Raw genomic sequence first — 72,089 nt, 5'->3', positions numbered from 1 at the left:
TGTCGTTAATCATAATTATTCGATAATGACGTTCGAATCAAATGGGAACGAAAAAAAAGTAGAGGATTTTCTGATTTTCCTATTTTTCTTTATCTCATTATTTTAATGAATCCGATATACGCCGATTGATTATCGCGTGAATTCGTAATTCGACCTGTCACAGGGGTGCTCGAGGAATCGTGAGTCGGCAACCAGATGTGGCAGTTTGGGAAGTAACGCGTGTGATCAGGGGGATACATCGCAGTCGCAGCCATCGCGGGGACAACATGGGACTGACAATAGCAGCGGTGGCGGCGGCGGCGGACGAGACGGTGACCTTCTTTCGTCCGCGATACGGCGGTTCAACTTCAAGGCGGCGGGCGGCAGCCGTAGCTGCCGGACGGTACCGAAGGTCGTGGTCATGGGCTCCAGCACGGCGTCGGAGACAACGATCAACACGAGCACCGACAGCGCCAATACGATGCTCACTATGGTAAGAACGTTGACGAGCATACAAAATAGACACATATTTTGACACATAATTTCGCTAAATAACGCTGGCGAGTAAATTTGATTCAAATACCGTGGGCGGTAAATAATACGTCATTGTTGTAAATGTTATATATGTATAACACATGTCCTTTCTATAGTTGTGCCATTGTAATATGTTATTATAATATGTTATTGTAATAAAGAAAGAACTATAAAATTAAAATTAACATTAAAATATTAATTATTGTAATTAATATTAAAATATTAATTATTATAATTAGCATTAAAAGATCGAAATTAAAATTAAACATTTAAAATCAGAATTAAAATTAAATTTTCTATTATTATAAAATCAAAATTTTGTATTTGTCTTGATCTATCAATTTTGGTCTATGAAATGTGTGTTATCATTAATTCTATGTAATATACTTGGACATGCATATGTGCATAAAACATGACATCAGGTTTTTGATGCCTGATCAGCAATGAGTTATTGTATGCTTTTACAAAGCTAAAGTTTAACAAATTATGAGCGTGTTAGAACTTGATATTATAAATATTATGATATCAAGTATCAATTAAGTATTATAATTAATAGCGGGCGCGCGATCTGATATTGCATCGAGAAATAAAGTTAGTAAACTGTATGTCGATATCGATGTAACGTGCCTCTATGTATGCTGCTTAACGAATCCATACTGAGAAAAATGTATTTTTTGCGTTGGGATTTAATGGGCACCTTTGCGTGCTTAGTATCCATATTTCAGTATGCAGTTAAGCACGAAAGCAACGTGCGAACTTCATATATGTTTCGCGCTCAGGGTGTGATATTTTAAATTAATTAACAAGTGTGTCCTTATGTGTGTTAAACGAATAATTACCGAGAACCGCGTTTTTTCTTCATGAGACGCGATTAAAGGAAATGTGTATGTGATTCATGGATCTGAGTTCGCAAAGATACGAATAACAAGCAAATATTCCTAAAACAATTTGATATAAATTTATATTGAACGATATGATTTTAAATTTCTAATTCTCCCTCTTTTCTTATTTCAAAGATATTTTTTTAATTCTTATTTTTCCGTTTAATTCATTTGCATTAAATAGCTTTCTTGAGCTTAATAAGGAACTATCTCTCTTTAATTTTATGCAAAATATCTTGAATATTGAAGTGATTGATTATTTTTTTATTGAATACAGTAAATTTAAAACATTCTAAAATCTAAATTTAGTTTATGAAATGCTTTGTTATTTACAACTTTAAATTTAATGGTAAATATTTTTAAATAAAATTTAAGAAACTTTTTTGGCTAAAATATCGAGAAATATTATCATCTATCAAAATTTTTTTTTTTGGTTTGGAAGAAATATTAAATTAACTAAAAATTATTTGTGTATCTATCTGCATTTTTCTCGACTTTATTCTACGTCAAAAATTCTATTTATTTATTCTAATCGTTTACAGTTCAAAACTATTATTATTTCGATATATTTTCGGTAAAGAAAAAATTATTTTATTTTCGAACAAATGTAGCTCATCATTCTCTGTACGTGTATTTATGTTTCTTTTTGCGGATTTTTGAATTTACATAAAATATAAAAAAATCAATAACCACATAATATACATCAATATCATCGATGCACGATTTTTTGCCGTCCTCCAGGTGACGACGACGGACGGGGAGCAGCCAGACGACAGTTTTGACCTAATCGACGTGCCGGCCGAAATGTCGCCTCCTGCTACAGCCCCGTCGCAGTCACCCATTCATCTCATTGGACATTCCGACGACATAGCCACGGGTAGCCGTACTTCGTCGCCGGCATCACCTACGTCGCCCATTTCCGTCGCAGCGCCGGTGAACCAAACTACACCGCCGTTGCCGCTTCCGGTAACGTCGCCGACATCATCGCTCTGCGGGACCGAAGTCGCAGGTCCGTCGAGTCGTTGCTCTCGCTCGAAACTCGACGCGGACCAACAGGAGGGCAATCCCAAAGCGACGATTGGCACCATCGGTCAGGGACACGTCGCGAATAACAATACGGAAGGCACGTCGGCTCTTCCGCCACCCACGCCGATGATCGGGGCGCACCAGGAGACCAGATTCACCTTCGGCGGCAGCGGTAGAACCCCGCCTCTTCCGGATCTCAGAACCGCGGATTTCTTCAGGTATGTAAACTTGATCGATCTTGTTGATAAACCGCGATCCCAAGCCGAGAAATATACATGATTAAACGAGGGAGCAAGTGATAAAAAAAAAAAAATATAAAAAATAGATTTAACACGCAAAGCATTTTAAGTGAACGACGCTCTGCATATAAGATACATCGATGTTATAACGCGATGAAAACTGTTGAAAATTTAAGAGAGTTTAAAATCAGAAATATTGATTTCCCCAAAAGATATATCATAAAAATATTTTAAAAAGTTTTGTACGTTCGCGCGATATTTTCTTATTTTAAAATGAAAAAAAATTGGGAAGATTTTCTAAAAAAAAATAAAGAATATAAAGAAAAAAATATAAAGAATATAAAGAAGAAATAATATAAAGAAGAATTTTATCTGTATAAAACTATTTGTCAGTTGCACACATTATTCTTCTTCTAATTGTGGATTGCTATCTCGTGCAATGATTTCGCGATTAAAGAACTTCTTTACTTCGGGCAATACTGAGGTTTCTTAAGAGATTTTACGGGCTTTTTAATCCCGCTATCATTTTCCCTCGGGGTGAGTACAAAGTTTACGGCTAAGCTAAATTCCGAGAGCAATATTCCGAATTGATTCAAGTTCGGCAAACATAATTTAAGAAGCATTTATGGTTCGTCTGTGAGCTTGTCAATCACTGTCTCTCGTTCAATCGCAACAAGATTATTCATACTCCATGGTCCCCCGTTTTATGTTTTAGCACTCCCGTGAGGGGCTCCGTGGATGCGGGCCAACCTGATCCGATCGACACGCGCTCCTCGATTCGAAACTTGGTGGCCGCCCAGGAAAGGCAAAACGCCAGGATGTCAGCATATCAGATCGATTACATGACCGACGGAAAGGTCAACTCGATTCAGACGAATGCGCTCGAAAAGGGCATCGCCGATCACAAGCGACGGAGTCAAAAGAGGCCCAACATCAACGTGACGACCAATCCGCTCGATATATCGCTAATAGGTGCAACTCAGCCGTGCAATACTCAGGGCTGTAACGCTCAGGGTAGCACGAGTCCGAAATCACGAGGACGATCAGCGGGTGAGTCTCTCGATAATATCCTCTAGTTTTCTGCAAAAGTACCACGCTGGTACTCACGTATGTAGTCGCTTAAGAATTCGCCGAAACCGCGACAACAACGATAAACCACGTCGCGACCCTCTCATAAAAACAGAGATCCGAATTTTCGCTCCCTGGAATTTCGCGAGTGTTCCTCTCTTTCTCTCACTCGTTCTCTGTCTCACTCTCCCTCTTTTTCATTCCGGTCTCACTGCCTTATTCATATATCCATGGTACTTGATGAACCTGGATCCTACTGATGGAGATCGATCGCTCGCTCATGGCTATCATTACAAATTGAAAGGCTGACAACCGGCAACCTCGGTTAGCATTGACCGTGAATTGTTGATTTTATTCTTTAGTTTTATGTTACTTAGCCGAGACTGTCGATCGCTAACCAGAGTTATTTAACCAAGGCTATCGACTGACTTCACAGTCGGGTTCTTTAAAGTATTATAATTCCAGTTAGCGATTTGCGCTGTCTCTAGATTGTACATGTGCGAGAAAAGAGGTATTATAGTCAATGATATAGTCTAATTTACCGTATAGAAACAGAGACCTTGACCAGAGAAAAACTATTAACTGACAAAACCGACACGAAGTCCTCTTTTATATATTACCGTTAAAATTGAATCAAAACTATTAAAATTGATTAAATTATTAAAATATTATAACTATTAATTCGATCAATTATTACAATTGTCTCATTTATCTAAAAGTATTATTTTATTTTATTTTACATTTTGCTTCTCGATATCAATTTTACGAGAATTTCCAAAGACTTGGAATGGAGGAAGTAAATAATTTGACTAATCAAAGTTAGAGCGTCAATCGATATCGGTATAAATCAATCCCGTATGAACGTGTATGGACGTACGCGATGTGCGTGTGTATGCGGGTATATATATGCATGAGGGAGAGGAAACGAGAGAGGAGACGAGAGAAATGGACGATAGCTCTAAGGAAATGAATTGATGTTCTTTTCTTTCAGAATCTCATCCACTCGTTTCAGCCATTCATTCATGGGTCAGGCTCTTTTTCCCGTTTTGCGCAATAGGTATTACATAGTCCGGCGAATAGACGATATAGTCATTTCCGTATCCACACAAGGCGGCCGTCGAAAGCGCATGAGACTTGTGCAATGACTGCGACAACGACGACGATAACGATAATGACGACGACAACGACAATGATGATGACAATGGTGTGAGTGAGTGAGAGAGCGACGGGACACGATCCACTCCAGCCTTTCGGCGGCTGTCCTTCTTGGTGTTGCGTGGATACAGTACGTTAACACACGTATGCGACTATATGCGAATGCGCTTCGGCTTCTTCTCCTTTGTTCACCATCTCTTGTTTTCGCTGCGCCTCTGTCCTCTTTCTCTGCGTTGTCAATCACGCTTGCGTCTCTTTCGCGCGGGTCTCAGACCAACGACAACGAGCGGCGACAACAACGACGACAACGTTTATGGGCCCCGCGAGATAGGAAAGGAAGAAAAAAGAGCAATGGATATTACGTCCTTGACGAAACTCGTCCTCGCGAGACTCGGTTCTTATGTTGACATTCTTAATGTTGTCACTCGTTGTCGCGCAAATACTGCGATGGTAATCGAGAATGCCGCAGCCGAAGGGAATAACATCGCTGTTGCTTTGATCGTTCATTGAAATTTTGTTGCGTGTACAAAATACATCAATCTTAGTGTTTTTTAGTGTGATTTTTGTCGCCATCGCGTATAAGAAACCGTTCGCATACATATTAAATAAAAGAGATTTAAATATTCTTTTTCTAAAAACAAGGACAAAAAAATTACGCTTAAATCTTTACTAACTTGATTTAATATTTACGAAGGCAGCCCATATGAAGGAAGAGATAGGAACATGAGATATATTCCAATATTCGTTATGCCAATAATTCAGAAAATTAACATATAATTTTTTTATAGTTTATTATATATTTAGATTTATATAGATAAATTTGAACATTTAATGTGTTTAAATATATTCACGAATTGTGTATCACACTATCTATATTAGTTAAAATTCATATATTTAAAAAAATTTTAAATCATCACATCAATCTCAATCTCTTGACATTTACAATTTACTTCTTCCGTATCTTTGCTTTCTATGTGTATCACAAGTTATATATAGATAAATAAATAGATGTAGATTTATCGAGAGCAACGTTATTGTGATATGGATCGAATCGGTATAATTTTGTTGAGAACTCGATTTTTAACATTATAGATATAGAAAAATGCTTAAGCATATATCATTTTCAATAAATTTACAAAATTTACAAAAATTACAAAAGATTCCGATCATACTGAATGCAATTAGGATCCAATTTTACGATTTTTCTCTATTTTATATCTAATTATATATGTGTACATATTGAAAGTATTTTATATATTTAACACACAGTGATTTTTCTTTTTTCTTCAAATTTTAATTAACATTAATTTGAGAGTACATTTATTCGGTTATAAAAATCATAATTTTATCTCGTCCAATCAGAATTATATAAATAGACCACATAAAGTGAAATCATTTCACTTTATGTCTGTAACATGGAAATCTAAAAATTTGTCGAAATTAAATCGGTTTTAATTCACGCGCGATCAGCTTGTTTCGGCTACGTCGCGGCATCGCATCGATTAGCAGCGCGAAAGAGAAGACTTGGGAATGCCGCTTGCAATTCTTGCTATCGGATCACGCTTTGTCGTTACCTGTTTGTTTCTGTTCACTAGTATACACAGATACACATATATACACACACACACACACACACACACGCACACACACCATGATGTCCGTGGGATCGCCGTCCTCGCTATCTACAATCCTCGTTATTATTCTGTCCGTCAGTGCCGGATGGAATCTCGGTAATTGCAATTGCGCGAGTTCGCAGATTGCAGAACTTTTGTTTAAACGAGAAGTTTATTCGTCTTAAAGATCCTTGTCGACCTTCAGGTTGAGTTAGAAATTACTATACCGAGAACAATCCCGAATGAAAAAAGTTTACGAACCGCAACTACCGTCTACATAGTAGGATCATGCTGTGATCATTATTGTTAGGTTATTGTGATCTGAAATCTAATTTATTTGGAAAAGTAATTATAAAAATTGTTTGAAGCATAAGCTAGCGAATATCCATTTATGAATTCTCAAACCGATCATGCAATCTGAATTTTTCCACATTTTAGTTCTTATCATTTTCAAGTGACATATGTATTTTATTCGATCGAATGTTTTAATGCAAAAAAGTAATTACTGTAATTGGTGCGAAAATGTTTCTCCTTGCACTTTTAAAAGATGATTGCGTAATCGATTCTGAAAACAAGTTTGCTTTTCTTAATGAAAATTTAATTAAATGCTATTATATATATATTGATATATGGTACTAAGCAATCACAAAAAGTTTAAACTTTGATTCCAAACTCATCAAAAAATTGAAATGAGTTCGATGTATTACGACGTATATTATATATGTATACATTACGAAAGAGTGTATAATGTATTTAAAATTCATCGGCTTTTAGATTATACCGAGTTTCCATATTAAATTCTTTCTTCAAGCGAGTCATAGATTAATATCTCTTGTCAGAATTAATCACAGAACAAACTTCACTTTTATTTCTTATTTTCAACTCTTTCGTTTTCGCAATCATTTACATTTGGGAAACTATTTATATTTCGGCATGTCTTTTTTGAGGGAATATTGATTCTCTACACTTCGACAAAAGATTCCGCAGATGGAAGTTGCAGCGATTGATTTGACATACTTTGTATAAATGTCAAATGAATGCAAATTATATAATATTAGAAAATAGTGTAAAATATGGCATAAATAGTAAACAGAAAAACTATTTTAATTAAATTTTATCCTCTTATTCTTTGTTCAATTACAACTGTGGAAATTGTTTGGGATGATAATCTCTCAGCTTGTACATTCGCCGAACAAATTGAAATTTCTTCCGCTGCAATTGATCCCTATCAGTCTTATCAAGATTCTGCCGCTGTATCGGAAGCAAAGTATCATCAACGGTAATATACACGAGTGACGGCGGTTCCGGCGGGATACAATGACGAAATATGTCGTCAGGCACGCATCTGGCATAAACGCACCCTCTCGGCGGTCTCGCCGAGGAGGGGAACCAAAAAGGGCGAGTCTAAAAACTTCAAAAACGCGTTCCGTGCCGCGCTAGGGTTGAATAAGGGGAGAAGATGTCATGAGGAAACGGGGACGGAAGGATTAACTCTTTCTCTCCTCCACCGTTCCTTCGTGACCCGCAAAATCAACAAGCTCGGATGCAGAATAACGGATGATAAATTTTTTTATATCCTAAAGGTGGAAGCGCCGGAGGCGCCGGTAAGCGATCGACCCAGGCGACAATCGTCGTACAACAGCCATCCTTATCGCTGGACGCGCCCGCGGCGACGATTTTACTACACCCGGACGCCGATGCCAGACGACGCGAGGAGAACATGCGGCAGTTGCTAGACGTCGCCAATACCCTCACCTTGCAGGAAATACACGACTTTGAGATGAGGTGAGCGAATGATATTGACCGCCTGCGGCATCTGCGGTTTCTCCCCGGTGGTCCCCGTAAAACGGACACGGTCCATCTCGAGATATAGGCTTCATAAAGATTTGAATGTCCAAGGGGTTGTAACTAATAGATGACGTTTGGCGAAATATAGCCGGTCTACTTTGAAGTTATTAATATAATGATATCTCTTGACGAGCGGAGAAAGTTTTATTTTGGATTTTGCCGTATAATTAATAGCTAGTAATATCTTCGAAATTAAACATTTTATCGATAACGTACTCAATGATATATTAAAATATATTAAAGCAAGATATTAAAGTATTAAAAAAATATTAAACATCATTTTCATGTATCTATCTAATGTAATGAAGCTAATAAATATTAATCAGTAATTATATATGAAAGAAGAGCTTAAAAAAATATATGATTTCTTTCATGTATTTTAAAATAATTTAATGTGTTCTCGCGATCCCGGTAAAAGGAAAAGTTTCCTCTGAAATCTTGTCGGAAGTTTTAACCGAGAATATTCAATATTCACGGGCTTATGTAGGATATCTCAAAAGGAAAAATCCATGCTTCGGGAAAACATCAAGTATTACGGATAAAAGTATATTCGATGTACATGTATTCAATTATGAATATTCAGCTGATTTAAATTGAAAGATATATATATATATATATATATATATATATATATATATATAATATTGTAGATAGTAAAAAAATTATTGCTCAACATTTAAAAAAGATTTTGATTTTTTTAATAACAAAATTCAGCAAAATTCTTAAATATTCTAAAGAGTTTCCCAAAATCCCATTTTTAATCTTAACAGATATTCTTCGTAGTTTATTCTTCACATATATTTATTAACATTTCGTTCACAATCGTTAGAATGGCTGAAAGCGAATAATTTCGAAAAAATTTGAAAAAAATAATTTTTATTACTTTGAAAATATTTTATAAAGATCATCAACATCGTATCTCGTAAAGTATTGATTTTTCTTTCTGTGAATCATCCTGTATATATTCAATATATCCGAGTAATAGCAATCGTGTTATCTTCTATTGCAGATATGGAAGTCCTCATCATAGCCGATCGCAGTCAGTCAAGGCACCCGGCAGTCGTTCTTCCGGTCGACCGAATTATCTGTGTCTTCCGCAACAGAGATCACGAGTAGCGAGCATGCCCAATACCGGCGTGGAGGAGGAATACTACAGATTACGGCATTTCAGTATCACGGGTAAAGGAGTGGTGAATCGGGGCGATTCCCTCAAGAGCCGCAGATCGCGTTCTAATAACAGCGTCGCATCCAGTAATTCCAGGTGAGTTCGATCAACGCGATTCAGACGATATAGATAATGTTTCTCTCACGGGAAACATTATACGAATTTTCTTTTCAAATCTAATATTTTTGAATGGCGCTATATGCAACACTTCTCCCTATTTCAATAAATTATAAAAATCGAAATTTAAGCACGATTTCTTTATATTTAACTTAACTATTCATTATGAAAAAGTCACATTAGCTATCAATAAAATCGACTCTCCGTATCTTCGAGTCTTTTATCATTGTTTTCAAGAAGTAACGTTCTCTATCATTGCGAACTTATTTTCTTTATATTCACGCGGTATAAAGGGATTTCGAGAGAAAATTGACAAGAATGTATTTTTGTTAACGGAGCGTTGATAGCCGTAACAATATCGACAGTTCCACTTATTACTCTACGGTCGGTCGACGATATCTGCGATTGTACCGCTTCGTCTGCTCCGCTCGAAAAGAGCGCGCCGTAAAATATCTCCGGCCTCTATCTCCGGTTTCACCCTCTTCTCGTCGCAGGAACGGGCCGGGCCGTCGCTCTAGATCGAACGCGTGAGTTTACGTGTGGCGTTGATGTGACGTAGACACGCGCGTTGGACCTTAGAGCGTGGTCCTCAAACACCACGCAAATATAATATATCGTGAGGCTCTGGATGTAATATTTCAAATAAATATTATGCAGTTGATGTAAACATTTGAGAGATATAAGATATTATATTTCATATCTCTCGTTTCCTGCAGCATATTTGTATTCTAAATTTTAAAACGTTCTCTTGCATTTTTCCTATGTGAAATATTATGCACCGAGTATACTGCAGTAAATTGCATTTTGTATTTTGAAATACTATATTTACGGTGGATAATTCGCGTGTAATATATTGATGTTTACTAAAAAATTAGAATCCCGTAAAAAGATTTAAATTTTAAGTTTCATCTTTTCGCAGAGATATTTATTCTGCTTTTTGCAGATAATATTTGCAATTAATAATACTCTTTAAAACAAGTGCTTTAAAAGCAAACAATATAAAAAAGCAATATAAAATTAAAAAAAGACAATATAAAATAATATAATATAAAAACAAAATAATATAATCATATTATATAACGCTATTAAATATACTTGCATTTATACAAATATATAACAGCGTACAATTTCAAAATAAATTAACGAAACGCAGAAATACTAGCGACTCACAATCAGGTAACTAGTCCTGTCGTCATGAACATTGATCTTATTACTCAGCTTCTGTCGACCGAAATGCAAAACGTTGAATATTCACGCGCAATTGAATAAACCTGTTACGATTCTTCCTCTCTTTCTGGATGCAACCGTATTGAGTCTGATATCAATATATAAAACGAAAAGTAAAATGTATTTCCGATACAATATATACAGAATATTTCTTAAAATTTATACTTTAAATAATATGTCGTATATGTGTACACAAATTATTTCCTAAAGTTTAATTACAGGAATATATTCCGTGATAAAATCGGAGTTGACCTTTCCTCTACGAAAATTTAAACCGTAGAACGTAATTATAGATGTGTTTAACATTAAAGGCTAAAAGGCTTTAGTAAATTAAGCCCTTGAGCTGCAGAGTCCTATTTCTCAGTTAATTTCAAGTAAAGTTTAGCGAAATCTTGATTTGGAACTCCATTGCTTAAAATATTTGACACTGAAAATTCCGGAATTGTTATATGAAAAGGCGGCACACACGCCGAGGAAATCTCCGCCAAGATAAAATTGTCTTATATCCTCACGAGAACGTGTCCTCGAAGTTTGACGTAAAATCTTACGAGACATACGATTATATATATAATGTTTTTATTATTTATTTAGGATGTCACAGAGGAAAGGTTTGCTATATAGATATACTGAGACAAAAATGTAACTTGTTATTTGACGATCCATATGAGTACTAAAGACTAAAAAGCTTTAGTAAATTAAGCCTTCGAGCTGCAGAATTTTATTTAAAATAGAATAATTAATTAAAATAGATGCTATATTTTTCAAAAAGTACCGTTGTTTTTACTTAAAAAGAAATACACATATATTCTAAGAGAAAAAAGAGATGGAAAGAGAAAGACAAAGTATATGTGTTGACATAAATATATGAAATACAATATAAGATTTTTTATAGATTGTCTCAAAAAGACGGATTTTCTCTTCGTTTTAGATTGTGCCATAAAATTAAATAACTTTCAGACGCATTTCCTCGCACGTTGATAAATTTTTTTTACGAGAGACAACTTATTTGATAACGTTTCGCAATCGAGTGGAAATTCTCTCCCTTGTATTTTATTTTATATCTTACAATTAATATGCGCTCTTTCATCTTATTTTAAATATGTTTTAAAAATGTGAATTAGGTGAATCAAAAAAGTATAATAAAAATTTGAATTATCCATTTTCAACTAATAAACATTGAAATAAATATAATGTTTACTTTAAATTATATTTTTATTATAATGCAAATCATTTTTTACTGCAATCTTTTTTAAAAAAATGCTCCTAGTCAAGTAGTTTTTCTCAAATTCATTTTTATGATTTATAATCATTTACTTTAATATGGAATATAAAGTGCGAAAAAGTGTCCATAAAAAATATTGCGGTTCTCACATTTTTCTCACAATATTTTTTATAAAATGCATATATTTACATGGACATATGTAATGAATAAAAAATATATAAAAGCACTTTTTAAATTTATTTTAGTAGAATACACATTTGTATTTTTACACGGTTATAACATTAAGGTAATTTTAAAAAGTTGCGGTATTCCCAGGTTAAATGTGCGTCCACCTATTTTTTCTAATACACTTAAATAAACCGTGAAACTTTTTCGAAATTTATTAAATAATCTAACAAAAGTGCAACTTTTTTTATTTTCCGAAAATTTATAATACATTGATTCGCAGGCCCCCCTTTTTCATCCTAATACATAATAACATAAATACTAAAGCCATGTCCCATGCTAATCTCGATACGCGCCTAGCCTTTCTTCTATTCGACGCAGCACGGAACACCTGACCGCCTCGTATCCAGGATCGGCACGGAATTCAGCGGCGGGCTCGTTGGCAAGCTCGAGGGAGAGCAGCGCGTCCCAAGGTCCGGCGCCGTATCGCGTCCTTATGCTAGGCGCCCCTGCCGTCGGCAAGAGCTCGCTGGTGTCTCAATTTATGACTTCCGAATACCTGCACGCCTACGATACTTCGATCGGTGAGTCGACCATGTTACGGTCATAAAATCCACGGCCTTCTCCGTCTCCGGTCACAATATGCGATCGATCGATTGAGAATGCGATACGTAACGACTTTGTCGTGCGTAGACGAAAGAATCATAAAAGTCAATTGAATGAATCGGAACGAAAACAGGTAGACCGTATTACTCTTTATTCGATATAAAGTGGGATGCAATTATTTCACTCGGACGGACACGAAAAAATTGTACATGCGCGTGCGATACAATGCGGTCCGGAATGGCACGCGATATTTCCGTATCCCTGAACATATTTCCGAACATAGATTCATATGTACGCAAGCGGTATAAAACTCGTTTTGAATGCGGATACTCATTTAAAGATTTATACACGCGAAAACTTTATAGCAAAATAAATAAAGAGAAAAAAATCTTTATTTTTTTTTAATAAAGTTTGCATTTCTTACATTTGTAATATTTAAAATTGTTGTAGATAATGTCAAGAATAATATGCCTGTCATTTAGGATTATTTGACTTCATCGGATAATCAAGTTTATTCTGAAACCAATGAGAAAACAACTTGAATTCAATCCGATTTGTATTTTATGAATATTTGCATATTTCTAATATTCGAAATGGAAAGCATTTCACACAGAGTAATTATTCGATTCGAAACCATATCTTAAAATTAGCTGGTTCCAATTTTATTCATTAATAAATTAGCTTTTTATATTTTAATGAGAAATATATATCAAGTTTTATTATTAACATAATATTTCTTTTTAGTTACTATACATTTTTCAATTTAATGAGAAAGTTTTACTTGTTTATGCCATTATTTTAAAATTTATATGTTTAAAAACCTAACTATATTCTTGATACTTTTTATTCATTACAGATGATGAGTCTGGTGAAAAGACTGTCAGCGTGCTGTTGGCTGGCGAAGAGTCGGAATTGACTTTTATCGATCATTCCTGTGCCGAGATGACGGTGAGTTAATAGCGCTAGTGTCAGAAGTTATCAGATTATCACATACTATAATTACAGATGAAGATCGTATATATTCTTAATTTTTGACATTTTTGTAAGATAAAAATCACAATATATTAGCCGAATTAGTATTGCGCGTTGCAATAATGTTAAAAATATTTATTCTGATAAAACCCGTAATATATGAATTCCTATTCAATAAAAATTCCAATAAATTTCTTATGCCAAATACGAAAAGGAAGAAAAAGAAGATAAAAGTATACACCCACACATGCACACACATAGGTAACGAGGGAACAGAATAGTAAAATTGGTCTTCGACAAAATTTTCCTCAGTCAATTGATCACTGATGTGCACGGTAACGTCGCTAATTTTCCGTGTCCCTGAACTAATCATTTCTGCCGCAAAATCGCGATCTCACGCCATCTCGTCTCCTCTCATTTTCGTCGAACAAATGGATAGGGAAACGCGCGCCTTGAACCTTCGACCAAGTACTCTCACGACGACAGGGACGATATAATCGAGTTAACATGGGGAAGGGGAGAATTGAAAGGGAGGCTGCATGGGGGAGGTACGTGGAGTGTGTGCTTTTGTACCGCGAGAATTAAATTAAAATCCATTTTCTATGGCAGGGGCGAGCTGACGCGCTACCGCAGCGATACCCGCGCGCGCTGTCAATGTGGGGGGAGTCTCGGTCGCGATGTACATACATATAGAGGTCTACATTTTGGAGGGAAGGAAGGGATGAATGAGGAGGGTTGGTGAAGGAGAGGAATGGTGGTAGAATCGCCGCCACGCTTCGCCAGACAATTTCAATCGAATTTACTCTTTAATTAAAACGTATACGTTTCGCAGCAACGTACAGCGCGGCACGATGTATATCAGGGCGATCACGACCGATCTCGCGTGTGTCGGCAAGACGATAAACGATTGCTACATCATTGGGGGCGCGGTGGTGAATCGAACTTGGAGTTCTGAATTTCCCGAATTCCGGCAACCGAAGGCCGTGCCCGGTACGACGTGCACGCCGCCGTTATTCTTGGTATTACCGAAAGTCAAGGCTGATCGCTAATCACGTTAAGCCGCGAGGCCGAGATCCTGATTTCCGTTGATAGTCCCGGGATTGTATTAGGTCGGGCTATTAAGTTAATGCGTATTTATTACGCAAAGATAAGCTCGCGGTGATTGCAATTTCTAACATGGATGAGGTGAAAAAGCTATCAATTCTTTTTTAAGAAAAAATTTTAGAGCATTAAGATTGCATCAAGTTTTTGACACCAAAAGGATCTATTTTCTTAATTAAAAAAATGCATTATTATTTAAATTTCTACTTATTCCGTTTCCATATTTCTTAAAGATATGCATGATTTTGTGATATGGCTTGATATTTATGCGCCAAGATTCCATATAAATTTAGATTACGCTATATCTGATATCTTACATACATATCGGCTCAATTTTTATCAATCCATCTTTCAATAAATCAATTCAAAGAAACTTTCATTTTGACAAGTAGAGCAATTGATAACAATCTTTGTATAATAAGCAATAAGGAACGAATAGATTTTGATTATTTAAAAATCGAAGAAATAAAATATATAAAAATATATAAGAATAAAAAAACTAGATTATTTTTACTTTTACTTTTATTTATGCAATGTTAAACTTTACGATGATAAAATTAATTTATGAAATAATTTGCAACATCTTTACTTGAAATTGGCAATTAAAAAATTGTAAAAAGAAAGCGCCTTATATATATAAAATTTTTCTTAAAAAAATTAATCCTACATTTTAATCAAAAAATCTGTAAATGAATAGTTGTAGCAATAATTATAAAGCAAGCTATATAATTTGTATTAAAGATTCAACTAGAAATTACACTATTGTTATTTCGTGAAATCTAACATGTAAACAAAGCTGTATTAGTATACCTATGAAGATAAATTATTCAAAAATGAGAATATATGTTAGTGAAATAATATCGCGTACAAACTTAATTTATAAGCAGTTTGCGATAATTCATAGTTATATACATCTATTATTCACAATATTTAACATACATTTATAATATTAACTATATAGCCACATTAAACGTGTGGTTACTTCGACAATAGCTCAAAATATATAATATTACAATGTATGTTATAACGCATTGTTACAGAACTAATTTTAAATTTGATAAATTGATTTTGTTGTTCAATTAACTCTAATTTCAAATGGATTTTATTTTAACGATATTTTAATTTGCAATCTAGTTACCGTAATGATTGATGTTGAAGATGGAAAGGTTATAAAAAAATAAAATACATCATGGCCGAGTTCCAGAATTAATTATCAATACTGAAAATCTATAATTCACGTAATATATATTGTAAATTTTCAGTGAATTTGGGAACACGAACACTTTATTTCCAAATCTTCATTAAAGAAGATTGCTTAAATTAAATAAGCAGATGAGATTAATGATTATTTGAGGATGTTTCGCTTATTTAAAGAACTCAGCACTTTCTCATCTTACAAAACACTCGCAGATAATATTCAGAGAGAGAGAGAGAGAGAGAGAGAGAGAGAGAGAGAGTTGAAGAGAGAGAGAAAGTGGAAAGAAATTAGGAAGTTCTATGAAAGAAGCTTATACACGATCAAATTTTGAGGAAACATTGGCTATAAATTTAAAAAAGCGAGAAAGAAGGAGAAAGGGAAAAAAGAGGAGAAGAGAAAATTTGGAATACTCCCGTATTTATTTCGCAGTTATGTGAATTCGTTAGCAAGGTTTACCAACAAAGTTAAACGTAAATGGGCCAGCGCTTGACCCTATGTTGTGGTTTTAGAGTCGAACTTCCACATGCTTTATTTAATCAATGTAAATACGTTAACGAGTAATGTGTCCGAGAGCATTGCTGTTCTCTTTCATGCGTACTTCCTCGGCACATCGCGTTTTTTTATCGCACGCGTAGTAACTTGCAAAATAAACAAGATGAACACGCAAGCATTGATTTTCTGTATACTATTAATATCGTCCTTTTTCTTTATAATTTGAAAATGTAATTGGTACATTAAAAATGTAATTTTGTATGTTGAAAAAGAAAAAAATATATATATGAAAACAAAATCTTGCTTTAGACAGATTAATCTTTTTTGAAAAGAGAGGAAGTCATAATGCAAAAATAACTAAAAAGGATACTTAATAAAAATAAATTTTAATTTTAAATAATCATATAATATATATCTTTAAATGATTTATAATAACCATAAAATATACAAAAATATTAGGACAAATTAAATATATATATAAGGAAGAAAACAAGTTGAATTAAAAAGTTTCAAGATGTTCTTTTTTGAAACCAATATCACGATTGGCGTGACCCACATTACTTTTCACATTAAGGGGTACGTTATGCGAAAACTGCCATTTAGAGCAATGTTATCTAAGCTTGCGGTCACCGTCTGGCATCCAAATGCGGCGTGACAGTCCGATTTGCGGTCTGTGTGTAACCGGCCAAGTAAGAGTTATCGCGTGACGAGGTAACTGCGAGCTTTGCCGCGTGAATCTCGGAGGGGTAAGAAAAAGGACCTGAGGGTGTAACGAAGCGTTCCTCTTTCTCTCTTGCCTTCGTTCAACCAGGCGTGCTCCGAGTCATTGACGAGCATCGAGCCATACCGCGCGTTCGACCGTTAAGAGCGGTCGATCCCGTAGATATATTCGATATCACGAGATGCCGCGCCTTTGATACGGTTCGAGATAATTCTTTCGATAATCGTTCGAAAAATCGCAGAGCCCGCACTCGTTGCGATCTTAACCTTTAACGGTTGGCTGCGTTAATGCGGTTTAGCGCTAACCCCGATTAACCTCCTTAGTCGAACACATACCGGACTTCTATTTTTGCTAATAAAAAAAAAAAGAGAGCAATTAGATTTATTTATATTTTCAACGTATCTGCGAAAGATTTTCATATTCTCATATATTTTATAAAAGCAAGCTTGAATTTCTCGTATATTTCGTGATCATTATTTTATCGTGATCATTGTTTAAAAATATTTTTATAAATATTTTAAATTATGTACTCCAGCGAATGTCGTTTGCGTTTATACAAGAAGAAAGATTTAGATAAATGTTACGTCACTTTTTCGTCCCTGTTTACATTAAATCGATATTTAAGCTAGAAAGGGATATGGCAAATTACTAAGACAAATTTAGATAGCCAAGATAATCGCTCCAAATTAATCTGAATATTATTCTCGGTTTTGCTTTTGCAAAGCTCCACGGAAATATAATTTATGCTCCTTACAGTAATCTGAAGCTGGTCTCTCTTCTATTTCTAAATCTCGTTTTAACTGGACTTCGTTACAAACACCAATTATAGAATACATCAGCAAAAAATATTGCTGGAGATTATTATTTATAGCCTATAACATTCTGAGTGGGTGTCACAATTATGCTGCGATTGCAATTATACGTTCCAGGAACTTTCACTCGAATAGATAATGCCAGCAAAATTCAATTGTTCTTTAAAAAAACAAAAAAATTTAAATAAAGAAATAGAGATATCGCTTTGTAAACCATTCGATCTTAATTATGGCACCAATAGTGTACTAATAATCCTGAATTTAATTAAAACGAGATGATTGACGCATCAATAATTACGCGTTTTCTCAAGGATAACGCAAAATAATATTTATTTTAAAATAAATATTTTTTAAATATCATAATTAAAAATCAACTAATTATATCGTCTCTCTAGTAAAAACTGGAAAACATGAAAGCTAATATTTTCAAACGGAGAATATAATAAATACAAAATGTAAGAACTGAAGAATTAACTTTATTTACGTATTGATTGCAAGAAACCAATCTTCCAAGCTTCAAAGTATCGAGTTACTCAATATCTATATAATGAACAACAAACTGTCTCTTTCGATCATTAATTTAATTTGATTTTAATTGAAGATATATATATATATATTTTACGCAACGATTTATAAGAACATTTTTATCTTTCTTTATCATTATTTATCATAATTAACAATAAGAACATCGAGATTATGTTTAAAATGTTTGGTAATCTTAGGTCACAGTTTTATAAAGCAGATTTTAACTTTTCATAATATTTTTTGATTTTTGTTCCATAGTTTATCGTATAAACACGTTACAGTAAATCTGTATATCTTCCTTTTGTAGAAGTTTTGCCGAGCACAATGGCAAACTTTTCAAGCTTGCTTTTATATAATTTCTATATAGAAGTTTTCTTTTATAATATTTATTTAACAAAAAATGCGCTTCTTTATAATAGATCCAACCAAAAAAAAATCTCATTGAATTAAAAAGAAATGAATTTTTTCATCTATTTGTATAGCGGAAGGATTAATGAAAAATATAAGCTCTTATCGGATTTGAAGAAATTCAATCGAAAAAACATCTGAAATATTTCAAAACAACACATTTTTTAAGATGCATATCTTACATATACTTTAAAATTAAATACAATAACAAGTAAATGATAAAGAGTTTTTAAAATTTCTTACAATAAAAGAAAAAAAAAATATATATATATATATTACAAAATTGTGAATATTTTTCTTTTAATTCTTAAAATATGTATAATTTAACTAAAATAAGATATCCCAATTGGATATTAATTAATTTCTTTAGAAATTATCAAAGTTTGTTAATATGAGATGATCATTTTATAAGTGACAAACGACAAATAAACCTTATAAATTAGAGATAGACTGCCAAGTTCCATTCTATCATTAATGTTTAATGTTTCCGTCATGATTATTACTTGGAACCAATTGTATTATGTGTGTGTATGTGTATGAATCTTTAAGAAAATATGCTTTTTAATATAAAATTAGAACACTACATTACATATTTTAACATAAAAAATAAAAATATTTTTAAAAACTTTCATATCAAAATAAAATCATAAAATTACTTTTCTACTATACAAAAAACCTAATACAGCAAAAATGTCATTTTGATTAAATGTATTAAATTTTATGTGAGATTTCCTTAAAGATTACTGATATAAAACGATTGTGACGTATATATAATGAGTTTCATAAATCTCGGAGATTGCCAGACTCGATAGAGTTATTAGTATTAATACCTTTGTCATGATTAATGCTTGCAGCCGGAGAATTGCATCGCGACATATGAGCCGCACGCGTACTGCGTCGTTTATTCTACGACCGATCGCGCGTCAGTGCGCGTCGCCGAGGAGGTTCTCCAATCCTTATGGAGGAGCGATCACATGTCCGCGAGGGCGGTCATTCTCGTAGGGAACAAGGTCGACCTGGTTCGCAGTAGACTGGTATCGACCGAAGGTACGGCATTTTTTCTCAGTCTGACCCCAATAATCGACGTTCCCCTCGCGACATCGTTTGTTCGGATGGTTTGCGAGGACACGCGAGAATAAAAATTCGTATGTATATTCAACAAACGAGGAGTCTATCTATCATTGAGGTGGCATTTAACGTGAAACGCTGATATAAGGCGATAACGCAGATAACGCAATGTATATATATCTAAATGTTCTGACACAGCATCTTGCTGTGCCTTGATGCAAATTCTCTGAGGGCGGCGGAGCGAAGGAAAACCATTTAACCCTCTGGCGAACGCGTCGGTGCATAAAATATATCGTTTCTGTACAATTAAACATAATTAAATTAATAGCATCTTTCTCGCTATTAAGCTTTATTACTATAATAAATCATTATTTATTATATACTGTTATATTTTATATATATATATATATATATATTGTACATATTTATATTTATATATGCAATTTATATTTGCAAAAGGAAGAGAGAGGAGAATAGACGAGAATAAGCATTCATCCTCTTTAACTTTGTATAAAATGATTTAAATAATTTCAAAACATGGCACTAATTGTATACGTGACTTATCTTTCCTTGAACATTTTCTTCCAAAATTGGAGTCTTATATTTAATTATGTTAGAAATAATTTACTGAATGTATTGGAAAAATAATGAAAATAATTCTCGCTTTCTTTAATTGATTTTAAAGCTACATATATTTGATGAGGCTAATATCATACAAATTCATGTTTTAATTTTTAAAAAAATATATAGTACATAACATTCTAAATAAGCTAGAGATTAAGCCGTTGATATTTTGATTCAATATATTTATATCTTGAAAATTACAAGAATGCACGATAACCGAAGCATTTTATTAATTAAAAGTTGAGATAAATCGCGCGCACGTAAAATTTTCGGAATCAATTCGCGATGTCATCTTGAATTAATCGATTCTGCCGTTACAGAGGGTAAATCCATGGCGACGTCTTACGATTGCAAATTCATCGAGACATCCGTCGGCATCAATCATAACGTCGACGAGTTGCTAGTCGGCCTGCTCACGCAAATTCGTCTGAAGCTAGAGAACCCCGAGAGGACCAGAGAAATGTTTCGGAAAAGATCGCGGAAAAATCGCAGCAAATCGCCCCTGGGTTCGTGCTCGGAGAACAACTCGCCTAAAAAGTACCGCGGCAGTCGGACCAGCACCAGCCTGAAAGTGCGTAATTTGCTCGACAAGGTCTGGGCACGCGATAGCAAGTCGAAAAGTTGCGAGAATCTTCACGTTCTATAAAATTCGAGGATCGATCGCTTCGGTTTCAGAAGAATGATCTAGCAAGTCTGGCGAGTTGCAACAGACTTCCATTGAAACGTCTTACGCTTCGGAATTGTCTTCGAGTACGAGGGGGGGCCCTCAACGAGGCCCGACCCTTGTCGAAGAAGAGGACAAGTATTGACCGCTCGATATTCCCGACTTCGCGGGAGAAGAGGAGACACGTGCGTATCGCTTTGTAGCGACCTTCTCGGCCGCGTTTTCACGACGTCGTATGTTGTTAGCTCTCTGTCGACGAGGTAAACTTTTGTTGCTTCTGTGAGACGAAGCACGTGCAGAATCCGATTATTGAAATGACTAATCTAGGAAAATAATTTCATATTTTCTTCTCATGACTTTAAGAGTATTAACAGTAAATCCCAATTAGAATATTTCAGTTTGTATTATATCGTGACATTTTCATTATCTAGTTTCCATATCCTGAATACGCGCTGAAAACTACCCATCAACTTAGATTTTCTTTCATTTTTATGATTTAATCAAATTTTTGAAGGAAATTGATCTCTCTCTCTCTCTCTCTCTTTCTCTTTCTCTCTCTCTTTCTCTTTTTCATTGGACTTTTCACAGCTGTTATAAATTCCAAGCGCCAGTGAGAAAACGCCCCTAACACCGAAGTCTGGTAAGTGTACAATCTCTGTGATTACCGTAAAATGTAAATATAGGCCACAGGGGATTGTGTTCTAAGCGCGTATTCTGCGAGGAGCGTCGTTACCGCGAAGAGAGTGCGTTCGCGAGAGAGAAAGTCGTAAAATAAAATATCCGTAAAGTAAAGTGAAAGGCGACACCGAAGGTAGCAATCAGCGTAGATTACTACAGACGAACTCGTTATCGGTCGCGCATAACCCCGAGATTATTACGGGAAGGGAATCGCATCGATTCTTATCGCGTCCGCTCGACGAAACGCTAAAATCGATGATGGTTTTCTTTGTCGCGGCGTAAATGCATGCGATAAAGAAACTGTGCAATATAAGAAAAATTCGCTAGGTAAAGGTACGCTAGTACGGTATTGCTTTGAGCTGCTTTGCGCATCGACAAAACGTGACAGAAATCGCCGATTGTACTCGCAATGGTTTGTTGACCTTTTCGCGCTCAACAATCTTGACTGAAATCCGACGTAGACAAATTTCAAAATGGATAGAGAGATAGCTTGCTATTGCGATTTCTAATCTATCGCAGTACCAATGATTCTCAAATCTTTTTCGCTGATAATACGACGGTATTGCGCGAGGAATTACGACACGTTCAACTTTTAAAGAACTTTTGAAGAACAATTCAAAGTTATATGTCAAAGCACAGAAAAAATCTACTTTTAAATTAAACTAAAGAAGAAGAAGGAAATAAGAAATAGATCGGAAATTTAAGATTTAAAAGATATGAAGCGATAAAAGCTCTTACAAATATATTATACGAAGGTGAGAGAAAGCAATTAAGAGCCAGCGCGGTAATTTGTGCGCAAATTTTATTATAATCAAATTATATTAACACAATAAAGTAGCGTGATAGAGTCAATAATAAAAAGCGTACATTTCCTTTTTTGATTATTTTCAGCGCAATTACAAAGTCTTTTACGCAATTACACTTTGTAATTTGGTCAAAAAAAGACCGAAACGTATGCTTTCTATTATTAAGTTTACCGCGCTACTTTGTTATGTTAATATAATTCAATTATAATAAAATTTGCGCACAAATTATCGCTCTAGCTCTTAATTGCCTTCTCGCACTTTCGTATGTTAAAAGATATTAAAAGATGTTTTTAATTTCTGTTGCAAAAATAGAGACATCTTGCATTGACCTGCAAGATTATATCTTTTAAATTTAAAATTTCCGATATATCTTATTTCTTCTTCTTTAGTTTAATTTAAAAGTAGATTTTCTTTACTCTGATATATAACTTTAAATTGTTTTTCAATTTAAGAATTGAACATCATGATTCTTCGCGCAATATTATCGTGAATATATAACAGTCTATATAATTTTGTGCTTTTTTGTCGCTAGAATACATAAGAAAAATTCTTATCTATACATTTAATTTATTTTGTTTTTAATCTATGTTGTAGCATATTGGAGAGAGAGTAAAAAATATAATAGATATTTCATTTTTATATCTTTTAAATATTATATATGTAAGATTTGTAAATTTTCTGCATGTTTATAATTTTGTATAAGAATCATTGCAATATACAATTAATTAAGTAATTGCGTAGTTAATAGAATGTTGTAGTTGAATATTGAAATTATTGCTCTCTGTTTGATTTTATCAGAGAAAAATATTAGCAATTATATTTTAAACTTTTTCACAATTTTAGCAGTTATTTTTTAAATTGTTCTATTCTATTTAAAAAGATATGATCTTTTATTTCAGAATAATTCTCTTTTATATTTATTACATTGCAAATTATCTGATTTATTATTAGTCTATATTGAAGTACCTCTTACAATTTTTCTTTATCGGTTAATGACCGGCACAGATTTAAAGGAAAATTGAACATATCTCTGATCATCATGTATTTGGGTCAAAGAAATTAACATATATAAGATAAAACGAATCCAATTCTAACCAGACTTACAGAAAGATCCGAAAAGATTTGCTCCTAATAAAGATCATAAATCGTTATCAAGACGATTTAAGAGATGAGATCAAATGCAACGATTAATATAAGCGTTGATCGTCATATAGCCGGAAATATGCCGGGAATTTTTTAATCTTTTGACAAGTCCGGCAAATGAGAATATCTTATATTAATAACAAATATGAGCGCAAGATTCGTTATCTGAAAAAATTGATTTCGCATCGAAAACGTGTTCTTTTATTATATTTTCATAACGTAAGGATTTAAATCATACGATATATAATTTTTCTCGGTGTATTAAACGATCGAACACGAGATGCGAAAATGCTTAACTCTATCAGATATGGTTGAACGATGCAACATTTACGCGTTGTGAAATACGTGAAAGATAGGGTTTGCCCGACCACACATCGCGATTGCCGTTCCCTGAATTAAAGAGTCGCGATATCAGCAATAAAATGCAAAAGTAGCACGACGAATCCGAATTCCGTTGGCGAATCGAATCTGCCACCGCAAAAAGGTCGTCTCTTGCGACAAGCAATTAATTTCCTAACGATCTCGATGCTCGGCCGACCGACTCACCTCGGAACTCACAGCGCGGAACGTTAGTGCCGGAAAAGCTCGCTTCACGCTGAATATGTATTCGCAAATCGGATTCGAAAACGAGAAATCTTCCAGCGGAAGACTATCACAGGGATACCATCAGTTCCATTAGCGTCGCGTATATATGCGAATGACGGCTCATAAGAGAGATATTAAATTTCGAACCACCGCCATTGCAATATATATTACATAAGATATTTAAGATTGCGAATTTTTTCCCAATCACGGAAATTTCTGCAGATTTTCAGATTTATTTTTTTCTCTATTACATTTTAAATTTACATTATATGAAAAAATTAAATTTCAGAGGACAAAATACATTGGATAAAGATAAGAGTGATTGATATTACAGCTTGCATGTTATATAAAAAGTAAAAAATTTGATATTATATATGTAATTGAAACTGATATTTCGACAGATAATTAAATTGTTTATTAATTTTTTTTTTTGTTTTACTTTTAATACCTATGGTTCAGGCAAACATACACAACGTGAAAAACAAACTGCGAAATAGTACACAGTTATTACTCTTTTATTTTGCGTAAATCCTCTGTCGTTGTTATCCACTTTAATTAGCTAAATTACACGAAGATATAAGGTGCGCCTAGTGACCGAGCTGCATATATGTCGCATGTCACGTATTCCGTATTACATTGAAATTCTCGCAACTGCATGAGTCACTATGCTCCATTTTACAATCTTGCGACTACTCGATCTCTACGTGTGTAGTGTGCGCTCTTCAGCTCTTTCCATTTGCAGTATAGTATTCTGGATTCGATTTCTTTCTACCTTTATCCATGTTTCCCTCTTTGCCTCTCCTTTACTTTTCTCCGAGCGCTTTAAGTCTATGCACGTAGCATGCACGTACGCTAACACAAAAGCTTAAAAGTTCTACTGAAAATGATTCGTAGAAAAACGTTTACAAAAGAATACAACGGAATAAGATCATTGGATTGACGTCGCAGGTTTATTATGAGAAAGAAATCAAGTGGCACGTCGTCTTCAGAAATATAATTTCGATTTGGATTTTTCTTTTTTTATAAGATATAGCTTGAATTGTTATTGCGAGACGAAAAATAATGGATTTTTAGTATCTAAAATTGAGTAAACTTATCACATGTTACATCTTTCTATACTTCTATTGAATTTTTAGCTTCTATAATAATAAATTTTATTTTTCTACTACATAATTTATTACTCTACAAATAATAAAATGCGCAATGTAAGAGGAAACATATTTTTTTCAATATATTTTTTACATCGCTATTCTCCACGTAAAACATATATCTAATATCTCTTTCAATATTTAATAATAATATTTTTTTGCGATAAGTAAATTCAATTACGACTACTGGAAATTATTATATACTTCCATCTCGTGAAAATATGCACAGAAATAACCAATTATTAAATAACGTAACGAAAACGCCGAAAAATAAATTTTATAAAACAAATAATTATAACGTAAATAAATATAATGTAAAAAATCATGATATAATAAAAAACAATTTATAGATTTGTGATTTGGCATATTAGAACACTGGAAAGTTTTAATATTGCTTTTCTTTTTAATAAAAAGAATAGAACTGTTTAAATAATGTGTAATATAACACATTATCTAAATTTGTTTTTATTTAAAGCATCTTTATCTAATTATTACAATCAAAATATATAGATGATGAGAATTCATGCAATTTCTCATCTTTTGATATCATTATTTATAATATTCAGATTTATATTTGTATTAATTACATTTTAATATATTCTCGAAATTTCCTTTATAAAAAAATCTGTTTTTTTATTTTTTTTTTATATGAGTGATTAAAAAGAAAGATCAAATTTAATCGAATAAAAGTGAATAAAATTGGACATTTCCGTACTTCTACAGATTTTTTAAGAAATTCTTAGAAAAGAATACGAAATTCTAAAGTGCATCCCGAGAGATCACCACACATTACTAAACTGAAAATTATTATTCAGTTATTATACTTTCTTGGAAAAGCGACTTGAGTGTGGATAGCAGTTGCGAGAAATTCGGATATTTTAAAGTTCTGTTTCCATTTTTCAGCTTGATCGAAACTATACCGAAAATACAAACTTTTACAATTGCATGTTTTTTATGCAATAAAAGGTAATTATGTCAAAATTAAATAAACACACACACACACACACACACACACACACACACATATATATATATATATATATATTTATATTTATTCAAAACACAATATTGTAGAAATTCTCCATTAAAAACTTTTTTTGAACGCGCGCGATATCATCTTTTAAATACCGTAAACGATAAAATTCAAACCGATGAGTGATAACGTAAATGTAAAATAAAAATTAACAATGTATTGTCGTATCTAACGTTGAAATTTTCTCATTTCTCATATTCTAACAATAAGTATGGACATTGCAAAAACAACTTTCACGAGACAATTCTATTTAACTACATCTGATTATGAAAGTCGGTCGACCGATAGTCGAAAAAAAAATCATGTTCATGTCGCTATCGACACCGGGGAATTTGGGGCCAATTTGTCGATCGTCTTTATTCTCTCACTAATTGGCAGACGATCGTTTGTAACTTTTGACAGGTGAAACTCGCGGATAACTTTCTTGTTTATGGCTAGCTAGACACGTTATTTCTGCGGCATTATTTTGAACTAAGCACGAAGTTGCGCGTTTCTCATTCAATGTATATTAACATATACATTAACAATTAATGATATGCTTGTGAAAACGGTCGGAATGTCATTTATTTAAATAAAGTTTATTAAAATAAATAGGATAATCTTCTCTCTCTCTCTCTCTTTCTCGATTTTTCTCTCTATTATCCATTTTTTAAATTTTGAATGTTAATTGGTTTTTATATGTCTTCCATTGAGTACCAGTTATTGAAAAATATATACCATAATTCAAGAACGTTTGTAGTATGCTATAAGAAAATTATTATCTTTGATTATCTTTGATAATAATATCGAAAGAAACATGAACCAGATGATGATAAAAGTTTAGATCCATACTTAAAAGGATCTTTTGTTGAAAGAAGCGAGAACTTTAGAGTCTTCTTCGATGGCGAGGTGTGATAATGCACCATTGCCGGCTTCTCAGTAATTTAACAGCCATAGCGATATCAAATAAGGTGCGCGCGGCTAGCTTAAGGTGGGTTAATAATTTAATACGAGCGCGTTATCTCGCGTGACTCGGGCAAAGTTTATAATAGCGTAATATATCGCTCGTAATATCACGCTCGGATTCGCTTCTAGAATCGTCGTAGAATAGTCGTAGTTCGATAACACTCTTATATTTGTTTGCTGCTTCGATCGCTCGTCAACATCAGAGCGAATTCAAAACAATGACTCGATTCACCGGCTTCCCCTAATTTAACCACGGTGACTAGTTTTATTCGCAATGGAATTTTTTTAGCTCGTAGTCGCGTAATAATCACAATTAATATTTTTAATTACATTTGCAATTGCAATCTCTCGCGGGAATTCATTACTAATCGGATCGCTACCGAGCGTTCATCACGCATCGTGTAACATCGTTCATCGGTATATTTTTTTCAATTTTTTTATCGAAAAAAGAATGCAAAACAATACATCTAACAAAAAATATTTTTGCAAATATTGTCGCGAAAAGGTAGTCAAAATATCGAAAAATAGATTTCAAGTACAGAAGAAACATTGTCGAAATGGTTTAAATGGAATATAGTTTAAAACGCCAATAGCACTCTGGGCAATTAAAGCGATATAAAATATTATTTTTATATTTTGAAAATCAAATATTTATGTCAAAGACACGTATTTGAAAGATTGCATTACATTGGCGATGCAAAGTATCTTTTCCATATTATTATTATTAAAAGAGAGAGAGAGAAAGATAAATATTTTAGAGTCTGCTTTTTACACTTCATGCGTATGTACATATATATAAGAATATTCTTTACTTTATAATATATGAGAATATTCTTTACTTTGTTTTTTTACTTCGCTTGTTTAAAAATGCAAATATGAGAATTTTACATATGGCGAGGATTTCTGACATAGTATGTCGCGCGTCGGAATTTGTTGAATCGCACGCTGACCTTAATTCCTTAATTCCTTAATGCCAGTATCTTTTTGCCAAGATACAAAGAGAAATAAACAAACTATATAAATTATTCTTATCGATCAACAGGGATAAGATATCAAGAGACTTATCCGAATACATTGACTAATTGTGCTGGATTTGAATTGAAGCATCATGAGAATGATTGAATCGAGATATTGATTTATTAATCTTTAATAGAATCCTAGCGACTGACGGTAAATTTAGAGATGTACGTCCTTACAAACTTTATATTCGCAATTTATGTATGCGCGTTAAAATTTACGACGATAGATTGTTTATCTCGCATCTAAACTCGTAGCTCGATTTTATCCTGCCAGATTAAAGGTGAAGTATTCGAAAGTTTCTTGGTCGCGAGTGTTTTTGCTCCGACTAATGGGGATTAAAACTCGTTGAAACTGATACAATATCTGACGATGAATTTAATTTTCGATGCGGTACACAGTCGAGTAAAATGATTTCCGTGTGATACGCGCGACAATGGAAATGCGATAGTTGATGCGAGACGTATTTTGCCGCGGGCGCTGCACGAGAAGCTAATTATTCGTCGAAGTAACACCGATTTCAATTTCTACTCACTAGCGACATATTAACATGCTTACGTGTAGTGTGCGTACAATTTACGATTGACACACGATAGCTCGTTAGCGAACTCCGATTGTCTATTTAGGACGTACGTACATCTCTCTTCTCTCTCTCTCTCTCTCTCTCTCTCTCTCTCTCTCTCTCTCTCTCTCTCCCATTTTCTCTCTCGCAGAGCAGAGAAGAGAATTGTGGCATGTTGCCCGAAACTATTGATTGCCATTTGCCATTGGGATATCATCGTGTATTAAGAAATGGTGAGTGGATCAAATAGCACGTACACCTTATCAATTCGAAGCCCCGCGCACGAAGAACGACGCACGCACACATGCGATACATATTTATTTTTGTAAAATGCGAGGCAACTCGCACGACATACACGCATATATATATATATATATATATATATGTATATACATTTCCTTCTTACGCTAAGTCGCGTTATCTTGATGTCTGTTCACACTTATTTGCATCGTAGATACGTTTTTATTATTTGGTTTTTTATATTTATAATTGAGTTTATTTTCGCCTGACCCGCGATACTTTTCCATGACGAACGAGCGATAAATCGCGATTCCTCAACCAGATAAAATGGAAATATAATCGCGACTCGATTGAGAGAAAAGTTCACATTTTCCATTGATTTAAAATTTTCCGATCGAATTACGATTGCTTATACGTAAAACGTTGCGTTCGCGGATGTAATTCTCTTTTCATTTTCTTTTTTTTTTTGCACGATAATTTGTTGGAATAATTGCCGGCAGAAATTCCACTAAATTAGATCGTAAATCTACGAAAAAATTTGAGTAACGTGATATATGAATTCCTAACCGAAGCATATAGTAAATCAATTTCCACTTATGAAATCTTTCGCTATTATATAATTCGAAATAACGGTATAAATTTGTGAGACTATGAAGTCAGTCAGTATGTGCAGATTCAAAAAGAGAGAAGCACACATTTGGAGAGATTTACTATTGGAATCAATTTCAAAGCACGGTTTCGCGGGATTTTGCGTGATATTCACAACTGCATGGATCGATGTATTTAAACATATTTTGTTTCGTCACCAGATTTCGTCAATGCTATCACCCATTTCGATGGGAAAATGCATCGATGATACCGCAATTATCGAACTGGTCATTAATCGGCGTTAAGCCCGACACGGCTTAACATTTAATGTCATTTATTTTAGGTAGCTTTGAAGGATAGCCGTTCTTGCCATCGAACTGATAAGTTTACACTAAGCTTGTGTATTAAATGGGATATGCGAGTGTACCGAAATATAATGGAATATTCGCGACAAATTGTCGAATGCAATGGCTGTCTAACATTTGCTATAATATTGCATTGATGAGAAAATTACAATAATGTGAAGCAATAATAGAATATAGAGTATGAGAATTTACGAGATGGCATTTAAGCGGGGAAAAAAGGGATCGGTGTGATAAAGGAGATAATTAAAGAACATATATGAGTGAAGCGCTGAAACGATTCAGCGAGTACGACGAAATTTCGTTAAATGCGTGTCGCTCGATTCTGCCAACGGCGATTTATTATCTACGTGATATTATGAGTGCTTTGAAACGTGGAAACGTGCGTTGCGTATTATATTACTGCGAAATATTTGAGAGATTTTGGATCTTACTCTCAACGTGATTAAATTAAGTTAAAAAAAAGTTGGTTTATAAGACAAAAGTTTAAAAAAAAATTATGTAATTTTTTTTTTAAATTAATTTATGATAAGTAAAAAGGGAAGAAATTTTGAAATAATTTCAATTCGAACAAATTGAGAGGAACATTATATTAATAAAGGTACTAGATATGTAAAAATATTCAAATACGTTTTTTTTTTAATATTCTCCGAAGAATTGGGGAGAATTAAATCCTCTTATTAATAACCGTGAAGAAGGGAAAATCGCACTTTTGTGAAAATGCGCGATAGTGAGACCACGGTGCGCGGGGCTTTATAAGTATATAAGTAGAACACGTTTTAACGAAGTAAGCGATTAGCCAAGTAATATGTCCAAATGCGCATGACTGATTGTTAAAAGTCGACCTTGGGCACACGCTAGGATATCACTTGAGATACACCAATTCGCCGCGATATCGCCAAAAGGTATTTACGCGACCGTCGTCGTTAAATTGCCAGTGATTACGGGATCAGCGATGCTCACTGTATCAACATACCTGCACGCGTGTAAGCATGTAGCTTTTTTTTGCATCGTTATCGCGTAACGATGTACGATAAGGTATCGAAAAATTTCAATGAATGTTTTTTTTTTATGAAAGCAGGCTGAATCATCCTGAAGACAATTAAGGGAGTAGGAAAAAAATATAGTATTGATAAAAAAAAAAGATGATACTAGTGAAAAATAAATAATAATATCTTAATGCATAAATTAGATATAATCTAAAATTATGTCATTGGGTCTATTTACAATTGCGCAATTTCAAAATTTAAAAATTGTGTATGGGAATATACATTCAATAGTGCAGATATTTATAATTATGATTATTGTTTCTTTTTTTTTTCTATTAATGTAAAGACAAAGATCTGTAATTTGTAGGAACTAATTTCTTTTGTTTAAATAAAGGTTTATCTTTAATTCTCGTGATTCAGCTCATTTCAATCAAGAATGCTGAACAATATTCTATATAAGAATACATGAGCATGATAAAATATGTTATCCCGAAATCATTTTCAGTCAGTGTTGTACGAATTTTAGTGAAGATTTAATCAGAAGAAATGTAATGGATGTTTTATAAGATGCGCGATTGTTTTGCAAATAAAAAAGAATTTTTTAACTCGTAAAGGTCACTCTTCCGTAGAAGAAATAATAATCAAGAATAGTCCACATTGTTTGATTCTTGTTCTATTATTCTCTTAATGAAAGATTATAGATACTGCTAAATGATTTTAGTTTTAACTTAAAATATATGTCAGTAGAAATGACAATTATAAAATGAAGATTATAAATGAAGGAAATGCATTTTCGTCATATAGAGCTGAGCATGAAAGAATATTAATTTCAAAATAATAAATCAATTTTTTTATGCCATTAATGCTCTTAATATTATTATAATTAATGAAAAAAAAAACATCTTCATATCCGTAAAATATATTTGGCGACAAGGAACAGAAATAAAAAAAACGATGCGTTTGGGAAATAAAGCACTTAAGGTAATCGTAAACGATGATTTTCCGTCCATCTTGAAACGCACGATTTTAATGAAGACGATCGCAATGCGGACGATCACATTTTCGCGAAATTGTTCACGAGCATTGTATGTGTGCGTACTCGATGTATCCTTTTTATCGACTTGTCCATCAGAGGATATCCCGGCAAAGTGCTGCGCAAGGTACGACGACAAAAAATATAATTACCACGCATGATGGCCCTTGCATCGCGATATCGTTTCGCACGGCTTTTTATCTCGGGAAATAAGTATTTTATATACGTAGGACGATGATGTTTCATTAATTAAATGCAAATATCTTTCTGATTTTGCTTATAATTTTAAATAAACTGAATCAACTAATTATACAACCGTCAGGAGTGACTTTTCTAATTTTTGCTAAAAAAATTATTAAGTATTTATTATATATATATATGTATAAGGCATACCACCAATAATGTTATTAATATAAGCATTTTTTTGAGAAGATATAATAATTACAGCTTTAGTTCAGTAAAAATGATAGAGAAATTATTTAAAATAATAGAGAGATAATTTACTTTATATATAACCCGCGATTCCGTATAATCTAATATTCTATAGTTACTTTTTTGTATGTTATTTCCCTCGAGTAATTCTTTCATTTAAAATTATCATGATTTATATTCATATTTTGCGGAATAAAGCAACGAATGTAGCGAATATTTCTCATTATCAAATTGAGAACTTCGTATAACAATTTCAGAATAAATTAATATTTTATAATAATCTAAAAGAAGTAATAATTTAAAAGAGTTAATATAAATCTGTTGCAATTGCATAAATTTAAACTAATAATAGATTTTTAATATAACTATAGTTTTTAATTTAATTATAACTAAAATTTAATATTAGCTAAATATATTTTTAATTTTATGCACATATATACATGTTTCTTTTTCTTTACATATTATATAATCATAAAATAATACTCTATAGACGTTAATTACGTTTTATACAACAAAGACTTTCACTAATTGAGATTACAAAGAGTTACTATGTGTATGTGTATAATCGGAATAGAATAAATATTATAATTATTCGTAATAAATGTAAACACTGTCAGGTGCTGTTCAATCATACGCATAATTATATTTATAGCTGTCGGTAATTACGTATAATTATCATAATTATCATCGTCCTCGTTCTGCATGAATAATCAGCGAAATTTACATCCATAAAATACGCCCGATTCGCTTTCGGGCGGAATCGGAGATAACATCGTAGCCGATAGAAGACGATTGAAGACGCAAGGGACGTCTCGTGCATATTACCTATAGATTTAGGTTTAGGACGCTGATTGCCAGGTACGTGCCTTATGTCAATCCAAAATGCCACGGAGGCAAGTTGGTACATATATTTGGCGCGTATCTGAGCACTGACGAATACATTGCGGACCATAGCCTAGCGATTAGGCAATTTCACACAAATGTCGATGTTAATATATCCGTACCTGTATATGTAAATGAAGTAAAAAGAAAAAGGAAAAAAAAAAAATAATAATGCGACACCAGCCTCAGAGTCGGCCGAGAATTTTCTTGTCTCTTTCTGTGAATGTATCGTATTCATACCAATATTCCGACAACACATAGTGATTAACTAATATAATATCGATGAAAAGTGAGAAAACGGCGTCGGCATTCTGTCGTTTTTCGCTTAAGGCAATGATTTCCCAAGTTCCACATTTTTATTCCTTAAAAAAAAAAAATTAAAAAATTCGTGAATTTTCTACGGATTTTCCACGAATTTTTTTATTTACGCGAACAATATCACTTTCTCTTTTTCATGAAATAATACGCAAATATTTATCATTGTACTTTTTTTATACTCTATGCGATTAGTCATAGCTATCCGAGAGTATTTCCCTATGGCTTTTGCCCTTAGGAAGCAAAATACCGCTTTTTGGAAAATGCTGACTTAAAACGATTTTTAGACATGCGGCTAAAAGGGATTGTTTCGTGTCGGAAAGTTTTTAAGATCGATAAAGTACCATTGACACGCCGTCCCTGTCATTCTCGTGATTTACTTTTGAAAACGATTCGTGGACATATTGCCTTATCGTGTGTTAATGATAAATACGTGAGAAAAGTTCTAAGCGTGCACAATAAAACAAATTATGAAAGTGGCGAACATCACGATCAATTATGATATCGTATGAATGAAATCGTCGACATAATTTGCGAGCGAATTGATAAATGTCCAAATATCATGAAATAATTAATGTTCACAATTATTTAATGTTCAATGTTGACCATGCAGTGTAATTTATATGTAATATGTAAACAAAAATTTTCATAGACGAAATCAAAAATAATAGATATTAAATAGTATATATCATGTAAAGAAGAGCATAATTTTTTGTTTGTTATAGAATTCAAGAGAAAATATTGAAATATGTAAAAATATATATCCTCTTCTATACTCTATTAAAACATTAAAAATTATTATTTTATAAAAATTGATATTTTTTTATGACTTCATAAATCTATTATTACAAATTTTTTTTGCACAAAAAAAGAGTTTTAATCAAAAAAGCTTTATATATGCATATTAACATCTAAATTTATTATTATTATCAATTTTAAAAAATTCCTAAGCGCTTAAATATATATGCTTTTAATTATTTTTGCGCATTAAAATTATTTTCAGATGAAGTAAAATTTTTCTTTTTGCCATGTATATGTGTCATGTCCAGTTTAAATGTAATTTTCTATGACTTACCATCTTCTCGTTTTCTCGTATACATCGGGTCGAGATGTCCACGAATCAGATGCATCCGAAATCTCTGTTGAAATCTATCGTCCTTTCGGTCTTCTGTCTTAAAAAGATGAATCGAATTCGAAGCCTGCAAAGAACACGCATTTACAAAATATTGCAAGATGAAACGATTATTCGGCGATAGAAATGAAAAAAGAAATTATTCCGACCGTACTTCGTTATTGCATATTTTGCCGAATATTTGAGAGAAACGCCGAAGGTTTAATATTCGGATACACCAAGTGGAGGACGTCCACGTAATTCCATCGACGACGAAAAATAATTCGACGTATTAGTTTCTTACCATATTTTTATCCCGTGTATTATATAGAGATCTTTATATATAATATATACATACACATATATATGTATGCGTAGCCACGACATCGTCGACACTCGATCGTAGAAACGATCGTGGAGTGTCCATATATACACATACACACACACATACACACTCCCACATGCACGAGCTACATCCCCTCTTATAGCGTGTAACGTAACATATATTTATGTGAATTTTGTCATTTTATTAAGAACACAAACGTATATTATATATATATATATATATATATATATTATGCCGTATAAAATTAAAACTTATTATAATACTGCAAACAGTATAATTCCCGCGCTTGGCGTTTTATTTCACGAGGTACCGAACTTTTTCAGATTATCACGACCCAGTAAAAGATATAACTGTAAAATGTAATCAATAAAAAATTTTGCCTAATATATTTGGGAGCAGTTTTCTCACCAAACATTAATTATATTCAATCTTTTTGCGACATTTCAATAACGCTCCGCGATTTACATTCTAAAGAAAGCAAATAAAAAGTTTCAAGACTCGATTGTTAATAACATCACAATGATACATGTGCAATGACTCAGATATATTTAGTTATAAAAAAAAATTTAGTTATTAAAAAATATAATTTTTACATATTAATTAAAATTTAAAAAATTTATGAAGGCAATATATCGAGAAAAATATTATTTACAAATATGCAAATTAACAGAATAGTTTGTTAATATAATACTATAAAAATCTGATTTTCAGTAATGAGATAAATAATGTTGACTCAGCTATGTATATATAGTTGTGAAATGTAAATATATACACACCTAACGAGATGATTTCGCTGCATTTCGGCGAAAAGATAACGGCGCAATATATGTGCAAACCGAAATGATACTGAAATCGTGATATCGGCGTTATACATGACATTTACTGCATTACGACGAACGACCGATACTTTACGAGACACACACTCGCGATAATTTTTCGCGCGCGAAGATTAGTTTTAAATAGCAAGAAAATATTGCGAAATGTATTGACAATGCGAACGATTCGAATGCGACTCCATGAGTTGCGACACAGTTGCGAATGACCGCGAAATCTAAGAAATCTTGCGATTCATAAAATATCGTAGTGAAGTCATCCCAATAATTAGATAAATTCATGTAGTTGCACTTTTTCGCATTTAATATAAAAAAATATATATATAGTGTTTATTATTTTCAGGAGAGGAAAGAAAATAAATACAGAAAATGCAATTAAATAGAACTATTTAAAGTTGATGTAAAATTTGAAATACTTTAGGAAACTTTAGGTCGAAATAATAAAGCATTATAAAAACAGATAATTAATTATTTAGCTGCGAATATTACATCGTAAAATAGTGGCGCTTTTTTCTCGAAAAAAGAAGGAATAAATTTTTCAAGTTACCTAAGGCCAGTAATCTTTACTGCTCTCTCACTGATGTTTAATGAAATAATATTGATACTAAATAAATTATGCGTGAAAAGGATAAAAAGAAAACGAGATTATTACATGTACTTCATACCGTACATTTCCTCGAAGGTTTATTGATGATGGCAGCACCTGTCAAGTGGCACGAACAGAGTACGTTCGAAAATTCTATAAGCTGAAGTAGCGTTTAACTGACCAATCAGGAGAATTCAATGCTACTCCCACGAGTAGAATTTTGAACACACCTATAACATGCCTGTACGATGTATTATAAATAAAGAATATAGATATAGTTTTAATCAAGTGTGCGCAGATACGTTATTTTCATTAAGTGATCCAAATTTACTATGTAAATTGCGTCCTAATGATGTATTGTTACTCGTAACAATAAAGGATAATATTCATCTGCGAGAGTACGGAGTGATGGTTTCTTAGCTGATTGATTCGCGAATGTAACCTACAAAAATAACACTTCCAGATGTTCTGTACAAGAAACGGGAGAAAGCGCGGTATTTCGTTGCTGTTTAATTTGATACCGAGAGTTCTCTATTCACGTCGCAACGACGGAAGTACCAGTATCTCCTTACACAAGCTCATCAAGATTAATGGTGATTCTTTGGATGGTGAGTGGTCTCTTCATGTCATAGTGTTACCGACGAAAGAGCCAACGTCATTGACCTATAAGGTCACATCACAAAATTTGTTTTTTTCAAGGTCCTTATGCTCATTAAAAACTTATTTATATAAATCCAGTTATCATTGTCTTATGTTTGTTTAATACAATACTATTGATTTGTAAAAAAATTATATAGATTTTATACATATTTTTGCTGAAATATATACTAATTGCAATTAAATGCATATTAAAAATTTTTATATTAAAGAATTATTTGTGCATGTATTAATCATTCATATGAAAAATGATACAATAATCTAGCTTAATTATATCATAATTGATTATAATTTTTTGTTATCTTAATTGAATCTTATATGTGCTGTGAAATGTTTACATTTTAACTGCTTTTATTAAATGTAGAGTTATCAATTTTTTGATTTTATATAAGCTATCCAAATATATTTCTCATTTAAATCATTTCTCATTTAAATCTATTAAACAGTATTTGTTATTATGAATGTTTTACAAAAAAAGGAGATATTGACAACAGCGCATGGGATACCAATTCTAATTGGAAATTGTTAACACCAAAAGGCTTTCGATTTTATCTTCCTGGAAGTGTAGGACCTGCATGGCTAGATGCAACAACCACTGCCCAAGTTGATACTTACTGTGATGAATCATTTAATGAAGAAGAGTTTATAGAATCTTTAGAAAATAGATATCAAAAAAATAAGGAAAATTGGAAAATCATGCAGCCAATGTTGGATTTTGTGGCACAGGAATGCCCTGTTCTCTTGCGAAAAAGTATAGAAGAATTGTTTCCAGAATGCTTGGACGTGACCTCATCGCAGCTCACCATTATAACCATTAATCAAAGAGCAAATCTTATCTCAATGAGACATCGTAAAGAAGCAGAAATAGAGACTTGCCAAATATGTGAGCTAAATATATATTGTAATATATGACAATTGTATGAATAAAATTCAAAAATAGAAAATATCTATGGAATACATATATATTAGTCTGTTAGTTTGTTCTAGCAGCCTGGAATATATGCACCAAGCTCAAAATGGCTGGTTATTGGGCAGATTTTATTAACCCCTTTAGTGGGCAACCTCACTTGAGTTCACGAAAGAGTGTCAACTTATATGAAACTGATGAACGATTTCGCTGTACAGGATTTAAAATAAATCAAAGAAACAATTGCAAGATTATTACGTTTGACAATAGTCTACAAAATTTTATTGGTATGTAAATAATATATAATGATTGATAATAATAGTAGTTTGCAGTATTTTCAAGATATGAATATATTTGCAGTTTTATAATCTTTTACTTACTATTTTACTCATAACTATAAAGATTTTGTAATATTCAATTTATATTATTGCATTACAATTTTTCCTTGTCGATTTCAGGAAATCTTTATACTACAGCACCGCCAAGCACTGAGGTTTTAGAACAAATAATTAATAATGAGGAATAATAAAAATATGTACATGTACATTATATATATAAAAAAAAAATGTTTAGTTTACTTATATTGATAGATCCTCTTTTCTTGAAATTATAATAATTATTACACATCTTTACATGCATGGGCGATTGAAAAATATGATGGAATGAAAATGATTCTGAATTCTGGTTGTATATTTTGTCAATATATTTTGAATCAATGTATTAGTAGAATAAACCTCACATCGTCTATGCTCGTAAACGATTCACATTTATTTAGTAAAAATATGAATATTGTAATTAAAGTTTTAAATTATAGCTTTCATTGGTCTTATTTGGAAAAATCCCTTTCAATAATTACATATTTTTTATATATATAATATATGCATATAAATTTACAAAACTGCTTATAAAATTGTTTCTATCACATGCTGCCATTTTTTTTAAGGTAACGAATATTATATAAAATATGTTCAAATTGTAACAACCTGTATATATTCGGCATAAAATGTGACCATTTGAAATCTGTTTTGTATTAATTTGTAAATTTTCATGTTTGAAAAATCAAGTCAGAATTATATATCATATTTTTCATTCAGTGAATGTGAAATATCAATGACAATATATAGGCCATATAATTAAGATTCGGTCACAATGCGAATATAATTAGAGTAACTAACAGTGACTAATCACAAACAGTAAATAATCACAAGATTGCAATTATACATTATAAATCCACAAGAAAATCTCTTATTAGATATCTCAGAGTTTTATTTTATTCACTAAAAACATACCTAAAATCTTCAACGAAAATGTTACTTCACAAACTAATAACATTCATATATATATAGCTTAAGCTTAGTGCCTTAACTTTAACTCAAATATAAGTATATAAAGTACATAAACCCGATAATAAAAACGATGCGAGTGCATGCTTCGTAATTGCAACGACAAAGGAACGGTAGGATTGTGTCGTCACACTTTGTTTTAAGATATAGTCAAGATAATGACATAAAGATCATAGGTAACTTGGTACCACCGGCGGAACGAATATTAGCTCGTTTGTATGCGCTAGTGAGTCTTAACTGTTATATGAAAAAGACTTATTGCGTAAGTTAATGAATACTATTCACACAATGCTTTACGAGGGATATTAAAATAAGCACATAAAAATAAATTCCCTTATACTTATTTCATATACAAATCCGATTGTACCAGTGTGTTACTTAACGCTAAACATTAAAATTTTTTTTTTGTTTATAGAATTTTTTTTGTAAATAGAATCTAGAGAGAAAAACGGCTATACATATATGAATAGCTTTAAAACCAGTTAGTTAAGATTATTCAGATGTATTTATAAATCGTTTGCATACTCGTTTAACATATTCATAATTTGTATCATGGTCGCAATACAATAATATATTTCTATACATAAATGATTATGTTGCGCTAAAAAGAAAAGAAAATATAAAATATCTAAATTTTTATCAAAACGATTGCTCCTTGATATATGATGTAATTATATAAAAGTAGCTATTAAAATTAGATGCTATCAATACGAGATTGAAATAGAAATAAATTAGCCCTCAATCGACTTCTAATTTTCGGAACGAACCGCATATTCCGCCTAGCTCTTCGTTATTAACTGCGTGACAATCTTTTAGTGAAATCTCGATGTACATATCGTCTAGAGCCTTGAGTTGTTCTTTCTTCTCTTTCAGATCCTTTTTGAATTCAGCTGGAAGACAGATATTGTGAAGGAAAAAGGAAGTAAAGCAATATAAAAGCATATCCAAAATTCAAAAGAAAAAAATTACGAAAGATATCCTCCCATACCGATCATTTCCGAGAGCGGTATTTCCCCTCCGTATTCCTTCGGCAGTATCTTCGGATCTATCGCTTCTCTCAGCTCCTCCATATCCTTGTGTATCTGCCAAAATAGAAATATTTTATTTGTCAGATATGTATTAAATTTACACACGGAGTCATAATTCGTGATATTTACCATAACGCGAGACTTGAGCTTATCATTAAGCAGCGAAATGGCGAACTCAATGATCTTCGCCACGCTGCCGGGAATATTGATCAAGTGCGTCTCCTTGTGACGCATCGGAGTGCTGTTCTGTATGCATCTCAACATATTGCGGATGTCCGTGAAAGACCACGCGCTGAGATGGCTCATGGTCAATCCGGTCTCGTCGTTGAGATGCGTATAGCCGCGGATCTGATTTTCCTCGTTGTCCATCAGACTCTCCACTACCATGCTGTGGACTCGCGCCATGTGTACCGACGAGAATTTGCAAGGATCAAAACGTCCTTAAAAACAGAAAAATAAAATAAAGCAGGTCTAATATATTCGGAAAGTGATCATAAAATTAAAAAACATAAAAAATGCCGTATTAATAATAATTTAAAACATCTTCACGATCTAAGAGGATCGTGAAATTCAAAAAACAAAATATACTATGATTATATAATTAACAATATTTTACAATAAATTTATTAAGTTTAAAGTTTAAAAATCTTTGTAGAAATAAAAAAGTTTATATAATTTAAGGTAATTGGCACAAATAGAAGACAAGTTGATTTTTTCTACATCAATCTGATTGAAATACACAAATGAAATTAAACAGTTCGATTATGCGTTATTAAAATAAATTGATTTTAAAATCAATATTATCTATTTTATAGAAAAACATTATGTATATATAATTTTTTTAATGTGGTTTTTAATTAAATTTTAAACTAATCTTTGGACTTTTGCATTTTCAGGATCATTACCTGCACACGACAGTATCACTTTTCGACCGTGCTGATCTCGTTTTGGTAAAGGTACCAGATAGCCGCTGTCGATGATGGCTTCGAGCTCCGGGTCATCGATGTCGAGCTTCTGAAACCAGTCGGGATAGAGTTGTCTGATGGTGAGATAGCGTTCGAGCATCTCTTGTGCCATCGGTAGACTGAACTTCTTCGTCCTGAGGAATCTCAATAGGAACAGCGAATCGGTCCTACACTTTTTGATCGCGGGATGTTTTTGAATCCAATGACGGAATTGCTTCAAAGCCTGCTCCCTCGTGTTGTCATCCTCGCGAAGCTCCAGTCTGGCCACTTCCAGCGTGTCCACGTCCAACGTGCTCTTGTACTCGTCATACTCTTCTTGCTGCCCCTCTGTCACCATTGTCTGAAAAGTAATTCGAGCTTGACATTCTATCCCAATGGATCCTGTGTCCCGATTGAACAACGTTATCCCGATGCTATATCTCTCGAGAAACAGGAGCCGTGTAAGGTACATTCGGACATATATTTAAATTGATCAAACTAACTAAACACTAATTTTTTATGAAATTAAAATATCGGCAATTAATTTTATTTAATTTATAATATTAAATTAACGACACAAAAGGAGCATAATTATCACTAAAGATGCAAAAAATGATATTAATAAAATGAGAAAATCGAATTAGAATTCTTGGTCAAATTATTTTCTAGGAACTGTTAATATGATATGGAGCGTAAAGAGAAAGCAGGCAGAGAATCGAGATATTACAGTGTACAGTCTGTAATAAAGAATTGAATCAGTATAGCGAAGATGTAACGAAGATCAAAAATTTACATAAAGTATTTGATTTTTGATATTAAAAATTTGTGTAACAATACACAAATAACATTTTTTTTCAAATTTATTTTTATTCTTGTATTTATGAAATTAAATTTCACAAGCAAAATACATATTTAATTATTAATAAATAAAAATGTTATTGCTTATAAGCTTTAGATAAAATAAGAAGTAAATATAATATATTAACACTTCTTCTACTCTTTTCATTTTTGAAACTTTTAAACATAACTTTTTTAAATATCACGAATTTTAATATTTAATTGAATAATTGAATATTTAATTAAAATAATTTTTCGTCGTAAAAATAATTCTAATGTAAGCACATATCTCTGATATCACGCACACAATTGTAAAATTAATCTCAGTACCGAGATTTTTCATTTCATTATTTATTTTGAAAAACTATATCCAATATGAGAGATTATTTTTATAATTCCGCACGTGTATACGATGCTTAAACAACTCGCGGAATGAAAGTGAGACATCGAAAGGAAGTAGTATACGAAGCGGCCTCAACAGCTATGCATAACGAGAACACACATATACACATACGTTTTGTGATGTACCCAACTTTCTATCCCATCGCGACATTCGAAGCGCAATACCGTAAACGTGCATCAGCGCATGCAATATTGTTTCAATCCGAAAGTAGGTACACAAATTAATTCAATATTTTTATTCATTAAAATAATTTAGATTTAAATAATTAAATTTAAATAATGTGGTCTTGGATTGCTGTTATCAACGTTTACAAAACACCATATAAAATGATAATGCAAATAATCTTACTTATAAGAGACATAATAAATAAGAAAATAGCATATTTAACATTATATAATAATTTATTTGTGTTTCAATTTTTAAAAAAATATTACTGAAGTCGCAAAAATTATTTCTTCGGTTCTTAGTGAAGCGATTTATAAAATATGTAATTAAAATTGTGTATATTCTTTTGTTCTAATAATAAATTAATTAATTTGCTCATCAAAAGAATAGCAATATCTCGAAATATCTTAAATATTTATCGAAATATATTATTGTAAGAGATTATTGCGAAAGAAGAATTGCTACTGTTAATGGAAAAGATAATGTAGTTTATGAGAAAATTATCGCGCAAACTAGATGGACGAGTTACATTGATCCACTTTTACCACTTGCGTTCGCCAAACGCTTTCATCTATCCGCGAAAGAAGCTCTAAATTGTGTGCCTTAGAAGCTTTAATTCGATTTTTCGATTATTCAGTCAATTTAACAGTTCCGGTTTCTTGCTCTTGAATTCTTTGACGTCCGCTTTTTCTTATCCTCATTTTCTCTTCAATGTTCTTTCAATTCCGCTTAAAGTTTAATTTATATTTTGATAGATATTATCCTTTATTTAATTTGTTAAAAAGAGAACATTTAATTGTTTTTTGAAAAATGCTTTGTTAACAGGTACTTTTAATAATTAATTTAGATATATAAGAATTCTCGTTTTTAATTATTACATTTATTCAGAGTTGTATGCACTCATTATTATTTATATATATAATTCCATATATATAAAAGGTGGTTTTAATTATATCAGATATTTTACTCACACGCAGATTAATATATAATTAATATTTGATTAATATTTGATTAATTTTTTTCAGTAAAGTTAGTTTTTTCTTCTTTCTTTGAAATAATTCTCTTTTTCTTCTTCTGTTTTATTCAAGAAATTTTAATTGTTGCTGGATTTCTATCGAATCAAAATGATTTAATTGATTAAGATTTTCAGTCGATATTGCACTATTTGATTTCACTTGATGTCTCAATTTGGAGAACACATCTATCCGCGACGCGGAACGAAAATCTGACTTAACTCACAATATCAAACCAGAAATAGATGTTAACTGTCGAGCGATGTACACCAAAGTAATCCAGCTGCTCGATCGGCTGGTCAATTTAAAGCGGGATTGTCGTGGTGGTGCTGACTCTCCAACATGAAAGACTCTTAGGACCTTCACCTACATCTTGTCAATGTTTTCCATCTCTCGCTCGCACTCACGCGATATCTATAAGATATATGCGCCTATTATATATCCTGCAGAGATATGTTACAACTTTTACAATATTAAAAACAGAATATATATATATATATATATATATATATATATATATATATATATAACATATAATAATATACCAATAGATGTTCTAATATAATTTATGAAAAGTTTCTCTAATTTACAATTAGCGAAAGTTTTTATATTTTTAGAAGTTCTTTCAATTTTGTGATTATATATATCAGTATATATATGAGATTAATATTTTATAAATATTAATTGTTAATATATTTTATTGATAAAAATAACAATAATTTTTTTTCTAAAAAGAATTCTTATTAAATGTACGATTAAATGTACGTGGAATTTATTTGCAATAGTCATTAACATAAAAAAAAATCCATGACAGTTAATAGACCGTCACATAATATTTATATTTAAAGTTGCGTCGGCTGTTACTCATTTGCATCGTCAAATGCGGATTGTCAAATGCAATAACTAGTATTTACATAATGCTAAATTTAATCATACATCTGACCCCATCGAATATATTCTTAAAATTAAATGAAAGAAAACATAATTTTGTAGACCGCAAATCTAGTGCTATGAAGATAATAATAAAAATATTAATATTAATAAAAATATAAAAATATAAATAAATAATATATGTAAATACAAGAACTTATATAAAATAACAATATTATTTATTTATATATCTTTTTACATAAAATGTATGAAAATGTAAGACATTTAATCTTTGTATAAATACATTATGTTCATGCTTTCACAAAAGTATCTAAAAATAATTCATATTTCGTGCAATAATTTCTCTTACTTTCTTATATGTATATTGTAAAAGTCTAAAGCAATTTGGGTCACATAAAAGAGGAGAAGCACGTTTCATTAATCGTTATATCAAGAAAGAGATTATTGCTAAATTTTTGCTAATATATAGTATAGTTGGTCACGTATATACGAATTAAACGTATACGAATTAAAGTATCGCATTACTTTCCTATGCATAAAAAGCACGAAAGAAGTTTACCATTCTTGAATGCTAAAGGATTTGCTGAAGGATTCACTTTCTTTTCGTAATCTTTCATTTCACTTTCACTCGCTCATTCGAGCGATGATTACCGAGCATTCTGATGAATATCACGATTATTTTTTCATTTCATATCTAGTAGCATCTAAATCTACATCATTACTCTTCGTGCAACACGATCAATTTCGTCGAAAAATTGATAAACTTAATGCAATTCTCTTTAGTACGGTTTTTTCGTATTTCTCTAATGCAAAATGTCAAATAGAGTGAATATAAATACTTCTCTTGTCGTATATTGAAAGACAAGAGGAAATATTTAACGAGAGAGAGAGAGAGAGAGAGAGAGAGAAATCTTAAATAAATGAAATTTATGATGTAATATTATAATTTAATATATACACTTTGCAGAGATTTTAATATTATTTTAATATTAAAAAAAATATATATTTAAATATATTTATATATAATAATATAATATTTATAAAAAATAATTTAATTTGACAGCGTAATTGATGTTATTATAAATTATTATAAATTATTTTTATAAATTTAAAATAAATATTATTATGAGCCAAAATTTAAAAATTATATAAGATAATGACGTAAAACTATCTATCTTGTGAAACAGATAAAAGCTTGTATAAATAATAATTGATTATTACCATAACATTTTTCAGATTTCAAGATTTTATTTGCATACTTGCAAATAAAATCTTGAAATCTGAAAAATGTTATGGTAATAATCAATAATTATCATATCACATAAATATATGACCGCAAAAAATGGAACCATTTGACTTGTTGACACTGATTATTGTTAGTTACTTAGCATACGAAGAGTCTTGCCAAGCATTTTGAAAGAGATTCATACTTCTAAATCTGAACAATAACGACTCATTCGTTAAATATTTCAAATTTATTAGATATTAAGATTCGACTTCAGAATAACAAGGCCAATTTACTGTTCGTGTTTGCATTTGTGATTATCAAGTAAGTCTGGCAAGAAACGTTGAAAGAAATGTTAAGAATTTTGTCTTCTATAGACTAGAACTTTTCAGACAGCACATGTCTCTAAAAAAACATAAAGACTAAAAGACATAAAGACATCTTATTAGCTTTTCTGTCCTGTCTGATTATGATTATACAAGAATTTTGAGATTTAATGCTTCTTTTTTTCATATAAGATATGTTATTCAAATGAAAATCGAATCTGTCTCTCCATTTTTGCCAGCTTACTAAACTTGTATACATATAATGGAAATGTGTAAAATTGTGGCATCTTATTAATAAAAACAAAGATAAAAAGACACTAAACTCGAATAAAAATGAATTCTATCTACAAATTATATTTAAAATTAATTTTTTTATTTTTTTTTTCGTAAAAATATACAAGGAAACACGGATGTCTAGAAAGCGAGGAAAAGCTTCTCTCATTAGCTCGGTTAGATCCGTTTGGATAATCAGGCGCTTTATTTCGCCTTTTATTCTGTGAAATTTAACCGCAAATGCTACAACCGGACGTACTGCATACCTACTTACCGTTATGACTGCGTAAATTATTGCGTAATATTCATCGCTGACGCACAACACGTTTCTTAACAACACGTCGGTGAAAGTAACAATATACGTTTATATATAGGAAGGAATATGCCTTTCAATTTCTCTCTGCATTTTTCGATATTAGAATTCGATAAGTTTTTGTCGGAGTTCTCTCTGCTTTGCGATGTTACTGATGTGTGGATTGAAAAAGCGACTAATGTCGTTGAGTGTGAGCACAACGCGAGTCACGTAAGTTTATAAAATAAATTCCATTTTGTAAGCAAAAATTGTCAGATATTTGAATCAATTGTCAGATTGTCGAAAGCTACATCAATTTTAAAATCACCTGGTGATCATTTGAGAGTCACATTAAAAGTATTATAAAAATTGCCTTAAATTATAAAGTTGCATTAAATATTTATATACAATTTAAATATAATTATATTTTTAAATTATATATCTTTTATTTTGCGAGAATTGAATATTTTGTATTAAAAAATTTTTCAAATTTTTATTTTTTATATTTGAATTATATTGTATCTTTTTTAATCATAATTCTTCAATATCGAACCAAGAAAGTAGAAATCTTGACGGGATTGTTTTATAGCCGTAACGAAACTTTGAGGCCAATTATGTATAGACTTTTAAATGAAGCTCTTAAATCAATCCATCACTCCAACAGTGTAGTTCATGTGCAATTTACTATGCTCATCGTGCGAAAAATAAAATAAACTAGAGAGAGAAAATTTGTTGCATGTAATATTTATAAATATACTTGTACATTGATAAACGGTACAAATAAAATGATTAGAGATAATATAAAAATGACTGAAAATATATAATACAATACATGTAGGAAAATATAGAAATATCATTTTATATACATTGTTAAGATATTTTATGTACTTTGTTAAAATGTATAAGATGTTATATACATATATTAAAAATATCATGTTTTTAAACAACGTATTTATGCTGCTATTTTTACGCTGCATTTTATTTGTACTAGAATAAACTTATCTAGCAGTATATTTGAAACAATAATCTTTTTACATCATTTTATGCACATAATATTAATTGATTTTTTTTTAATATTCTACTAATTTCAATGTCTTTACTAATTAAATTACTAAGTAAATAATATTATTTCTCTATTTTTTAGCTAATTGGATAAAGAACGAAAACTTGATAGCTTACACTTTCGGAAAGCGTCCGAGATACTTTCGTAATATTTATTATAAATTTATATATATTTGTGTGCAGACGCAAAATACTATAAAATTTTGATCACAATAATGTAATTATCATTGAACATCTGATCATCATACAAGTTTGAAAGTTTTGTATCGTCTGAGTGACTAACAACACGTTTCAAGAACGCTTCAACTGCTACGCTTTCTCCGACGACCTTAAAAGATGATGCTCATTGAAACGAAAGTGCAACGACCTCGGTTCGATCTTAACAAGATAATCTTATACTATTAATGAAATCCAGAATACAAGTATATATCGAATCAATGATGCAGCTTGATATTTATATTATTAATTTTTCAATAATTAAAATATATAAAATAATGATAAAACATAAAGAAATTTAATCTTAAAAAAACTTTATTTTTACATGCAAGGATAATATTTAAAGGTAAATAGTGTAAATATCATAGTCTCAATATTACAACAAATATATATATTACAACAAGTCAAAATCGTAAAACATCGAATAACATGAAAAATTATACGTTTCTCGACTGCTATATCTAATTAGAAACTTCGCAATGACACTGTCTTACTGTTTTACTGATTTACTGTTACAGTTTTCTATATAACAATTCGCTTTTTGGCAAAAAATTTTGCAATCGCACTATAACTCACTCACGATCCACGTAATTATAATAAGATAAATTTGGGGCATTTAGGAAAATTAAAATAAAAATCATATCCCTCGAGAAGAAATTGAATATAATTTCTTTCTCTCTCTCTCTCTCTCTCATTTTGTGATATACATATATATTTATATATATATAAAATAAAAAGCTGTGTACATACGCCTCTACCGATGCTACATCTATGTATAAATGTACAGATGCGCGAATACGCTCGCATAAACATCCAATTCATATTAATTCGCTTAACAACTTAACAAAACTTTAAGTACAAAGCGTATCAATCGCAGAACTCTTTGCATCCCGTGTCGTTACGCGATTATTTATCAGAACATTTATCTATGCGTTTCTGTTTCATTTTACCATTGTAAATGAACTTATATAAACGATCTGACAAAAAAAAATCAAAATAATTCAATTCAGTCGTAAAAAAATGCCCATTATACGCGGGAATGGACGATTTTCTTGCATTTTTATAGTTGATTTCTTATACTGTGTGTTGGCACTATTATTCATAAAAATATTGGCAAAATATCTATAATATTAATCATTGAGAGAAATTTTATATTGTTAATATTTAGAATAATTACGAACTTGTTGAATGTAGATCTAAATATATATTTGCTTTGAAAAAATGTCGTAACAATTGCCCAAATAAAAAATTTTATTGATAAAAAAAATATTTAATGTCAAATATTTTGTGGCATAAATATGAATCATTCTTTGCGCAACGAATAGCTTTCGATCGTTATTCATGCCGAATAATATTCAATTTTCAATAATCAATTTTTTCGGAAGTCTTATTTCATATATGAGTCGATCAACTTTTCGTTGCGATCGACTTTATCCGACTAAATCCGAACGCATCTAGACTTTTAGCCCGGTAATCATCTGAGAATAACATTGTCAAAAGTTAGGTCTCTGTTCTCGCGTTGGGTGCCGGATTTTTTGAATGGATTCCATGGAAGCCTCCTAACTACGTGCGCCGTAGTGACGGATCCCGCCGGACTCGGCTGACCGGAAGACACTCCAGAGGAGCTACTCGCCGAAACGCTGCCCTTATCATGGTGATTGTTGGGTTTCCCTGGTTTCTAAAATAATTATATAGTTCCTACCGTCGTACTTTTTCATAATCATTTAAATAACTTATCGAAAGAGTGCTCGAATTATGATTAAGTTTCGATCAAGAAAAAAATAATATAGCGACAATAGACAAATGGAAAAGCTGAGTATCTAATTAATAGTATTTTTATGCATGTCCTAAAAAATATTTTTTTCTGATAATTGATATCGCCCGTATCTCGCATTACTATATATATTTTTTTTATTAGAGTGTATCAACTATAGATATTATTCACCTTTAAATAATTTCTGTCCATTGGTGTAACCAATTTTAAATTTATAAAGTCACCGCATTGTTTTATCATCCGCACAACTTGCTCGTGAGATGCCCACTTGACATCTTTGTCACCAATGCCGACTATGAAATCGCCCTCTTTCATTCCGCCTACCTAAAATGCAGAATAATTGTCTCATCATTAATCACTGTCATATTATTAAAAAAAGCAGACAAATTAAAGACAATTGTACTATTGAATTATAAATTTAATTAATTATAACAAATAAAAATTCGTTAACAAATATATTCTTACGTCAGCCAGCGAATTATGATCGACGGCAGCTATTATCACTGGAGCGTCGCCGCGTACACTAAATCCAAAACCTTCGCCGTCAGGACCTCTTTGAAGTTGTACCAATCGCGGCGCGGTCCAGTGTCGTTTGGCCGAAAATATCGCTACGGGTCCCAACGATCTGAAAAGATCATCTACTCCGTGCTGTCCAAAATCCGGATGAGTAATGCTAAGTTGAAATTTCGTGGAAGCTATTTGCAAATAGAAATAACAAAATTTTTATATTTTCATATTACCCCTTTTATATATCTATTTTTTTTTACTGAAATGGGAACAAAATTAAATTATAGTAATTAATGTATTTTTCAAATTTTCTAAAAACATCGTACCAATTATATCTGGCGGATCCAACAGTTCTCGAAAATCATCTTCATTGCCGAATTTATTATAGCTATCGAGTGTCGCTTCGTGTGCTTTCTTCAAAACCCTCGCCAACGCTTGTTTGCCTTTTAGATCGCGGCACATTCTCTGCAATCGTTGACTCTCATCATGCAAAACGAGAGCTTCTCTAAGATGGGCTTTGCCTGCAATAAAAGATTTTTTTTGTGATATATTCGTTCTTTATACTTAGAAAGAACTGATAATATTAGAATAAATAAAAAAACTTTAGACATAAAAAAATTTGAACACGTAAAAAAAAAGACAATATTGTATATATCAATTTGAATAACAAAATGAATAGTAAAAGTAGATATAAATATTAAACAAAATAGAGTTCAATACCTAATAACTTTCTTTCGTTGTCATCTCTGGGAACAATTATATCCAATTGAGTCTTCCCATCGCTCTTCTGAATGTGCTCCAATGTGAGCCTAGTTTCTACACGAAACTCAACGATCGGTCTGTCCAGCAGACCAACCGCGAGATGCTTGTGAGCAAGGGCGAGATGATGCTCGCGTTTTACCAGTATCAGTGAAATCCAAGTCTCTGGGACATAGTCACGAACCGGCTCGCGCGATATCAATCCGTGGACATCATTGTATATTGCCGCAACCTAGATTAATTATCTCGATGATTCACTCATATTTTATTATATGTTATTATATTTTATTATATCGATAATCGCAAGACGGCGACAGCTAATCGTAGGATATTTTTTTACCTGAGCAGCCTCTTGAGCAAGATCCAAGCAAACATCAATGTTTCTACCGTCTCTAGATTGAAGCTCTAACTTTTCGAAGAGACACTCTCTTGCCTGAGCCTAAAAATATGAGAATACGAAATGAATTAATCGTTAACAGCAAAGATATGACGCATACATGCAATAAAAAATTCTTAATCACAAAATAATTTATAATTTTTTATTTAAACTTTGGAAGAATAATTCTATAAGTAAAAATAAATATATAAATAAAAGATATATATTAAAAATAAAGTATATTATTATTATTGATATTATTATATATAATATATTAAATATTCTCTGAAAATGTATATATATATATATACATGATATTATAAGAAAGGAAATATATATGCAAAAAATATATGCATAATTAAAAAAAAAGATAAAAAAGAAATACCAATAAGAAACAAGTGGCTAGTTATAAGGCAAAAATAAAAATTTTATTACCAGCATCAATTGTACCAGCATCTCCAACATATCTGGACCCAAATCCATGCTCGGTGCATTCGTGAAATTCTCGTGAATATACCGAAAAGTACCGGCCGCTCGCAGAAAAGCATCGACCGCTTGATCGAGTCCTCGAGCAGTCAAGCGATCCTGCTTAGCAGCCAATTGTGTATAAAGTGCGCCGGCATTAAAAAGAATCGACGCCTTCTCGAAGGCGACGGTTCGTTGACAACTTGGCACACCTGTTAATGAATCGAACCATTCGAAATAGATGCCGAGGCTTCTATCGGGTGGAAAGAATCGCCTCTCTATGAAGTAGAGCTGATTGTAATAACGCAGGAGCAACGCGATGCCTGCTGAGTCTCTAGTCGGTGTTCTCGTAGCCTGTGCGAATTAAAATTTTTAAAGATTTATTTGTAATATATTATTAAAATTAAACTTAACTTAAATTTTTCCATTTTAAAATGACATTCAAATCATTATGATGTATTAAAATTAGAGACGGACAATCGAAAAATTTATGTAAAATTTTCCAATTAAAAATTTCTATTTATTATAAATAAGATGAGATTTTTTTATATTTTTTTACAAATTCAAATTACTATATGGGAAAAAAAAACATTATATTTATATACCTGTCTAGTTTCCATCAAATCTGCTATAGCTTCTTCGTAGTTTTCGCCATCTTCGCTATAGTGCTCCAAGATAAAGTCCTACATGAGAAAAAAATCGTTTACGCAGGGCAATCGATAATTCGTGACACGTGCATGTAGAACATAGAATTGCAGCACGTGACCAACAATATTAAATCGATGTCTTCATAGCAACTACAAGACTTTTCCAGTTAATGTATGTTTGCGCGTTTTTTCTTCAGACGTGCTTGTGAATTTCCTTCTCGTATTAATAATTCTCGATAAAGTTCGAAATTAACAAAAAACAAAAATGGTAAAAATCACCCTCGAATTAATACGAAAGCGCTCGGAGCACAACGAGGGTGAAATATCGACGTTGGAAGAGATAGCTTTACACCAAGAGAATATCGATAAAATCCAGCTAATAGATAGACATTGTCGGTATCTCAAGATCCTTTTGTTACAGAATAATCTTATATCGAAAATAGAGAATTTAAGTATGCTTAAAAGATTGGAATATTTAAACTTGGCTCTTAATAATATCGAGGTTATCGAGAACCTGGAGGGTTTAGAGAGCTTAAAGAAATTAGATCTCACCGTTAATTTCATCGGCAATTTACAGAGCGTAAAAAATCTCAGGTACGTTGTTTCATAAATAATATTTAGCGTCAATATATGTAAGCATATATGTTTGAAAAGCACAACTCGTTGATGTTTTGTCAAATTATATATGTAAAGTAACAGATAATATATTTATAATATTATTCTCTCTCATAACATATTATATCAATAAATAAATATAATAATAAAATTTTTTCAATAAAAAAGTTGTATAAAATATCTTCTATTCTAAATATTTATTCTCTAAGTATTAAATAATAAACAAATAATTAATATTCTAAATATATTGCCGACTCAACACGTATGTCTCGTGTTTCCCTTAGATGCAATGAGAATCTGGAGCAATTGATTTTAATGGGAAACCCATGCACGGATTATGAATATTACAGACAATACATTGTGGCGACTCTGCCACAATTGCAAGAGCTTGACATGCAAGAGATCGAAAGATCAGAGCGTATCAAGGCATTACAGATTTACGCGCGAGCGCGAGACGACGTTATCGAGAGTTATCGACGTTATGAGAAAACCAGGATACTTGAACGGACACGTCGTAATGCTGCACTTGAAGTGACAGAGATAAAGACGGTAATTTTTTTCTCAATGACACATATGAGTTATAGGCGTCGTAACGATAATTGAATTGTTGAGCTAGTATGTATTATAGTTTAATAAGTATACAGATCAATTATATTATCCAGTAATTATTTAAATATTATTGAAGTGTATTCTACTTGCATTTAATACACAAGGTCGTAACAATTAGCATAAATCTTTATGTTAATTTATTAAAGAAGTTTCTTAGAAGAGTTTGAATTGAATTGCAAAATGCTTTAAAGAAGGCTACAATTAATAATAAATTAATTTTTTTTAGTTCGTCTATATGTTCGAGTAATCATTTTTTAAACATTCTGTTGACACGTGAGCAGTTACTTTTGCAGTTTTTGCAGACTTATTTAAATAAGAAAAATAAGAACAAACATTATCTCCTTTAGAATACTATAGAAAGCGAACAGGAAAATGTAAAGAATGAACGAAGCAAGAATACAGAAGAGGATGACGAAGCGGAGAACGATCGTTTCTGGAAACAGCCTAGTTATCATACGCCAGAAGATAGAGTCGCCATCGCTGAACGAACCTTGAAGAAACAAGAGAAGAAAAATAGCTCTTCGAATAATGATCGTCCAAAACGCGTGCTAAAATTGTTTGCCCCTAACGGAAGACCTTATAATATAAATCAAGCCAAAGTGTCATTTAAACTAAACGATGAAGATGATCCCGATTTTGTTGTTCTCGAAGTCTCTGTTTACAGGTAACCATTGACGTAATACAATATGAATTGTGCTAAATAACAACATGTATTATATCCATGAAATAGATAATTAGATAAATACGTGTAGAGAAATATACATTGTAACAACTTATTTCGTAAAAAATTTATTAGCGCGTTCCAAAATTAAATAATCAATTTCTAATGCATCCATAATTATATTCGAATAATTATTAATATAATTTTATGCTTTTAAAAATTTATTAAAACTTACTAAGACTGCTCAGTCTATTCTTATCGCATGTTTTTTTCTCAAATTTGTAGATACTTAGATACTTCTTACGTCAACGTCGACGTAAACCCGACTTACGTGCGAGTTAGCATAAAAGAAAAGATTCTGCAGTTGACTCTACCTTGCGAGGTATCGGTCGAAAGAAGTAATGTTCGACGGAATACAATTACCGGAAACTTGGTGATCAATATGGCTCGCTTGAATCCATGCAAAACAATCGTAAAAAAGGATGAATCGGTGAAAAAGAAAGAATCTGAACGCGAAAGAAAGATTTTTACAGTTCGAGCGCCTGTAATATCTCGGCGAGCTTTTCTTGAGATCGGTCCATCTTCGGATATTCACGATTTTCTGATGGTAACCAAAGATTCCGCGAAACGAGCTCAAACAAATGAAAAAGATCTCGCAAAAAACGAAAATTTCGAAGACAATCCGGACGTACCGCCTCTCGAATAAACAGGGATAACAGGAACAATTATGACGAATAAAAAATCATAATTATAAAGATCAGGATGATTCTGATCATCGCATTGAATCAGGACTTACCTTAAACGGATCCTGAAAGTCGATATCTTTGGTTTCTTTTAATCCCAGTGGTATCATCGGCATAATGGGCTCAACGCTGAAAGAAGAAATAATTCGATGGAATTTCTACATTTTTGTTACATATGTCAGTAAAGCTTATAATTCTTGTCAAACTTACCCGTCGACATTTTGATACAATTCCACCGAGCTGTTTAATTCAGCAAGCTGTTCTTTCAACAGCTGCAGATTTGAATTGACGAAGCTTAGTTCCAAGGCGACGGTTTCCTTCAGTTTTCTGTTTGTAGTTGCCCTGTAACAAAATTAACAAAAATTAACAAAATGCAAATGTAAATATATTATCTATAGATACGTAACTATTTTTAATTGTACAGCAAAATTTTATTTTACATAACATTTTTATATTTATATGATCGTAAACTGTGATTATTAATTTAGGGTTTGTATTTATTACCTTGTAAGATGTCTCAAAATCATCAAATGCTCTTTTAATAGCAGATTCTTTGACTAATTTAGCAGTGATTTTTTATTAGTGAAAATATTGAAGCAATATAAATAAATTTGTTTATAATTGTATTTTCTTTCTGCTGCGTCAACGGAAGTTTAACGTTTCAAAAAATTCGCTGATCATTTGCATGATTCGTAGTGTTAGCGATTATTTGATAGCACAATTATTTTGACAGTGCATTTATTTTGACAGTTGTGAAGAATATAATTTTTTAAATGTGTACAATTGTGTTTTGTTTGTTCCTAATACGTATAAATATATATTAGTAAATGTCCAATATCAACTTGAATACAAATTAGAATCAAACAGAAAATTTAAAATATCTTTTGTAATACGATATAGGCGACTTTCCTTTATGTATATGTATAAAAATATAGTATATCGTTACGCGCGTGTATATCGTTATATATGTTAAATATTTTAGTATCAAAATAATAATAATACGCTGTGTTTGGTTTTGGCGATATATAACGCGCTAATGTTTACGTGCCTCAACTTTGTTATCATTCGCGTGACGACACTTGAACAAAAAAGTTAGTGCGAGACGTCCCGTCTAATTCCTTTTCTAAACGCGATCGCGACCAATATCGGGAAATTATTCGCTATTATAATTAATAATTAATTAATATTTATAAACAATATGTAACTACATACATACATACATATCACGATTATATATACATGTATATCACGACAATGGCTTTGAAAGCGCAAAATTTTTCATATATTATTCATTTAATCAAGTAAGAATCGAAATAATAAAAAATCAAATTATAAATTATTTTGTTTTGTTGCGATCTTTAGGGACCATAATTATTTCCTTAATACAACATAGAATCAAATATATATTGCCCGCGATACTTTATCATTTAACACTTTCCAATGAACAAAATATAATTCTGATTAAAAACAAGAAGTATATATGTAAGAACACTTACTTGAAAAGATTCTCGGCTCCTGCTCGTAGCCGCAGCTCCTTGTTGATCTCTTGGTTGAGCTTACTCCGCTTGTTTTGCAGCTTTCCTCTGCAGGTCGCTACCCTCGGATCCGAACCCTGCGAACCATGAAACACATAGTTAGCGATGCCTTCGACGCATCATATATGGTCCGTAATCACATAATCCGCAAGGATTGCCGCAACGATAAAGACCTGTTCCGCTAATCACCTTGATCAACCTACCTCTGCGATTATTTAGTTTTTTCAGATCTACGATCTTTTTACAGATCATAGCTTAAACCAGTCTAGGAGGAAATAAAAATTTTTTTTGTTAAGTGTATATTGAAATATATGATGTGAATTCCATACAAAAATTCTGGAAAGATTTTTTTCGATGATATCTATCGAGAGTTACATTTAACGGTTCTAACATCAATTAAAGTTAATACATCGTGATCATTCATTCGATTATTTCTTTCTGTTTATATTACACATAAGAATATGATATTGAAAAAAAAACCATAATTAATTAATTCATATTATAAATGTAGCAGCACATCTTTATTCAATTGTATTTATTTGTCACATTTAAGTAAATTATTACTTTTAATATTTTTAATACTAATTTAATTTCCTACATAACACATATATACAGAAAAAAAAGAAATATGATAAAATATAATTATATATTTATGATAATTATTGATAGTTATAAAGAAAATCATGAGATGATCATGCCTTTGATATCCAGTGCGATATCTTTTAAGAGAAGTTATTTTAGATTATACACAACAACATACATCATAAAAATTAATAAACTATCTGATAATTAATATAAAAATATCGAAATTAATGTACATATAAAAATTTATTTCTTATCTGAAGATTTGAAACTATATATAAAAGACGAATACATAAATAGAAACGTTCACAGAAATCCAGAAAAAAAACGCTCGTTAGTGAATAATGCTCAAGGATGCCAATCAATTTGCCATTGTACAAAGCGAAAGACAAAAAAAAAAGATAGAAAGAAAAATACGATTTCGTGGCTGTTAATACGCAGAGATTACACGTCGGAAGAAGCCGCGTCGACCTCGAGAGCGCCGTGTGCAGCAGACTGTCAAGTTCGACTTCCTTTGCTCCTTACCCCGAACCGGAAGCATCTCCTCATGATAGCGTCCGGCGTGGTGATTTTCGCATTTCGCGCACTCCGCACCGTGCCACCGCTATCCTTTCTTCTGTCGGTCGCCCTTCTCCCGTCCTTCTCGTCCCTCGTGGTCTCGCCCGGAACGACCATCTTCGCGTCCGAGGACGCGATCGCACGATCTCTCGGCAACGGGCAGTAGTGCACCCACTTCAGCATGATCGCGTATGCGCTGATTTATTCGGTAATCTCGATCGTATCATCGGAACTGAGGTACTGGTCTGAGACGCGGGCAAAGATACGGTATTTCCTAGTGGCCGACTATTATTACGTCAACGAAGTAAGATATGAAGATGAGACATCCAGAAAATCTGACGTATGAAATTTGAATTGACGTGCAGATTAATAATCTTCGAGCTTCTTTATCAGAATTTTGTAATGTTTATATCAAATGATAAAAAGTTTATATATTTTAGCAAATTTAGAGGTAATCTTTTCCTCGTGGGAATTTAGAGCCAAGTATTATTGCCATACTTTTTATTATAGTTAACTAAAGAGCTTGCAAAATAAATTTTTCATTAATACGGTGAGCAAATATCATTCTTTAGTTAATGTCAAGTAATTCCATCAGAATTTTTTACTGACACTGAGTTGTAAATATATCGTATTATTATAGTCATTTCTCTTCTCATATTCTATAAAGTGTCTTTGAAAATATTAAAAGTTAAAAATCAGTTAATTAGAGCAATCAATTATTATAAAAAGAATACTCAATATCACATTATTAATTAAAAAGGAAATGAATATTATTTCTGTATCATTTATGTCTGTATATCTAGAAAAATAATATCCGATTTAGTTTATCCATTATCCCACATTTAGTTTTATCCTTTTATCCTGTCGAATATAATGTGCTGGTTTAAAGAATGCGGCAACATTGAACTTGTCAAGAAAATGCAAAAGAGTTACATAATTTATAATTTCAAAAGCAATATTAAAATAGAGAATACTTTAGTTTCTCTCAAAAGAAATACAAATTCTTTCAAAAATCCTCATGGTAATCTTTTATCATTTATCATTTCGCAGAATGCGCTTGTTGTACAAGAGATTAAAGTAAAAAATTCTGATGTAAATTACATTCAGAATAAAAATAGAGACAAACAATATTTGAAAGCTTTAAATTTACGACTTTTCGAAAATACGAATAAAACTATAATTAGTGGGTATATTAATATTGTATATATTGTATTGCGTTGATGGAATGTAAAATAACTTGATTAAAAAAATATATATTAATTTAAATTATATTTATTTTTCGCTTCTTTGTTCTTTTTTTATATTTAATTTATAATTTAATGTATAATTTAAGCTAAATAAATGCGTCTAAAGTCCACTTGACCGAACGTACTTGCTTTCACTACAAAAATGCAATAAAAAAGCGGTTTACCACAAATGTTATTGCGTCGCATAAATTTAAGTGCAAATGATTTGCGTCGCCGAAACGATATGGCACGATGCCATCGTCAATATCTAGTCGTGTCTTATCATCTTGAATAAAATACGGCTCTCTCTTTTCTCTTTCTCATCTCTCTCTCTCTCTTTCTTTTTGAAAAGATATATTATGCGATGATACGCCTAATGTTCACACAGTGAAATTTCCGCGAAAAGAAGGCGCCAAAAATAGATTAATGCAACTCGAATTGTGTTTTATCGAAAAGAATAAATTCTGTTAACAATTTTTGCCTCAAATTTTTGATGAGACTCATAATTTTGTTCGTTAATTCAATACAAACTATAAAATAGTTACAAATCGCAGAGAAAATAGTGAATGAAGAAGTAGGTTATTCAGTTATGCATATAGAGATACATAACTAATATAACTCTCTAGCAGATCATAACTCTCTAATATTACTTTAATTTCAGATCAAAAAATGTATTGAAAAATATATGTGATGACTGTAAAATAAATAACGTATTTGTTTTCGATTAAAGCAATATTTTTTAAAATATTTGATTTATATAATGTATTAATATAATTTAATTTAATATAAAACATATATATATAATAAACATAAGACTTTTCTTGCATCTGCATCCTCAATTATCTAAGATTTGTATAAAATGGAGAAATGCTATATAGTCATTACTGATGTCTTTAAACGCTATTAAATAATACTGAAGTCAACGATTCTCGGTTGAATTACGAAAGTAAAAAAAAAATAAGGAGCAGGATCATAGAGTAAGCAGTTAGCCTTTCGACGTAACGGCGGACTAGGTGTTCGCGTTACCGTAATTCCGTTCCACTCTACTTAATAAGCTATCTCGCTAACGCGATAAGCGCGATTCGAAGGTAACGATAGGTTATCCATAACTGTCGTTTAAGTCAACCAACGTAAAATCCAAAAGGCGCGTCCTGAACACTCCATTACCCTTGAATACAGTTTCGGAGTTATGAATTGTGTGCAGTACCGTATCGCGACTTCATTATAATTTCATAACATCATGCACTATCAAGCAGACGAATCGTTACGCGAATTCTTTTTTACATAATAGAAGGACGCGATAAGGACTCGTTTCACAATGTTCGTGCATTGATCGTCGCGTAAAAAATCATTTTTTTTTCCTTACGCGAAGATAGAGCGAGATATTGTTTTATTATCTTCTAATAATTTTTGTCTTACGCAGAGATAAGGCAAAATATTGTCTTATAATATTTTAAAAATCTTGCGATCTCTCTTTTCTAATCCATTGATTGTATCAATGTTAGAAGCGTAAACGTTTATTATTTTGTATAAACTATGCAGATTATTCAAATTTTATTTCATATATACGTACATATTTTTTTTACGTTGATCAATTCGTGGACTGACTTTTTCTTAATTATAGCAATTTGTTCAACCGCGAGAGAGAACAACAGTACGTTATACTGTAAGTTATACTTTGTGAGGAAAAAATATGATTTAAAAATAGGATATACAAGAGTTAAGTCGGTCAAAATAGAAAAGTTAGTGCAAGATTAGTATTTCTCGTTCTACAGGAAATATTGTAACAGTTGAGTTTTTTTTATAAAATAAATATCGATAATTTAAATATAAATATCAATGTATCGCGAAATATACATTTATTGGTAACGCAGGCATAATATTTGCATATATAAAAATTGTATACTTTTTCTAAATATTACGGATATGTATATCCGTAATGTTTAGAGAGAGATATTTACGTAGGTATTTAGAGAGAGATATATATACATACATCATTTCCATAACCAGATATACTAGATTCTCTATTTTATTTATCTCTATTTTATATATTATTATATTAAATAAATAAAGTTTATAAAAATAGAGATGTAAAGAGCTGAACAAATTCTGAATCAATAGATATTGAATTATAATAATATATACATATAATTGCATATTAAATTAAGTTTTTGTTTTATTTTTATGACTTTGATAAATTAATTTGTTCGATTATCAAATTATATCAATTTCGCTCCATGTACTCATACCAAAAAGAAAAAAAATTTAATCACTAAAGAAATTTGTCCCAACAAATCTTCATTGAGAAAGAATTGTCGCTAATTTGTACTATCGAATTATCTTCAGTCAAAAGAGAATTCAAGAGTTTCGAGGCCCGCGGCGCGGATGCATACGCGACGTTAATGATTTTGCCGGTTGTTATCGCGCGCTAAATCTACCGTAACTCGCGCGTTATTAAACCTTGCGGCCCAGTAGCTGGTCGGTCGCGTAACTGTTTGCCAAGCGAATCGAAGACGAGGCCGATCAGAATTGGTATCGATGGACTATATAAATCGGCATTGAGCGTCCGTACGTAAAGAGTAACTTCCATCGTGAAACAGCTGAATCGTTGAAAAAGCCGCACGTATCATCCACGGAATGTTCAATTAAATTTAAGAATCCGCGCATACAATGTTTAATTAAATCCCCATGATATAATAATATAGTATCAAACGTTTCTTTTTGGATTTTATATAAGCTAATAATTTACATATTAATCTCTTTCAAGGTAGAGATTATCTACAACTCGCGCAACAATCGATTGCTAGATATTAGAGCTAGATATTACAATAAATATATTATATATAATAATTTTTACTAAACATTATCAAAATATGCAATTATGCAATAAAAAACAATCTTTTTATTACATCATTAAATAATACTTTTTTTTTATAGTAAGACAGCTATTTTAAATGGATAATTTTTAGATAATATAATAATAAAGTAAATAAAGTAATAATATGGCTGTGAATATATAAAATATGCGGATTATTATTTCGTATTGCAATCTAAATAGATCAATACAATATATGAATAAATCGTAAAAATACAAATATTATGTAATGTATGTTGTTAAGTGCAAAATTAAAACAGAAGAAATTCAATTTAAATATTAAATCTTTATAATTTTCTAAAACTGCAACGCCCCCGCTCTTATTTTTTTTAAGACAACAGCCCCGCGTGTAGCTTAATTCATTATTACATAATACCGCCCATGTTCGACACGTAGGTCGTGTACAGACACCCAATGTCCCTAATTTGTCAACGCTTGATTTATATGACCTCGATAAACGACCTCGTCCAATTTATGAAATAAAAAAGTGTTATTCAAAGAATGCGTGTTTAAAATATTTTATACGCAAACGCGCCTCTTTTATTACTTATTTGTTATGCACTAATGCATGTCGCGAACAAATAAAGTGGCATTTAACGATCATGCTTTTTAATGGTAATTTACGTAATTTGTGATGCAGCGTTGTCGGTGATTAGCAAATAAATCTATCATAGAAAAAATATATCTGAGAATCGTGAATGATGTTATGACATATTATCTTTCACGTTGACGATCTCACGGTCAAACGGCATCACGGTGTGTTTACGCTTAACCACCGTAATTTTTAACGGAACTACACGGGAATTTAACGTAGCGTTTTTTTCTCAACAGTTACGGAAACGCATCTGTCACAGGAAAATATGAATGTACATTCGAAATTTGTAAATTACTATAATTACTACTATATTACGTGTATTATGTTTTACCCACGTCAATCGTCGTGATTAAACCGTTCACACTTAATCGTGATGACTTTTAACGCGATTCTGGCAAAACGCGTTCGGCGATATATTCTCTCAATTTGTTTGCAACTCGTCGACTCGTGGCCGGCCACTGTCGTATCTTCCCGGCGACTAATCGCGAGAGGTGAGGTCGCCGGAATATGGGTCCCGCAGACGCACTCCGACGCTCGGTGAAAGGAGAGAAACTCTGTAAATAATATAGTGGGGATGGACATAACGATGATTTTTTTCCCCGTTTCGCCGCGATCCTCCTCGTACGCATTCACGGTCACACATATACGCACGATTTCGACGACGAAACGTACGCCCGTAAAAGCGGCACGATGAGGCGCCGATATAGGTGATAAGGCTCTTCTCTCTCTTGAGATGGTCGTATATGTATATATTATTAGTCGCGATACACCTCGACATACGGGATTTTCACGCGGTCGATGGCCCGCATTCTCATTTGCTAATGCGGTTTTAAGTTTATTTTTAAACGAACGTCTCTCTCTTTTCTCTCTTCGGCTTTCCTCAACCGACACGTCGATACTCGTTGTTATACGAATTACTCGCTTGTAAAATAATGCAAATCAGATATTTTAGAAAGCAAAAATTTTTGACTTACATCACTTTTGAAGATGCATAATATGTAATATGTTACGCATGACTTGAAAACAAATTTAGTATTTTAGTATGATTTTTTTGATTTATGTGTATCATTTCCCCTCCATTTTTTATTATAAAAATTTTTCTAGATTTATGTACATTATTTTAATAAATAATATCGTCGTTTGTTTATGTAAAAATTTCTCACATAAAACATATATTTTTTAGAAAAATAGGTAAAAGACAATCGTTATTGAATTATTCATTTTACTGTGTGCAAAGTGCCTAAAATATAACTTCCATAAAAAAATTTTTCAATCTGAAGCAAAATTCACAAGTATTTTAATAGATAAATAAACATAAATTTTATACGACTATATTTCAACGATAATTATTCATAATAATGATCACAATTGTAATGATACAATCGTTGATATTAGTATGAAATAATTTCATTATTTTCGTGAAAAAAAAGAGTAAGAGAAAATTAAATAAAAACCACAACAAAGAGAGGAAATCCCAAAGGAAGCGATTGTAGACTAGTGCAATCCCGCTTGTGGTCCAGGTACTCGAAGTGCAAGGAGATGCTGGGATCGCTCAGAAGGAGCCCGGTAACGGTATTCGCCGCGAATGATCCCCACCCTTTCAAATACCATAGACGTAGTCGAACGGACCCAGAAGAAGAAGAAGATGAACGGAAAATAAGATACGTCCACATTTTACGCGGCCTCGTAACACGCACCTGTCGCGCCGATGTCGCGCACCGCAGTGGGAAACGAGCGATTATACATCATAATTCTGAGGTTTACACCTATCGACCTCATGTCGCCGCTTTATTCAATTTTCTTATTTCCGATGCAGTCATATGTGGCTACGAAGATTTTTTTTTAGTATAATATGTACATACATTAATAATTAAGTTATCACATTAAGAGATCATCAATTCCTGTGGAAATATTACACGAGGCACATAAAATATGGCAATAACGACGGTAAACTTGCTAAAATTTATGAATTCATGTTATATGAAAATGTACTTCAAGAAGATAAATGATCGAATAGAACATATTTATTAGGCATAATCTCGATAATGTACATATATTAATATATGCAACACTTATTTAATGATAATTTAAAATTTCTTTTTAAAAGAATAACTTTGCTGTTTTACTTTTAAAATATTAAAAAAAAAAAAAAATTAGTATTTATATCAGTTTTAATATCATGTATAAGGGAAATTCGAAAGCATGATTAGGTATGACATAGCTAAAATTCTGAATTTTCCGGCAAAGTCGTGACGGGATATTACAAGCAGAGCCAGATTCCGCAGTGATTTTCCCTGGCCGCATACTGTGCTGAACGAATAACTACTTTTACCACATGTATGACAGGAATGTCTAATTGTGCACGCGTTTCTGATTGGGACCCACTTTCCTCTTCCGGTAGCAAGAGCACGATTATTTGCGAAGCAAGCTTCACGAGACTCAAGTTACAGTTGTTTTATAACACATTCTATTAGTATATAAATATTAATTATTATGTCAATTTACAATTTATGAAGGTAATATCCTCTTTTCAATGTTGCAATTTAATCAAGTTTCTTAAAGAAGATAAATTGTCGAACTGTCCGATGTGTTTAAGATTTTTATATATTCAAGATCTTAGGCTCTATCTATATATGTATGTAATAAAAGCTGATTATGGTCTGGTAAACATTAAAACTTTATACCTAGCTATTATCGCGCTTGTTCGTCAGCGTTCCTTCTTCGTTATTCCTGTTGACTAGACATTCCGATTTTCGAGGACGTCATATTTCTCAGGATGTCCTCGTACATCCATTAATCTCATTTCTGCTTTCATATTTGTAATACTTGATTGAAAAGTTGTATGTACTTCACTTCGTTTACTACTTTATCATATTAAAACTTTAAAAAATTTCATAGTAATATATCAATAATGTCAATCAGTAAATAATATAAAAAAATTATTATAAATGATAAAATTAATATCGTTAATAAAAGAAAAAAAAATATAATTTTTTAAATTCTATCCTCCTGTTGAAAATTGCAAATATGATTTTCTTCTAGACACTCTTACTAATCGCACGCACGGAAAAATCTTACTTCAAATATAAAGAATATTCCTCCGGTCAATACAATAAGATGAGAGAGTATTGAAATACCTGCTCGTTCAATTCGTTAATCTGCCAGCAAGGGCGTCGCCCTTCGTGCTCGTCTTAACGTAGCGTAACAGAAGCCGATACCGAGCAGCACGCAGCAGGAAACGCAACCAAGTACATCCGACAAGCGCCGCGTCGCTGCTCCGCGTCGAGGCGTTTCACGCGCATTTTTAGTCGGTCGATGACTCCGAAGTTGTATTAAACACCGGCTATACGCCGTAATTGAAATTACGTAGTATTGGAGTTGGAAATGCCCGGCTGGTCGAGGGCGCGATTTACTTCGCCGCCTCGGAGTGCATCGAGATCACGGAACAACGGAAACAATCGTATTCGTCCATACGCATATATGGCAATACAAATCGAGGAACTGCTTGAATCGTAATTTCTTCATCAATAATGTGTTCAATAACGAATGAATCATTATCACTCTTTATATTTTTAGCTCTATTTATAGCTATTTATTAATAATTACGATCAACAACAATCCTTAAGTAACGTTTAAACCGAATAACAATTATTTTGCCACTGTCACTTAATATCTGAATTTTAAATTACCATAAATTGATTAATCAGAATCCGAATTCTTCTTAAGCGAGTATAAAAGCGGAGAAAAAGCTGATTTATCATGAGAGGAGGGGGAGGGAGGAGGAACAATTATGTCAATTTATACTTCGATCTAATTCTAATTAAAAATGTCTTAGACAGCTTCAAGGCTGTCGTGTCCTTCGTGATCATTGCATGCTCGACATATTACTACATAAGAAGAAGCTAAGGGAGAAAGGCAATGTATGGCGAAAGAGTGTATGTGTGTGTGTATGTAGGTGTTATACGACCGGAGAATTGTATGAAAGATGCACTGAGCGCGCATTTAACTCGCTAGTAGTAAAGGTTGGTTCTGTTAGATCCCGTGTGTTCCGCAATTCGTCCTAATTCGTATCATTGTTATTCGCATATAATTTAATTTAAAATGTATATGTCCAGGTATAATCACTCGACCAGTATAAACCATTCGGCGTATTATATGAATCAGCTGATTATAACAATTTAAATAAATCTAAAAAGTTCATTCTCTAAACTGCTTTAAAATTATATTTGTTTAAAAATATAGATTATACATTGTAAAACTATTGAGTATTATGAATTGAAAATGAGCTCGAGCATATCACATAAGCTTTTCATTTTTTATATTAGAATATATATTTAAAATATTTTTAAATAATGTGAGGATACGAGAGTTTCAAATCATTAGACTTATTGTCGAAAGTTTTTTTCGGATTTTTTCGTTTAACGAGCGATTGCTTTGCTTCATTGTAAAGAGCTTCATTCCACTTTCTCTCTCGGAGTGTACAATAACAATTAACGACTCCAATTGTCACGAATGTTAGGATTGTTCACCCTGCGAACTGCTCGCGAATGCTTTCAAATCCACAAGGTGTTCTAGTGAATTAAAGAGTTGGTAAAATTTCATTTTGTGAAAGTTATAGATTTCTAATATATATATTTTCGGTATATATATTAGATTTAAATTTTTTTAGTTCTCATAATTCATGAGAAATAATGATAAATTTAAAAATGAGTTCATGAGTATAATATTGATTTCGAAAATTATAGAAGCTTAATTTTACACAAATATTAATCCTTTCCATTTAATTTAATTAATTTATATTAATTTAAATGTTTTTTATAAGAAAGGATTAAGACTACCTAACGTTACAAATATCTAAAGAACATCCGGAAGACTAGATCTTTGATTAATCTTCTAGACATCTAGCAGCAGTTTTACGCAACGATGATTTTTACCTGAAGTTTTATATCCGGAAGTATCAGCATCGTTCGCGCGTCCGTTCGCCAGGGCGAACCGCGATTATCCGAGTTCACCGTTCGATCCGTGTCCTTGCCTTCCCAAACCGCTTCTTCGCGCACTTTCTCGCCTATCCCTTCGCGAGATAGGAGCGACACGCGACTGCCTCCTCGTCGTCGTCGTACTCGTCAGATATCTCTGGAGCGTTGCCGCGCGGGTTTCCGTGGAGTGCTCGCGGTCGCGTCGTTCGCACGGTCGACCGGAAGTGCGAGCGGCTCTTCTCGACGAGTACCGATATTCTGCGAATACTTAATCCGAGAGATACTCCGACGCTTCACGAACGCTCCCGCGAACAATGAAAATCATGCACTGTCTATGCGCTAATAGTCGCGATATCCCCAAGACGTAAGAGCGTTACCGAACGGAAGACAGCAGCGGTGTTTTTTTTTTTCCACGTAGCGCTTCGGGAAATTAGAGAAAACTGGAGAACTCGCGTTGGAGAACAAAACGTCGGACATGGGACACTTTGGACACCTTGTCGTCGCAAGTACGAGATTGAGAAAGTTTCAAAATATTTCCGAATTTCAAAGCGCGCTAGAACTCAACGCGATGCGATCGACGCGATGGCGTACGCGACTTTCCGATCGACGTAGACGACGATCTATCAGCGGCAACCTAGAGTTCGGCTGAAATCGGTTGTGGTCGGCATCGTTCGGGGAAAGAGAAAAAAGAAAGGGTGAGCAGAAAAAGGAGTAGGGATGGGGCCCGATCGTGAGGATGGGTCTGCTATGCGGCCTACCGTGGAACATCCATGGTATAAGAAGGAAGAGAGGAAGGGGAAATATACCACGAGATTATGATAAATTTTTCACGTCAGAAATCTTCCCAAACTTTCGACATCCTTGGAAGAAGTTGTGGTCAATACATACGTGTGATTTTGTATGTGTTCTAAGATAATTTCGCAATTTCATAGAAAATATTATTTAATATCATATATTTTTATGAAATTTATAATAAAAGATATTTTTTCTATCGTAAACTTTATATCGTATTTTCTTAAATAATTCTTTTATAATAGTAGTAATAATTCTAATATAAGAAATTTAGTAATAATAAATAAGAAAGTAATTCCCAAGAGTTAAACTTTCAAGAACTCTCAAATTAACATTTTTGTGACACTAGAATATAGTACGATGATATGTTCTTGTAGAAAAATATATGATGATACTGCTATTTTTTGATTGCTATCTATTCATCATATGGTACTAATCAGAGTCATGATAAAAATACATATTCTTTGTTAGTGTTACATTATTATGATTGCAAATGTCATGTGAACGTGAACTATTCTTGAAATTACAAAGAGATCTTAGAATAATTTTAGACAAAGATATGGCTAATATATTCAAAAATATTGAAATGTGTAATTAAATATATAATTTATAATTCTTCTTTCATAATAAAAATAAATAATAAATATTTATTATTCATAATTTTGTGCATAAAATGCTAAATAATCATTTTTCGATGAACAATGCTCTGTTTTGCATTATTTATACAAGTAATGCTCAAAAGACTTTGTAACAAATCCTACTTTTAGTTACACAAGTTTGCAATCTCGCATATTTGTTCAACCGCTGCGATGATTGAGTTGGATGCAACAGATGGTTGCAAGACCTTTTCTTCTGAGGTAGTATGTAGTACTGTAGAAGTATTTGCACTTCGATATTTCAAGCTGACGAGACTAGAATGTCATCACTTATATATATATATATATATATATATATATATATATATATATTATAAAGCCAGAATAACTTTTAGCGCAAAATCTATTTGTTAAAAGAAATAAACTGTTACACAAACATCAGTAATTAATATTACTTTAATTAATATTATATAGTTTATTAATATATATTTTAATTAAATATATAGCTAGTAATATATACTTCAATTAAATTAATTAAATGCCTTACTATGTATATAATTTCAAAACATTCCTCTGTCTTTAATTTCTCTTATTTAATTTCTTATTTTCGATTAAATTTACTAAAAATTTTCTCATTTTTACAATAATTTATTTATTCATGGTCTAAATTCGTTATATGTTAGTAAGCATCAATGGCAACAATCGAACTCTCATTTGCATCCGGGGTTGGGTTTCCGATTACGACACACCTTCATTCGATTTATATGGAAATTAAAACGGTTTAAAACGGACATAAATTTGGAGAATGCAAAATGTAAAATCTATTCCACGTTGCAAATCGAAAGTCGCGTGATGGAAAGCCGATGTCGCTACTGAAAGAACGATGATGAGAGAAAGGCGCTCGCGATGATTAATTTACTCGGACGATCACACAGGTAGGCACGGAAGCAGCGATTTTTCTATCATCCGTTAATGAGACGTGAATTTTAAGATTCGACGAGTATCAAGATCGTAAAAATTTTTGCATTTCGAAAAAAAATGCATGCACTTGCCCCATTTCGACAGCGATATTTATATAATCGATTGCGAAAAAACCGACCGATTTCCACCTCTCTATATCTGATAAAACACGTGAAACATATTCGTGCATAAAACTCGAACGCGCTCTAAACGACGATTTGCGCGATGCTGAAATATCACACTCGACATCGAGATCGAATTGCAATTTACGACGCGTTGCGTGATTATTGTATTTTTTCGTATCAGCAGTCCCGCGTTATGGTAGTTTGACGCGATGCATGCAAACGAATGCACCTGTGCACGATTTCATTTCTTTTTACATGAAGCATGTCTACTTCTCTACTTTATAGCGGTATAGCTAATTTATAATGATCATATTATAATCATCACTCATGATTCCCGGCTGCAAATGAAAATATTCATTAAAAAATTGCGATTTTAGACATAAGTGTGTCACATATAGTTAACACTCGATATAGTCATAGTTATCAGCCGCGATCATAGTTATCTAATGTATTTCTTATGTTACAACTACAAAAATTAATATTAATGATATATTGATAATTTTTTTGGCATGTTATCAAACTCAAACTAGTGATAAATCAAGACTTCAAAAAACGAATGAATTGATCAAATATAACAAACAAAATTTAATACTTCATATTTTATAAACATGCTATTGTCCTTTGCTAAATTTTCGTTTATTAAATTTATTAAATTATTAATCATAAAAATTATAACATTAATCGCAAGACGTTTAAAAGATCCAACAAAATGATTTCAGTTTCAACTGCATGCTGGATAGAAACCGCTGTCTATTAACTTCCGTTAATGACATAACGTCGTTGTTTTCGAGAATCTTAAGTATGCAATAAAATCGAGCACCGTGGCAAGGTTAACGAGTGACCACGACGCGAATCGTGTTTTACATTTGGAGGCACGAAAACGCACCGCGTGTCGACGGCGCGTGCGATTACGCAGTATGACGTGACTCACGCAAGACCCATTGCTTGTGCGGCATCAACCGAGGAAGAGGAAAACGCGAAAGAAGCAGCTTCTCCGTCGTTTGGGAGCACCGGAAGGGGCGACAGCTGCGCTAACGTGACTCACGCGAGCGCACCGCTGGCATACGTTATTAAAGCGCTCGATCGAGTGTCGTACATCGTCTTGCTTTCTATTCTACTCACCGTATATTATCTCGCGATAAACAAAACCAGTAATATAAAGTGTGAATCACAGAACGTCGTTACGAATTTTTAAATATTCTGCATATATATCAACAAAAAATTCGACATCTAAATTTACAAATATATAATACTAATAAATAATATTATTAATTCTATAAAAATATATATAATAATTAATTATTACAATTTCATTTTTTAATGTTTGCCGTAAAAAGATGTATCACGCAAATTTCATAACGCCTACAATTTTTAAGCCACGAATTTTCATTTAAATTCTAACTTCTTCACTAAATTTCTGTATGTTTTATTTTGCACTACATATATTTAATAAATACACAGAAAAAT

General features: G+C 32.2%; 4 protein-coding genes across 5 annotated transcripts; 3 read left to right on the top strand and 1 right to left on the bottom strand.

The window, feature by feature from the left end:
* The first annotated feature begins 199 nt into the window (after positions 1-199).
* On the top strand, positions 200-23,395 carry LOC126858004 (uncharacterized). Its single transcript, XM_050608000.1, has 9 exons — positions 200-472; positions 2,136-2,638; positions 3,375-3,709; positions 8,079-8,280; positions 9,353-9,604; positions 12,621-12,823; positions 13,702-13,793; positions 19,929-20,121; positions 21,087-23,395. The coding sequence occupies exons 1-9, from the start codon at positions 401-403 to the stop codon at positions 21,410-21,412; spliced, it is 2,178 nt and encodes a 725-aa protein (XP_050463957.1). The 5' UTR covers positions 200-400; the 3' UTR covers positions 21,413-23,395.
* A 13,889-nt stretch (positions 23,396-37,284) lies between these two features.
* LOC126858019 (cobalamin trafficking protein CblD) lies at positions 37,285-39,446 on the top strand. The gene is made up of 4 exons (XM_050608027.1): positions 37,285-37,672; positions 38,200-38,604; positions 38,712-38,915; positions 39,087-39,446. The coding sequence occupies exons 1-4, from the start codon at positions 37,528-37,530 to the stop codon at positions 39,152-39,154; spliced, it is 822 nt and encodes a 273-aa protein (XP_050463984.1). The 5' UTR covers positions 37,285-37,527; the 3' UTR covers positions 39,155-39,446.
* A 427-nt stretch (positions 39,447-39,873) lies between these two features.
* Positions 39,874-63,659, bottom strand: LOC126858029 (rhophilin-2). The gene is made up of 16 exons (XM_050608038.1): positions 63,509-63,659; positions 58,445-58,812; positions 57,299-57,414; positions 56,013-56,144; positions 55,856-55,931; positions 53,133-53,210; positions 52,498-52,881; positions 52,027-52,125; positions 51,648-51,918; positions 51,254-51,448; positions 50,886-51,115; positions 50,592-50,744; positions 41,905-42,304; positions 41,129-41,439; positions 40,960-41,053; positions 39,874-40,861 (listed from the first exon to the last, which is right to left on the bottom strand). The coding sequence occupies exons 2-16, from the start codon at positions 58,658-58,660 to the stop codon at positions 40,710-40,712; spliced, it is 2,907 nt and encodes a 968-aa protein (XP_050463995.1). The 5' UTR covers positions 58,661-58,812; positions 63,509-63,659; the 3' UTR covers positions 39,874-40,709.
* On the top strand, positions 47,354-55,848 carry LOC126858008 (protein tilB-like). 2 transcript variants are annotated; one of them, XM_050608007.1, is made up of 5 exons: positions 47,354-47,599; positions 53,596-53,768; positions 54,074-54,338; positions 54,746-55,062; positions 55,345-55,848. In XM_050608007.1, exons 1-5 carry the CDS (start codon positions 47,459-47,461, stop codon positions 55,763-55,765), a joined length of 1,317 nt encoding a protein of 438 aa, XP_050463964.1. In that variant the 5' UTR covers positions 47,354-47,458; the 3' UTR covers positions 55,766-55,848. The 2 variants fall into 2 exon arrangements, with proteins under 2 accessions (XP_050463964.1, XP_050463963.1); XM_050608006.1 differs by lacking the exon at positions 47,354-47,599 and having other exon boundaries at positions 53,218-53,768.
* Positions 63,660-72,089: the final 8,430 nt, after the last annotated feature.

This window comes from Cataglyphis hispanica, chromosome 23 (assembly GCF_021464435.1).
Source record: "Cataglyphis hispanica isolate Lineage 1 chromosome 23, ULB_Chis1_1.0, whole genome shotgun sequence".
NCBI classification, from domain to species: domain Eukaryota; kingdom Metazoa; phylum Arthropoda; class Insecta; order Hymenoptera; family Formicidae; genus Cataglyphis; species Cataglyphis hispanica.
Note: the sequence above shows the minus strand (reverse complement) of the source record. Positions and strands in the feature narration are given on the sequence as shown.

What these genes read in the sequence shown, in the direction of transcription:
- LOC126858004 (XM_050608000.1), top strand. Translation starts at nt 401, where the DNA reads ATGGGCTCCAGCACGGCGTCGGAGACAACGATCAACACGAGCACCGAC. An exon ending in ATCACGAGGACGATCAGCGG is followed by an intron (nt 3,710 to 8,078) that starts GTGAGTCTCTCG and finishes TATATCCTAAAG; the next exon opens with GTGGAAGCGCCGGAGGCGCC. An exon ending in ATACACGACTTTGAGATGAG is followed by an intron (nt 8,281 to 9,352) that starts GTGAGCGAATGA and finishes CTTCTATTGCAG; the next exon opens with ATATGGAAGTCCTCATCATA.
- LOC126858019 (XM_050608027.1), top strand. Translation starts at nt 37,528, where the DNA reads ATGTTCTGTACAAGAAACGGGAGAAAGCGCGGTATTTCGTTGCTGTTT. An exon ending in AATAGAGACTTGCCAAATAT is followed by an intron (nt 38,605 to 38,711) that starts GTGAGCTAAATA and finishes TTGTTCTAGCAG; the next exon opens with CCTGGAATATATGCACCAAG. An exon ending in TAGTCTACAAAATTTTATTG is followed by an intron (nt 38,916 to 39,086) that starts GTATGTAAATAA and finishes TGTCGATTTCAG; the next exon opens with GAAATCTTTATACTACAGCA.
- LOC126858008 (XM_050608006.1), top strand. Translation starts at nt 53,440, where the DNA reads ATGGTAAAAATCACCCTCGAATTAATACGAAAGCGCTCGGAGCACAAC. An exon ending in AAGTGACAGAGATAAAGACG is followed by an intron (nt 54,339 to 54,745) that starts GTAATTTTTTTC and finishes TATCTCCTTTAG; the next exon opens with AATACTATAGAAAGCGAACA. An exon ending in CTCGAAGTCTCTGTTTACAG is followed by an intron (nt 55,063 to 55,344) that starts GTAACCATTGAC and finishes TCAAATTTGTAG; the next exon opens with ATACTTAGATACTTCTTACG.
- LOC126858029 (XM_050608038.1), bottom strand. Translation starts at nt 58,660, where the DNA reads ATGCTGAAGTGGGTGCACTACTGCCCGTTGCCGAGAGATCGTGCGATC. An exon ending in GGAGCCGAGAATCTTTTCAA is followed by an intron (nt 56,145 to 57,298) that starts GTAAGTGTTCTT and finishes ATTTTGTTACAG; the next exon opens with GGCAACTACAAACAGAAAAC. An exon ending in AGCTCAAGTCTCGCGTTATG is followed by an intron (nt 41,054 to 41,128) that starts GTAAATATCACG and finishes CTATTTTGGCAG; the next exon opens with ATACACAAGGATATGGAGGA.